General features: G+C 42.0%; 6 protein-coding genes and 1 long non-coding RNA gene across 9 annotated transcripts in view; 4 read left to right on the top strand and 3 right to left on the bottom strand.

Annotated features, from left to right (window-relative positions):
* Window positions 1-2978, bottom strand: part of LOC109957472 (endothelin B receptor-like) — an 11055-nt gene extending 8077 nt beyond the window's left edge. Inside the window, exon 1 of the mRNA XM_020595362.1 lies at window positions 2808-2978. The gene's annotated coding sequence lies outside the window, so the exon portion shown is untranslated. The remainder of the gene's footprint in view (window positions 1-2807) is intronic.
* A 17408-nt stretch (window positions 2979-20386) lies between these two features.
* On the top strand, window positions 20387-26748 carry LOC109957556 (uncharacterized). The gene is made up of 3 exons (XR_002274566.1): window positions 20387-20563; window positions 24464-24542; window positions 26598-26748. It is a non-coding gene; the product is annotated as an uncharacterized LOC109957556 (long non-coding RNA).
* cysltr1 (cysteinyl leukotriene receptor 1) lies at window positions 21997-24468 on the bottom strand. 2 transcript variants are annotated; one of them, XM_020595517.1, is made up of 2 exons: window positions 24359-24468; window positions 21997-23510 (listed from the first exon to the last, which is right to left on the bottom strand). In XM_020595517.1, exon 2 carries the CDS (start codon window positions 23478-23480, stop codon window positions 22452-22454), a length of 1029 nt encoding a protein of 342 aa, XP_020451173.1. In that variant the 5' UTR covers window positions 23481-23510; window positions 24359-24468; the 3' UTR covers window positions 21997-22451. The 2 variants fall into 2 exon arrangements, with proteins under 2 accessions (XP_020451173.1, XP_020451174.1); XM_020595518.1 differs by having other exon boundaries at window positions 21997-23507.
* A 14564-nt stretch (window positions 26749-41312) lies between the features above and the next one.
* Window positions 41313-46958, top strand: lpar4 (lysophosphatidic acid receptor 4). Its single transcript, XM_020595370.1, has 3 exons — window positions 41313-41603; window positions 44182-44954; window positions 45071-46958. The coding sequence occupies exons 2-3, from the start codon at window positions 44379-44381 to the stop codon at window positions 45566-45568; spliced, it is 1074 nt and encodes a 357-aa protein (XP_020451026.1). The 5' UTR covers window positions 41313-41603; window positions 44182-44378; the 3' UTR covers window positions 45569-46958.
* Window positions 46959-48374: 1416 nt separating this feature from the next.
* Window positions 48375-53164, top strand: p2ry10 (P2Y receptor family member 10). 2 transcript variants are annotated; one of them, XM_020595508.1, is made up of 4 exons: window positions 48375-49068; window positions 51107-51373; window positions 51462-51642; window positions 51870-53164. In XM_020595508.1, the coding sequence occupies exons 2-4, from the start codon at window positions 51192-51194 to the stop codon at window positions 52767-52769; spliced, it is 1263 nt and encodes a 420-aa protein (XP_020451164.1). In that variant the 5' UTR covers window positions 48375-49068; window positions 51107-51191; the 3' UTR covers window positions 52770-53164. The 2 variants fall into 2 exon arrangements, with proteins under 2 accessions (XP_020451164.1, XP_020451165.1); XM_020595509.1 differs by lacking the exon at window positions 48375-49068 and adding an exon at window positions 49257-49684.
* Window positions 53165-54087: 923 nt separating this feature from the next.
* Window positions 54088-61558, top strand: gpr174 (G protein-coupled receptor 174). Its single transcript, XM_020595551.1, has 3 exons — window positions 54088-54167; window positions 59105-59597; window positions 60477-61558. Exons 2-3 carry the CDS (start codon window positions 59403-59405, stop codon window positions 61278-61280), a joined length of 999 nt encoding a protein of 332 aa, XP_020451207.1. The 5' UTR covers window positions 54088-54167; window positions 59105-59402; the 3' UTR covers window positions 61281-61558.
* A 117-nt stretch (window positions 61559-61675) lies between these two features.
* Window positions 61676-70345, bottom strand: LOC109957571 (integral membrane protein 2A-like). The gene is made up of 6 exons (XM_020595552.1): window positions 69991-70345; window positions 69418-69555; window positions 65720-65905; window positions 65468-65578; window positions 64286-64430; window positions 61676-63023 (listed from the first exon to the last, which is right to left on the bottom strand). Exons 1-6 carry the CDS (start codon window positions 70060-70062, stop codon window positions 62929-62931), a joined length of 747 nt encoding a protein of 248 aa, XP_020451208.1. The 5' UTR covers window positions 70063-70345; the 3' UTR covers window positions 61676-62928.
* Between the last annotated feature and the right edge of the window lie 428 nt (window positions 70346-70773).

Genomic DNA, 70773 nt, shown 5'->3' with positions numbered 1-70773 from the left:
TTCTGTTAACAGCTGTATGTGTTTGGGGAATGGGAAGATAAATTGATTTAGTTTTGAAAACAAAATGTTTTCCCATGCTTGCTTGATAAGAGTTTCAGCTGCTCAGGCCAGTTTAGCACCTGGACTCTTTTTAAGGAGCAATGCTGTTGAAATGTACAGACTGTGATTTGGTATTGTCTTGCTATAAAGGCTAAAGTCTTTATAGCAAGACAATACTATGTGCTTGTTGATATTTGTGACTTTGGTGAAGATCAGATCACATTTCATGACCAACTTATGGAGAAAACCAGAAAATTGCAAACAGTGCCATTACTTTTTTCTTGCGACTGTAAATAGTTGTGTGTGTGTGTTAATAATAAAAGGCGGCACCATGGGATTGTACGGTTGTGCACAAAAAGGCCAATTCTGTCTCCGGCTTCATTCAGCCTATGTTACAATGTATTTGAAAATTTGGAAAATGTAATATCTTATATTTGTATTGTTACCAAATGAGTATAGGATAAAAGGGGTTAAAAAAAAGTCGTTTCATTTTTATTTAAACAACGCCCCAAATTTTTGGAAACACAGCTGTAGGTCAGCTGAGGAACAGTTTTTCTGTGTGCTTTTGTGTGCACAGCAGAGAAATGTCTTTGTCTCACAGAGGACCCTAGTTGGGCTCTGACCCTCTCAAGAATCATGTGTAGCCTCCAGAAAGCCCTGGGGCTTCTCTCATGATAAATGGCCTGATTGACAAAGGCAGCAATATCTGTAGAGACATGCTACCAGGGTGCAAAGTCTCTCTCTCTTGGTCTCTCTCTCACATACACACAAACTCTGTGTTTCTGAGTGGACATGTAAACAACATGGTATGAACAGGCAAAGGGCTGTGGACTTTAGCTTGTTTATGATCACAGCTAAGATTATGCTTACATTTACACCAAACATACACGCACACATTTTTTTAGGAGTACACTGTTTCAAACACCTCCACAGCTGCAGCTGGCTGAAAAACACAGAAGTTCATTCTGTTCATACAAAGATACAAAATCACATGGATGAACTCACATATCACAAGAAATCAGTCTGGAAAAATTTGGCCATTGTCTACACAGAGCCCCTCTAACAACTTAATAACCCCACTGTGTTGTCCTCATTAGGCCATGTTAGAGCAGGAGTCTCTGATCTAACTGGAAAGCTGGGTTTTAATTGGGTTGAGCCTCTTAATCTAATACATTTTGCCTCTGACCTTTAGCTCAGGTTGCCAATCTTAATAAGAAAGAGGTGGAAAACTGGCAAGTGGTGCAGTAAAACTGCCAAAAAGTGCAAAAAAAACCCCACCGAAATGCAGGAACAAACTGGTACTGAAAGAGCCAAGACTGACAGTTTGATCTACTGTACCATTTAGAAGAACAATAGGAGGAACAAGGAAACACAAAGACAGGGGAGGGGCAAGGGGGAGGGAAAAGAGTGAAAGCTGCTGCTGAGACGACAGGGGTCAACCTGAAGAGACAGTAACAGACAAGGGCACATGGTCTTATACTTGTATTGTGCTTTTCTATGCATTCCACCATACTCAAAGTGCTTTCACACTATTTGCCCATTCACACTCCCTAGTACACACACATCACACACCAGTGGGTCAGTCAGTGGGAGCAACTTGAGTTTCAGTATCTTGCTCAAGGACACTTCAACATGTGAAGTGGAGAAGCCAGGAATCAAACCAGTAGCTCAATGCAGGAGACAATGTGTAGCTTTAACTGTCTTTAATTTGGACAAACTGAGAAATAGACTTCAGGTATTTCACTTTATTTCCAAATAGATGCAATTTTGTGTACATCCCTTAATATTTAAAATAAACTGACAACAAATAACAAATCTGTTAACTCAACCCAACTCACCGAAACTCAACTTTACTGTCTCCAAAAGGGAAAATTCATTGTATAGCCAGATTAAAAACAAACAACCCCACCCCATAAGACATTAACATAATCAAAAGAAAAAGCTATATATATATAAAACAGAGCTGGATGGATAATTTTATACTCACACTAAAACTACATTATTATCTTAATTGAAAACCACATTGATTTCCTGACACTTGTCATATTTTTTCATTTGTTCTAGTATGTGTCACATGCATAAATCTGTAAGAAATCCTGTCTCTGTGAAGGGTTCAATGTTTGTGATAAACCAATGTCACAGAGCCATTGGTTCAGTTCTGTGGTTACCTCTGAGCTTGTAGCTTTATGATGTTGTGTTGCAAGGTGTTCCTTTTATTTTGTCTAGTTTGGAATAACAGGAACACCTTATACTCCGAACAGGAATGCTCCATGCAAGTAAAATCAGAACGTCACAATAAGATGGGAGAGGATAAAGGTGGACAACTCAAACTGAAAAATATCAGCGGGGTTTCAGCTCCACTGCACAAAAATACATGGCTGTGCCAGTTAAAATGTATAGGCCCATTTTATATTCTTTGTCTAAGTGTCAAATATAGTTTTCTGCCAGTTCCTTGCAGTGTATTGTCTCCGTCACGAAAAGATCCATAGGATAAAGCTGAACATATTGAGGGCAGCAATGTAGCGCCCTGAGAGCGCAGCACCAGCATATTTGAGGCCATTCAGTCCAAAACACTCAACAACACATTTGACACGCAAACTCGCAATTACTGAAAACTCTAAGACGCACGAAAAGACAGTTATTAAAGTAGAGAGATAGCTGCGGTCGAGGATACTGATGCACAGAGTCAAACCACTGCTTTACTACAGGAATTCCACTAAACCGAGATCATGACATTGTCATTTTAAGCTTAAATATCCTGGACTTACAGTGCAGTGCAGTCAAGGCCATGGTCTCCCAGCAGTGTTGCGCTCACCGGTTTGACGTTTCTTGGATAATTACGATTTGTTAGTGAGTTCCAGCAGTGAAAGTTATCGGTGTGTCCGGCCGTGCGTCAGGAGCCACCACTCCCTGCTCCGTCTGCGCTCTGAGCTACCGAAGGGCAAAGCGAGGATTTATAGCCACAAGCCGGGAGGCTGCAGAAACAGCCAATCACGTCCCAGACACGAGCATCCTTTCCTCTGCACAGAGAAGACACAACAGAAACGCACGCATAAACTTTTTAAAAATATATATCCATATTTTTTCTTCCTGAAGATGTGCAACTCTTCTCCAGTTTCAGGGCTTAATATGAATTAAATCTCTTATTGGCTATTTGGCGGATGGCGTGCACATAGAGTGGGAAGATGTAAGAGGAGGCGTCCTCTCTCCTCCCTGAGGTGCTGCGAATCTTTTATTGAAAAAATAGCATTTTTAACAATTTATTGCCTATATTGTTGATTAATTTGCTGAAAAGGGGTGACTAAGCGGCCTAATGAAAAACGTTAACACTGAAAGCATATACTTCTGTACTTTGTTAAGTAAGAGTGCCAGTGCAGGACTTTTAGGAGTTTTCCCCTGTGAGTGTTTTGCAGCTTTTGACTGAGTAAAGAGTTTGAAGGCATGCAAGTGATAACGGCACAGTGGTGCTCACAGTGACATCTGCTGCAGTATATGGCACAATTTTTAGTTTTTCTTATATTTTCCTTCAGTGTTGTTGCAAGTGTTGTAATGGTCAGTGTATTCAAAAGTTACACACACTCACTGTCCAGAACCTTTCATATCTCAGTGCTTGTAACTTGGTCATAAGCAAACCCGCACATGTGCAAAGAGTACAAATGCTAAAAACAGAAACTATCTCTTAGACCAATCTGCCCTTCATTCATTACAACATCACCTGGAGAGCAGTGCTGTATTGAGCTGAGAAGAGATAAAGTGTGCAACTATGTGCATAATGGTGATAATGCCTGCTAATATGAGACTGCTAATGACAATAATGATGCACCAGGAATAGTTGCCTCCCAAAAATAGAGCAGGAGATGGGTGTCATTACACAGACTCCACAGAAAGATCCTTTGTTTTGTGTGTGTGTGTGTGTGTGTGTGTGTGCCTGAGAAACAGAGGACATGCCGTTGTCCTGGTGAATTCTAGTCTATGTGCCACAGTTGGATAGTTACTGTAAACCTTTTCCTGGTGTGTAAACCATTCTTCATCCTTACTTTTAATTTCACAATATGCTTTGATAGAACTCAAGGAAGCGATTTTTTTTTTAACTCAAAAAGTGTCAGTGATTGAAAAGGCTGACAGGGAAACACAGAATCATGTCTCCATTGAACTACTGTAACAGCTAAAGACCAAGGCAGGGCTCCATCTTCAAGCTGATGACCAGTGGGAGCAAACATTTCTGGGATAGGATGCTTCTTTCTGTGCCACATGGCTCCTGGGGCACACACATGTGCTCCTCAGACTTGTAAAGACTCTCTGTTTCTGGCACCCCCCTAACCCTCAATATTTTTAAAATCTTTCTGGGAAGAATAAAAAAAAACTCTCATTACTGGAACATTTCTATCACTTCATTTATTCCTCAGTGACATACCCATTATTGGTCATTTTTTCTGGAAACCTTACAACCCCACAACTCATTCTTTTCAGTTATAATGTGAGCAATCAAACTTCAGCATAGAGTTCTCCATCCTTTTTTCAAACAAGACACAATTTAAGTCACAAAAAGAATGTTTCTTGTTTCTTTAGCATCTATTTACATCAGCTTGACATCTTCAACTCTTGAGTTTCTTTCAAAAAAAAAAATCCGCACTGTTGTTCGGTATTATAATAGCTGCACTAGTACGACAAATGGAAATGCTAAATGTTTTGTCTCAGCCCTCGCCTTCCCTCTTTTTACTCCTGTTCTGTCCTGTTCTGATCTCACTCACCTGCATTCCATCAGAGTAATTAACCACTTTGTGTTTAAGCCAGCCCTGTACAGCCACTCACTGCCAGATTGTAAGACAACTGCTCCTAGAGACTCTTCAGTCAACTCATCTGCTCCGTCATTGCCCAGATTCTCAGCCCCTTACTGACCTATTTCCATCCTGAATGTTTATTCTGCTTGCTTCCCGCTTGGATCTTCAGTCTTACTCATTGATTATAAATACTTATCTGGCTCTTATCACCGGACACCGTCTTTGCCAGCTCCCAAACAGGTCATCATTATGCATCTCACTGATAAGACTGGGATCTCTTACCTGATTCTAACTGGTAAGGTTTTTGTTCCCTTTCCTGCAATCCTGTCAGTTCCAGCCAAAAGAATGCTTACCAGACTGGATCCTGCACGTGTCCTCCTGCTAAGAGGTTTACCAGTTTCAAACTTGCAATCCTGAATGTTCCTGAAAGAAAATACCTACCTGAAGACTACTTGCTGTGTTATCCACTGTATCCCCAGTAATGACCTCAGATGTTCTGTGCTCTTGTTAAGTTACTCCCCTGGTGTTTTCCCTGGAAGGTTTTCACAAGATTCAGTAATTAATTGACTGTTGGTTCCATTAATTTTGTCTCTGGCATCATAACTACCTCCTAGATTCAGTTACTATTTACCGACTGGTTTCAGTCATTTAGTGCCTCCAGCCTGTTTGTTGTTTCCTGTAAAACTCTGGACCTACTGTATGCAAATGGCAGAAATGCATACACCTCTGCCCCCCTCCTCCCTCTAGGTCGCTCTGACCACAACCTTGTCCACCTGCTTCCTGTGTATACTCCAGTGGTGAAAAAGGTATCACCGCAGGTAAGAGTAGTGAAGGTATGGACAGAGGAGGCAATTGAACAGCTGAGAGACTGTTTTAACACCACAAACTGGGACACCCTCTGTAGTCCTCATGGTGAGGACATAGACGGCCTCACACACTATATTTCAGATTACATAAATTTCTGTGTGGAAAATACGGTGCCATCCAGAAGAGTACGGTGTTTTCCCAATAACAAGCCGTGGGTGAGCCCCGAGTTAAAGGCATTGCTGAATGAGAAGAAGAGGGCTTTCCTCTCAGGGGACAAGGAGGAGCTGAGCAGAGTGCAGCGGGAACTAAAGTACTTGATCCAGAGGTGCAGGGCTAGCTACAGGAAGAAGCTGGAGCAGAGCATGGAAAAGAACAACGTATGCGAGGTGTGGAAAAGACTGAAACACATCTCGGGTCACGTCAGACTTCAAGTACAACTCTCACCAGTGTCATCTACAAAAGTTCTCAGACGACACTGCTATTGTTGGATGTGTATCTGGGGGGGACGAGGGGGAATACAGGGGGGTTGTTACTGACTTTGTGGAGTGGTGTGAGAAAAATCACCTGGTCCTGAACACCAGCAAGACAAAGGAGATGGTGACTGACCCCCGGCGGAAATCACCAGTACTCACGCCGGTGAGCTTGCAGGGCTCAGATATTGAGATTGTGGACACCTTTAAATACCTGGGTGTCCACCTCAACAATAAACTGGATTGGACCAACAACACAGACGCCCTGTACAGGAAGGGCCAGAGCTGCCTCCACTTGTTGAGGAGACTGAGGTCCTTCAGGGTGCGCGGGGCACTCCTTTGGACATTTTATGATACTGTAGTGGCATCTGCAGTTTTTTACACTGTTGTGGGTTGGGCAGGAGGAAGCACAGTCAGGGACAGAAAGAGCCTAAACAAGCTGGTTAAGAGAGCTGGGTCTGTCCTGGACTGCTCTCTGGATTCCATCGAGAAGGTGGCGGACAGAAGGATGCTGGTAAAACTAACATCCATCATGCATAACCCCTCCCATCCCCTGCACCACACAGTGGTGGCTCTGAACAGTTCTTTTAGCATGAGACTGTTACACCCCCAGTATAAGAAGGATTGTTACCGCAGGCCATTCCTCCCCACAGCCATCAAACTGTACAACACATCACTGCAGTGATAAGATAGGTGAAATTATGAGAGACTATGTAATAATCTACTGAGGTGCAATATTCAGCTCTAGGGGTGAAATGCATTGTAAATAGGCTAAAGTGTTATATCTTGTTCCTGATCTCTCGCAAATACTGTACATTGCCTTGCTTTAGGGTAATTCCTCAGAGATCCTTATGGCTGAAACACAAGTTTCTTTCCTCCATTGTGGGATTAATTGTGAGTAACATTCGATTGTTCTTGATTTCCTGGTTGTTTTCTTGATTCCTCTCAATACTATTTTTTTTGTCTTGCTCCTAGGTATCTTTTTTGACTTGTGTCTTAGGGACAAACTGTGGGAGGTCTATTCTTGTTCTTGATTGTCTCTGAAATACTATATTTTTGTTAGGTTTTTCGGGTACCTGGATCTTGTTTTCTCAAGATATGTGTGGGGTGTTTATTCTTATGGTGTCATGTTGTTTTGTCCTTTACTGCTGCTGGAACCCTGGAATTTCCTCACTGTGCGATCAATACAGTTCTACCTACCTACCTACCTACCTAAAAGTTGTTACACAAATCTCACTTGTTGTCTGCTATTTTGTGCCTAGCGCCATTAAATCATTCTGTCTGTTTGGTCTGCATCTGGGTTCTCCACTGACTGTTCAAAACAGTTCATCGTTTTTCACCCACCTCATCTCGAGATATGTGTCATATTTGTATGATTGTGGTCTTGAGTAAAAATATTTGTGGTACTAAACAATGCTTCATTCTAGCATTAGTTTTGAACAACTGGACTCGCTACTGGGTGCATCAGAAAGTGGCAGACAAGGGTATATTTAAAATAGGTCAAACAAAAATTGCACAAATATGACAAAAAAAAAAAAAAAAAAGAATTGTGAACATCAGACATATTATAGGGCAACCTGGGACCATCTCACGTCATATTAAGGCTTTGTCTTTGTGTCCACTGACATAACTGATGACTGCTATCAAAAGTAAGACTATCATATTAAAACCCCTGTAATTCCAATAAAATTACATGTTCATTCATATGTTGTAAACAATTAATCTGAACTCACAAGAGGACAAACATAAAATTAAAAGCAAGAATATATCTAAATAGATATTTATAAGATAATCTTGGATAAAGATTCTCAAGTCTTTTAAAAGTCATACCCAGCCTGATGAAATGTATTCAGGGAATCATTGGACAACAGACACTTCACATTGTAAATGTCTGCTGATAGAGGCCAGTAATTCATACTATGTCAGTCTCCGAGAGGGTTATAACCCCTGGTGTAAATCAGCTGAGGCTGAGCAGCACCAGCTGTGTATGTTTCCCACTGAATGAGGACGAGTGTAACGAGACGTTTCTGTTGGCTGCGTCTCTAAAACGTATGTCTTTCTGCAGCCCTTCAAAAACTGGATCTGCAATATGAACTTTGAAAATTATTTTGAATCTGCTTCTTCACTGTAACTGATTATGAAAAACTGTGAAGATATGGAAGACGTTAGAGGCAAGATTATAATGAAAGATGCTTGAGTCAAACTCAAAAAATTATTTTACCAACATTAGTTTAGACATGACTTTAATAGCAATAAACATGGGCTACTCTGACTGGTTCACAGTTTTCTTGCATAGCACAAAGAGCACAAAGAGAAACATTTTGCAAACCCCCTTCATCTATCTCGTGACTCCCCAAACCGGCACCGCCCTTCCTGCTCTGGCCTCCACCCTGCAACAGACACACAGACACATATGCACATTGTTCCAAACATGCAGCTGTCTGGTTGTGTTCTTGTGCTTCTGGTGTCACAAAACCATGACCAAAACCTTGAAGTGGTGATGTGTGTACTGGGTTTCTGTTTGTGCATGACTGTGTGCATTTTAAGCTCTAAATATCTGTGCCTATTAGTCCAGGAGGCTCTGTAGGCTTAAATTCACCCTCATAGCTCAGCACCAAAATTCTGGGAAAATGTGTTCATCAAATCAGGATAAACTCATTGGAAAATCGTCAGACCCTGCTCCTTATCCACATTTTCTTCAACATGACACATTTTCTTTTCCATGACAACAGCCTGGCTAAAGATGGCTTCATCTCAAAGCTGCACTTAGTTCCCGTCTTTGTCTTTCAGCTCAGCTGCTACAATCAATTCCTCCTGATAATGAGGACATCAGGCCCTGGCAGCTTCATGAACTGGCTGCTATACGCTCTGTTCTCAACAACAGGTGTACTTCTTCAGCCAGTACACTCCTGTGAGGTGGTGTGTAGCATCATTACCATCCCTCTGGACACCGATTTCATACTGCTTGGCTGCAAACATTTCTCGTATTGTTAGGATTGCTCACACATGGGAGGGTGAGTGAGCGAGAAAAACGGACCCAGAGGGCTGACTGCGGTGCAAACAATTTTAAAGAGTGCTGTACAATAAGTAACAGGTGAAGTGACAAATAATGCAATGAATACTGAAGATAGAGTCTATAGAACCGGGTGCTAACCAGTGCGGGGATAAGTCACTGTGGGAATGCTGGAGGAGGTGGACCGAGCTGCGGAAAAGAAGGGGTCACTCACTGGCTGGTCAGTGGCGGTGGAAGTCAGCTGAGGAGGCAAGGTAGAGGATGGTGGTGAACGGAGGCAGATGTGGAGGACTGCATTGACCTGGCTGGTGGAGACTGGGAGAGTGAAGAGATCTCTGGTCCGGGGATGACAGTCCGTAGTAGTGGTGGCAAGGAAAACAGGAGAGGTGAAACGATGGCGCAGGAGAAGAATATATATATATATATATACACACAAAGGAAAACAACTAACTATACTAATGGCACGGGAAATAAAAGAAACAGAATACAATGCAGGACTAAGACAAACGAGGTGGCGCTGGTAGGTTGGCACACGGCTCCAACGAACTGGCAAGGGAGTGATAAGTGAGCCGGGTATAAGTAGAGTGAAGAGCAGATGGAATGCAGCTGGTGATGATTAAGGAATATGAGGCAGGTGTGTGAAGTGGCGTAATCAGGAACCAAAAAACAAAGAGAGGAAGGTGAGAGTGGCAAGGGCAGCCGAACAAACCTGACACATACTTTCCCACCAAGGTGGAATTCTGTCCCGGATTCATCCGTGTCTGGATATTGGCATAGCTTATAACAGCCTCTTGTCCTGCAGCACCATCAGCAGTGAAGGTGAACTGCCTCTGGCCTCTGTCAATAAGCACATTTTAAAACTTATTTTGTCAACAATCATCTTGGAGGAGAGGGAGTGACTGAAAATGTCCGGTGTCATGCATTTATTTAAGCCTTGTCGTGTTTATGTGGGCCTAACTTTGATGATGCTGGTCTACTGTTTACAAAAAAAAAAATGTTTAAGAACGTGCTGGCTACGGCACTGATCACATTTTGCTTAGCTACAGTAGAAACATAGAAAAAGTGTGGTGGTTATGAGTTACCTACTATATGATGGTTTAGAGTTACCCTACCTGCTTTCATTGATAAATGGAGAGATGTGTGGACTAGTTATGCTGTTGTCGGATTTGCAGCTGAACTTTGAAGCTAAGGTAAAGCGGAATATGAAAGTACAGGAGCAAGAGTATTAGATGATGAACTGAGCAAGATGCTGATCATAATCTTGCCAAAGAATACACCGTTAACACCCACTTCTTCCTGTCCGCTATTTGACAGTATAATACTATTGTACTTGGCAGCCTGTAGAAAAACACTGCAGTGTATTACAGAAGAAACTTTTACGTAGAACTGAGGATGTGTGAGTATTTTTTGGGTAGATGCCAGTGAAGAACTGTTGGAATTAGTCTTTCCATATATACATGAAAGCATCCAATTCTGTGGCTGATGTGAGTTCTACCCCCCACCCCCACCAAATAAGGGAAATCCCTTATTTCCAGGATGCAGCACAAACTCAAACTATTATTAATTTCAATTACACAGTCCTGTGTTATCTTCATGAGAATATGAAAACAGTTTGTGCTGAATATGTTGCCCATACTGAGATTGTGTGACAAATGTTTACCAGAAAACTAGAGTTTAGACCAATTAAAAAATGCCAGAGATGATCCATCAGTTTGCAGGGAACAAGGCAACATCTGGTAACGATCTGTCCACTGGCTCAGCCTGTAATATATTAGTGCACAGGCCTATCTATGTATGTGTATATATCTGCTGGCATGCTTCACTTTTGCTGATGACATGAGCGTATCCACTGGAGAATAGGAGTGATCTTGGGTTTATTATAAAAGATCGGGCTGAAACAAAAATTGTCATTTCCCTTCTTTGCTCTTTCTGCATTTGTCTGGAGTTAATTTTAAAAGACTCCTCTCAGGTTTGTTGGATGCTGGTGGGAGTGACACAGGAAGAAAGTGACCTCATTGTGTGGAGGTTGTTTTTGTGGGTCACTGTTTAACAGTGTTTCCCACTTAACACCTCAATGATAACTCCAAAGAAACCTATCCTTCCAACATATGACAATCAAACACTGCTCACACAAACAGACGCTTGATATCTCCCTCCACACTGTATCAGTTCCCACTCGCCCTGCCTGCTTCTACCCTGGGAACAGGAACAGTGACTTCCAGCTGACATCAACTACTGGGAAACCTGCTGCACACGTCCGGTTTATTATTGACCTAGTAACGTTTGCAAGAAGCACAATGTTAAGGCAAAAGGTCTTTCCCCCACTGTTTATGAAAGTTTAAGAACTGATGTCAGAATCAGGATAGGTGGGTACTTCCTCTCCTCTAAGAACTGGTGCAGGAAACTGCTTATACAAAATGACTGCTGCAGGGATGGATAGAGGGAGGTAAATTCAAGGGCTTGAAGGTGTTATATTGTTCACTACTTCAGTTTGAATATACTGCAAAACCTTACAAAAACTAAAAATAAAGTACATTAATGATCATGTGTTATGTCATTGTTAGACATTTGATTATACTGAATATAATCTCCACATTTCTACTAAAAGTCACAAATCATGGGGAAGCAGTGACTGGAAAGGGTGAGAAGGATGGAGAAACAGGGAGCGACTGACAGGCTGGAAACAGACCAGGCTGTGAAGTAAAACATGAAAAGAGAGACATCCAGCTCATAGGCCTGTGCAGACGAGAAAAGTAACTAAGTACATTTACTCATGTACTGTACCGAAGTACAATTTTAAACTATGTCTGCTTTCATTTTCTGCTGCTTCATATTTTCACTTCACTACATTTCCCTGAAAAATGTACTTTTTACTCATTACATTGAAAGTGAACTGTACCATTCTGCATAATGAGTACCTTTACTTTTGGTACTTTAAGTATATTTTATGCTAATACTTTTAAACTTTTACTTAAGTAGCCATTTGAATACAGGACATTTCCTCGTAACAGAGTATTTTTACACTGCAGTGTTGCCACTTTCATTTAAGTCAACAATCTGAGGATTTGTTACAGCACTGAGCCTGTGTGCAGACACAGAGCAGGTCATTCTGCGGGTGCTGGAAGCATGTATGTTTGTGTTAGTTGAGATTTCATGGGGAAAACAGAACAAAACAAAACATGACCTTGACAAAGCATCCTCGTGTCCTTTAAATATTACTATTTTGCTTGCAACCTGCAGCTTGTCCTCCTTTTGCTCCTGTCTATCCTCACACTGAAATAATAACATGAGCGCCATGTTTGCCAGTTGGGCCTGTTTTGTTCATCTTCTTCCGTCTGATGTGGTTGTCGTGGGTTTTTGTGTGTTCTGGAAAATCTGTCAGTCTGAACATTTAAGATCTATTTTCATAATGGCCTGAAGTGCTGACAACTTTACCAAATTAATCTACAATAGAGGTCCCAAACATTATCAGTGATATCAGGAATGATAACTGTACAGTATATAATATATTAGATTAGAGTAGATTATTAGATGATTGAGACCCTGTGTGCCTGAATGTGAATTACTGAGAAGAGCAGTCATTCATGTCTTCAACGAAAAGGAAAATCTTATTCATTCCCGTCATTTTCCAATCACTGTGGCCATTCTAACAAATGGATCATCATGCTCGCTTTGCACTGACCAACACCAACAATTAACCTTGTGTACCCGCTGTAATGCCAATTAATCCAGAAACTGGGTTAGCTCATTCATCTGTGCTGCTTGACCTCCACTGCTGTCCATAAACTAAAATAAATCCTTTATAAATCATTAGTCTGTCCCCTTCAGCAGAGGAACGTAAAAATACCCAGTTTGTGATAAACCTGCACACACAAACCAGTCAGTGGGATAAAATGAAAATGTGGAGCAAATCTTTAAGGATACCTATGTAGTTAAAGCACAATACAGCCTGATCCTGTATGAGATCTGTTTGCTGCTGTGCAAACAGCTGAAAGCCAACACTGAACTAAATCAAAACCTATGTCAGAGTTGCATAAAACTGGCCTGTTGTTTACCCCAATGCAGCAAGACAAATAGTTTGTCTGTGTCTGTGTGTGAAATACGTTTTGTTTTTGACCTTTTTGACCTAAGTATGCCCTCTGGGGTCTAGGGGAGGACAGAAGTCTTGCTCAAGGACATTTTCTTGCAGACAAAAATGCATTAAAGCCATTTGTCTGCCAGACGAACGATGGCTCTTCTAACTGTGTGCAAATGTGTGTTGAGGAATGCTGAATATGTTGAGAGGTGTTTGTCCGCTGTGGACTCTTGTGTGTTTGCAGTGTGTTTGTGTATCATTTAGGGAACAGAGGGGCTCACTGCCCATCTCCTAATGAAGCTCTCGCATCCCATTACTACCAAGCAGACAGTGTAATTGGGGACACAAAGCTGCCTGTTGTTTTTCAGTCAGACAGGTATACTGAATGTTAAACATCTGTGACAAAGTAATTTCACAGTGACTGATTCTTTTATACAATACTACAAACAAGGAATAGGGTCTGCCTGGTTTAAAGTCTGGTACATGATTCCACAAAAATTTGTTTTGCAATTCTGATGTGACAGCAAAAATACCCATAGTGCACAAACATCAGGCTCTAAGCTTGTGAAATATCTGCTAGGATTGTATGTGTGTTGGTGCTATACTGGTCTCAAAGCAAGCTGATGGGAGTTCAGGTCGGTAGAAAAGCTGTTTGGTGCTTCACATGCAGCAGCAAGGTCTAGACTTTACACTATTATAGAAGAGAAACAACAAATCCCCCTTGAGCAAGCACTTGGCAACAGAGAGGAAGTAAAACTCCCTTTAATGGAAGAAACCTCCAACAGACCCCAGCTCTTCGTGGGCAGCCTTCTGCCGGTTGGGTGAGTGGATAGAGGAGAGAGAAAAGAAAAGCAATAAGAAACAACAAACAATCAAACACTGGGTAGGTTGATATGGCCAGTGACTGCTCTTCAGCAACTCAGAGCTCCAGAGTCAGGGCTACTTGCAGAAAGGTACAGGGAGAGAGAGAGGACACAGTACGGGACAGAGGAGACACACAGTTAGTGATGTGTAACAGTGGCATATAGATGCATGGAGAGGAGAGGAGCTCAGAGCATCATGGGGGACCATACCAGCATAACTAAGGGAAGGCCCAGGGTCACCTGATCCAGCCCTAAATATAAGCTTTATCAAAAAGGAAAGTCTTAAGTCTAATCTTAAAGGTAGAGAGGGTGTCTGCCTCCCAAACTGAGACTGGGAGTTGGTTCCACAGGAGAGGAGCTTGATAGCTAAAGGCTCTGCCTCCCATTCTACTTCTGTGGACTCTAGGAACCACAAGTAAACCTGCACTCTGAGAGCGAAGTGCTCTGTTGGGGACAAAAGAGGAGGAGGTGTATTGGATTTAGGGGGTTCTCTTCTCAAATGCTTTTCACATAGAGTCTTTTTATGTATGTGTTAAATGTTCCTCTGTGGTCCTCATCAGCCAAAAATTCTTGTTTTCTGACATCAGTTACACCTCCTAATGTCTCAAGTGTAAGAGATAATCTTACTTATAAAAATGTAAGCAATTCAGAACTTCACGTTCCCTGTCATAGACTAAATTTCCATGAGTTTTGAAATGGGAACCCAGAGCAGGCCCAACTTCAGCAACCCATCACTGCAGGACAACATTTCTGTAACAAGCTGTCATCAAGCTTTCAGACTCAGTGTCTCCAGGCTTTGATAAATACTCCACATCAGCAAATCTAAGTACTTCTCAAGTTGCATAAACCTGCAACTGAACTCTATAAAACCTGGCAACCAAACTGAATTACTTGGGGAAAACTGAATTTAATTATGGGGGAAAAAAAATACTGAAAATGACAAAAATCAGCGTGAGATTAAGAGCTCCAGATTCAATATGACCTGTTTCCACATCAGCTTTCAGTGTTGACTGGATTAATGATGGCAGCAGAGTACGAGGTAGTGCTGTCAGTTAATAAGAGGAAAGGTTTGAATGGCCTTCACCGATGAAGTTTTGGGGTCAGTCAGAGGCACATGTGAGACCATGCCACCATCATTATTTGGGCCCTCTTCAGTCAACTGGAGAGGAGGCTTCCTGTGCTGGGGATAACAAGTGGCCCATTGTGTGCATCTGCATGCATGACGTGTGTGTCTTTGTGATGATGGAAGTGGAGGGTCACAGGCGGCCCTGTTGAACATGTGACCAGGTGTCATGTGAAGGGTGGAAGCGAACACAATGGCCACTTGAAGAAGAAAGTAAACAACCTGATATTTGTTTGCATCTTCTTCTGCATCCAGACCTCTGCAGGGATCCCTCGCCCACAGTTCTGTAGTTCCTCTTTTTACTGACTTACAGTAAGGCAAAGAAATATGTAGCTTTTGTTTTTCTACAGACATATAATGACCCACCACATCAGATCTCCAGTGCTTACTTTTTGTTTAAATTCTGCTGAGCTCAGAGGACTCCACCCCATCACCCCAACATGCTGGATTACCCAGATGCCTTTCCAGAGTTCAGTAACCTTACCATATAAGCTGTTTTCTCTAAAATCATCACTGTATTAACTTTTCCCATTTACTTAAATCATGTAACCTCCACTTTCCTTGAACCTGAGGATGTTTATACACAGTGAAATATTCAAACTCAGTATTCTGGATGTCTTGTGGGCAGTAAGTGGAAATGTAATGTAAATGTAAGATATAGTTCTGCAGGCTTGAAGGATGTCTGGATGAACAACACAGTCCTTGTTTGTAGCTCTCATGTATTGCCATTGACTAAAAAGAGTGACCTGCTTTTCAAAAAAAAAAAAAAAAAATCAATACACAGAAATCACATACTATTATTCTGAATTTGTCTCCAGAATCTTTTAATCTTTCCATCTGGTTGGAAAAATATTTTGTTTCTTGCATGTGACTTTATTTCCTGTATGTTCCTATTCTTTCTGCAAATCACAAGCAAACTATTTTCTAATGATTTTGTATGAAAATAATAATATATAGGAGGAAAATGAATGTATAAGTGATACACTTATTTTATTCCCTTTATAGAAACTTCATCATCTTGTGAAGCAGACACAACATATAATATCCACATGGTTAGAAGAAACTTTTAATTTTACTAAAATTATTCAAAATAAATGTGGAAATAATAATTTGCCCAATTGAATTATGCTTTTCGTCATTTAGCTCCTAAACTGTTCTTTTGTATTCATGTCCTGTTCATTTTTATTATTTTTAGTCTAGTTATTTTTCTTTTTTGCATTGTTATTTTGTCTTTTTGCATTTCTGGCTTTCATTCTCTCCTGAGATGTGGAAATACATGAACGATAATTATGGTTCTCATGTCATATTTGTTCACCACACTGCTGTGTTGGGGTTTTCCACGATGCCTTTAGGAAATTGCTTCATAAGCCGCACATGTAAAACAAATATAAACTACTTTCATTCCATAATTCCTGACAGTGAGAGCGAATTCCTGACAGGGGAGAGTTGGTTTAGACTGTTTAGTGCTTGTACTCATGTTTGTGAGTGATACTGTGATCTATTATACACATTTTCAATTTGAACAGGTCGACGTGTATCACATTAGGAGTCTGAACATAAAGCTGATTGTGATTCTGATTCTGAATTAGAAGCTCGTTTAAAATGACTGCAGTCTACAGTCTTACCATTTTATCCTGTAGTTTCTGGTTTTATTGCTGCTTCAGCAGTACACAGTACTGTACCTGGATGATTACGACTACCTGTGCTTGCTGTTACTACACGTCAGTCAGTCAAAGTTATTCATGAGAAGAAAAGACAATAAGTGAAATTTCTTGTTGGAATACAAACATAATGTACTCTAAATGAAGACAAATTGTGTTTTCCTGTGTTTAGTTTGTTTGGTTTCATTTCTAGCATGCGGCAGGAGGTTTCAGAGCCAGAGTTCATCTTCATTCCCTCAAGACCCAATGTCTGTAAGGCTGGAAACTAGACTTGTGTGTGGTTTGTGAAGACGTTTCAGCTCTCATTGAGAAGCCTCTTCAGGCCTGACTGACAGGTGTGGAGACTACTGCTTCTTGGACTAGAGGTGAAACATCTCAAGCAAATCCAGCTGCCAACTTCAGCACCTAAACACTCAGGGCCCAGTGTTTGTTTACAGTGGTCTGTTTGGTCTAGATAAACTGTGACAACCTTCCCAAACACTGTGCATATGTACAGCTGCTAACCAAAAGGAGGGGAGACAGAACATCTTGGCCTTCATAAAGGCCAGTATTTTTCACTGTGGGCAGTGAGGAATGTGTAAAAGATGGTAAAATGATCCTGTTTCGCCTCATGTGATCAGACACATAACAGAGTGTTGGTGAATGTTGTATCACTGCTTCATGCTCACTGCTTCAGTAAACCTCTAAGTCATTCACAGACTGTGGACATTCACAAAAAAGTTTTCTGCCTTTTTAGTCAGAGAAAGACTCAAACCAAAAGCCGCAATGCAACCCCGAACAAAAAAGCTTTCTGTTTGAATGGCTATTTCCAAATTCAGTGCTATAAAATTACACATTTCTGTTACATTTACAGTATATTAAACTTTCCAGAGGAGTCTTGTTCATTTTTTAATTGAAGAAGAAAAGCTTTGTGCTTCTGGCAAGATGTTCAAAGACAGGAGTGGCACCACTGTGGCTGCTGTTAAAACTGTTATGAACAGTTGCATTGTAACCACAGGATACAGCGTAATAACAGCTTATTTAATATGAAACATCAAGTTATGAAAACGTAAGTGAGTATGCAGCCAAGGATGAATATTAGCAGGTCAGGGACTAATAAAAGATGTATTTATTTAATTATTTAGTTACTCCGCTGAGTTGTGTTGGGTTTATTATTGCCTTCCAGATGAATTTCTATAAAAAAATTACTCATTTTAAACTACAGTTAATATTTACATTGCATGTGGCTTTTTGTAAACAAATTTAACACTATACATGTGTAGCTCACTCTTTGTCCTCAGGTTTGTGCTATCTTAACATTTAGAATCATAATATTTACTGATAAATAGTACCGGATTAGATAGATGCATCCAGAAATAAACAGAAAATTTACAGACTTGTAAAATAAAATGCTACAAAATGATCTGTTATACACTATATTATTTACATACATCTTGAATGGACTGTGAAGTTTTCTAAGTTACACGCAAAATTGTGATGCTTTTGTATTTATAGCATGAAACAGATGTAGATAAATCCACATATAAAACTTGCAGAGGTTGTTGTATGTAAAAAAAAAGGGGAAACCAAGATCCTGTTTGAAAATCGTAAATAATTCTGAATCCATTTAAATGGTCTTATACTTGTATAATGCTTTTCTATGTGTTGCAGCACACTCATAGCTCTTTCACACTATTTGGCCATTCATCCGTTTACACTGCCAAGCACTTACACACCAGTGACATCACTGGATTTAAAACACACACACATTTATTTGTCTCTCAAAAAACAGCAGTTTTTACAAATGCCAGATGTCTTTGTATAATTTAGAGAAATGATGGAGTGATAACATTTAGAGTAAAGCAAACTAAGGAGGGTTTTGCTCTGCGTGCGTCACAGCACACGCATAAATACATTGTGGCCCCAAAATACTTTCAAGTAGGATAAACAGTCTCTGTGGTGGGCACTGTTGTACTGTTCACAAGCTTCCTGTTAGGGTAACAACAAGCTCTATACATGAGTGGAGGCAGGGTGAGTAAGTTCAGGATAAAGCAACAGGGAGCTGGTGAGTCTGGTAGTCCATAAAGTGATAGAGTTATCAATTTAGACTGTGGGCCCTCTGAGAGGTATTACACTCTGTTTTCATTGACTGAGGGATGGATTGACTGATAGATGCCTCATTAATAGCCTGACATAGCTTGACACCAGTGGTTCTTGAGGCTCCAGAGTCTTATGAGCCTGTCTATGCAATGTTTATCTGCCTCACTCTCCAACCTGAACCCAACCGCAAGCAAACCCTTCAGCCTGACCTTGAACCATGCACTTTGGAAGTAAAGACAATGCATTCTGCATGTGGCCTTTGATGTGGGTTAAGTGGCCATATTCACAGTATCACATGTACACACGCCTGCTACAAATCAAGTTAGGCTGTGCCAAACATCAAGTATGTAGCAGATCTTAACTGTACACCAGCCATGAACTGTGGCAAGCATGAAGAAATGAGCAATTTTCTGCAACTTCTTTGCCCTTGTTTCCAATTGGGATAGAATGGTTTCTGTGTGTAAATATCAGCTGAAGTATAAGGTCAGGGAAATAACTGGAGACTATTGTGTCACGTTTGGACCGTCGCTTCCTGCTTTTCTGTTGTTTTTCCCCCTGCCTCTTCTGTCACATTCTCAGCCAGCATAATCAGCCATCATTTCATCCACCTGCAGCTCATTATCTCCCTGTTCAGTCTCCCTAAATATACACCCCTTTTCCATTTGTTCCCTACTGGTTCATTGTTTGATTTCCGTCACATGCCTTGTTTTGTTTCCAACATTTTCTTGATTGAGTACGGCCAGTTTGTTCAGTCAGCTACCTGACATTATTCTGGCTCTTCCGTTTCCTGATTGCCTGTCCAGCTTGTCCTGCATTTACCTGCTCCTCTGACTCTCTGTGTGGATGTCATCACCACTTCAGCTTGCCCCCTTAGTAAGCTACTCACTTGTTACTTGACCACTTCAGCTTGCCCCCTTAGTAAGCCACTCACCTGTTACTTGCCTGCTCCTCTGGATCTTCGTGTGTGTGGAAGACAGAACCATCACACTGTCCCTCTGAGTAAGCTACTCTCATGCTACTTACCTGCACCTCCTGCTCTCCTGTGTCAGCTTATCTTCCTCTCCAGGTCCCCGTTGCCCGCCTGCTGTCTGCCAGTCACATGAACCAGTTTTGTCTCAGTCCCATCCAGTTCCAGTCCTGCCTCTGTTCCCCTCTCTCCATCATTCGGTAACCCTGTGTTTACTGAATGAACTCTCCTTTGTTCCACTCCTGGGTCTTGGGGTCCCCTGTACCTGCTCAGACTGTAACGTATTGTATTCCTGTGTGACACTGCTTTATTTGTTTTATGATTGTGAACATGTTTGATTTTCTCAAGATGCTTGTTACTATAACGGCCAATTAAAATGAAGTGCTACTTTCAGACCTGCTGGGTGACGATAAATATCATGGTCATCAATAAGGATTAGGATAATCACCTTTATTTGGCCAAGTATGTTACACACAAGGAATTTGTTTCTGTTACAGAACCGACCGATGCAGCCATCTGCGGCTCCAACTCGTACCAATGGCTCTGACCATTGGGGGCAACTTGGGGGTTCAGTGTCTTGTACAGGGACACTTCAACACGTGGACTGCAGGCACTGTGATTCGAAACTGCAACCCTCCAATTGGGAGATGACTGTTCTACCCACTGAACCACAGAGCCACTGAAGGTGCACTATGTCATACTGAAACTAATTTGTTTGCACACATTGCAGAGTTTTCAGTTAGTGGTTAAAATCATTTTCTGCTTGTATGAGGATGAGACTGTTAGCTGAGTGACGGTATGGGTTTTATTTTTAGTTTAAGTTTGGTTTGGTTTGTTTCCCTTGGCTCTTAATAGATCTGTACATCTCAACTGTCGGTTTTTACACTGAGGGTTTATCTCAAATATGCCTGCCAAGTGTTTATAGTGCATATTGTCAAGCCTGTTATGGCATTGTAGTACTATTGATTAAAAAAAAATCCTTTTAGTTTCTTTTATCTTTATCCTCTTAATAGATTTGGGATAAGGGAATGATCATCAAATAGTTAAACAGAACAAAATACTTAAAGCTGTTTTAACAGGCCCAAACTCCACTGCCTGTTACATGACTTCAGATGAATGTGATTAATGTCTACAAGATGTGTGTGTGTGTGTGTGTATAAACAGTTTGCTAACATTTCTATTATATCAACATAAGTATATGATAAAATGTCAGTTTGTTATGCCACTGCCAAATGGCAAATGGTGGGCATTAACACATGTTGCGTAGCTCTTCCCCCTGAAGGTAAACAAGGCTTATTAACTTGATTAGTGCTTGATTAAGGCTAAATCAATTGATGGGCAATCAGCTGGCAGCACAGATGAAAACAATATGCTTTCCAGCAGTGCACTGGGGTACGCTGCTTTCTATGACCTCATCAGAAACAAATGAGTAGGGCCACAACAGGGACTTTCCTTACATCCTCTGGCAAGTGTCCCCACTGTGAGGTACTGTATACTAACATGACAACCACAGAGCCCCATCTCTAATAGCCCTGCTGTGCAGACTGAAACAAACAGCTTTCTGTGCAAATGGAGGAGGGAGTTGATCATGTGCTTGATATAATCTGTTTGTGAAGTGGTAAAACAGTGGCCTTCTATGTTCTAATCAGCAGGAGCTGCCCCAGCTGTCTGCTCTGGCAACGTTGCTTTGTGCCTCTAATTTACCTGGAAGGCAAACTTAAGCCTGAATGGTGTGACCTTAACGCAGGGTGGGGATGTGCTCTTCTCCTCAGATGCAACAAGTTTAAAAGCTTCACATAATTAGTTACTATGAGACAAACATTTAGCACAATTAGTAAAATTCTCCAAGAAATGAAAACAGAAATTTGCTCTTTTGAGTCTTGGAGAAATCAGTTTGACTAATAGTGTAGCAAAAGAGAATATTCAGTCACTGAGGATGAACAATATCTGTGCTGCTGCGACACCCAGTGGACAAAGTGTGTAACTCTTCATGCAGTCAGAGGGAAGTGTCATAGATTTCCATGCCAGTGACACATATTTGATTTATTAATGAAGTTATCATACATAACATGAAATATAGTTTGCATACATTAGGAATGCAACAGAAGCATTTTCAGGTGTTTAAAGTGATAGGTGGGTTTTAGGAGGTTATTTGTTTTTCTGCTGAGCGTTATGAGGAAAAGTTTGACTACAGAAGGCAAATTGAGGCAGAGTTATTTCTCCTCAGTAAGCATTCACAACACTCAAGCTTCTTGAAGACAATCCACATAAAAAGACATTTAGATTCATACACTGATATACTGTATACTTGTATTTTTGATTCCACAATTTGAGTAACATGCTACTGGTTACTGTCCTAATAATAATGGAGAACAGCATCACATAAACACTGAACAGTGTGAACAATAAATATCCCATTTACTTGAGAACATCTTCCTGAGGGTTGTGACTGAAATATTTGAATACTCTGTTAATGAGTAAACTGGCCCTTGTTTGTTTGTTTTGACTTTAATCTTCTTTTTCCTTCCCTGAGTCCAAATGAGGGCAGAGGTCATCCTGCAGTTCTGTGTGAATTAACTGGCCTTCATCTGGTGGTTCTCCCCAGGCTCTGTGCCCATGGCACGTTTCAGCCTGGCTGAATGGTGCATGGCACTGCCCTTCATTGACCGGCGCAGGGAAGACAAGCGGTTGCGGAAAGCCTCTCCAGAGAAAAAATAAAGCAGTGGGTCAAAGCATGAATTGGCAGCAGCGAGGCACAGTGTCACCACCACAGACTTCTGCATGGCGATCGTCTCTGCGCAGTTAGTGCCCTCCCGAGACAGGAAGCTCAGGTGGATAGTACGCTGCACATGGTAAGGCAAGAAGCTGATGAGGAAGGTCAGGAGGACAATGACAATCATGCGGATGGCTCTGCTGCCCATGCCCTGCTGGCGTCTGGCCACGTGGGAACGAGTCAGCAGGGTGTGGACGATGCCAGCATAGCAGAGCAGGATTATCAGGAAGGGCAGAACAAAGAATATTGTTAGAGACACATAGTTCAGAATGATTAACCTGTCCAAACCGTCAGGTGGTGGAGGTTCAAAGCACTTCGTTTTATTTGTAAGGGGGTCAAAATCCTGGCCAGACATCAAGAAAGGAGAGGATGAAACACAAATAAACAGCCAGATGCCCCCACACACCAGGCGTGCACGGTTCTCGGTCACCAGCCGCAGGTTCTGCACAGGGTACACAATGGCCAAGAAACGTGTGACAGACATAGCAGCCATGAAATAAATGCTGCAGTAGAGGTTTACATAGAGGGTGTAGGAGCTGATGCGGCAAAGGAAGTCTCCATAGTTCCACTGGCCCTTGTTGACATAGTAGAGAACTCGCAGTGGCAGTGTCATAACACACAACAAATCAGACACAGCCAGGTTCAGCATGTAGACGTGAAAGGGCATGCTGCTCTGGTATGTTCGGATCAGCACCGCCAGCGCCAGGCCATTCCCAACCAGGCCTAGCACAGTGATGAGGGAGTAGGCTGTGGAGTAGACCTGGTTACGGAAGTCATCGATGGATGAACAGTTATCAAAGTTGCTCTGTGTGCTGTTTGTCAGGTTCATTTCCTCCGTTTGTGGTTACACCTGCAGCTGCTGAGACAGAGAAACTACATGATGATGCTCACAAAACAGAGAGTGTTCTGCTTGGAAGTCCACCTCAAAAAACACACATGCATGAGAAGACAGAGCCCTGCAGAGTGTGATAACTGTGATGTGGCAGATATGGTCAGAGATAGGCTCTATTTTCTGCTGCTCTGCATACTCTAGGGGAAACTCCGTTAGAAGATAAGCATTTCATATCCTGTCACACAGAGTGTGTTCTGTTGTTCTTGCACGGATAAAAAAAAAAAAGATGTTTATAAAACATATTGTTCACACTAAAGACACCGCAGTGCAGATACCCTAAGATGATCCTGGAGTTACAACAGATTTGTATGAATTCCCTGAAACAGGATAAAGCATATTGATTCAATATCATTTATTCCATCCTTAAATCTGTTTACCAGGTGATAAACCACTCAGCATCCCAGTTGAAAATACAAAGGCAGTTTATGGAAGCCTTTTTCTTGCTGCTGTGCCTTCAGTAATTTTGCATACTTCCTGTGAATCAGCATCTGTCCTTTAAACTTGTTTATCTGTGTGGCTCTAATTCACTTTACACTGAATCGCTTCTGTACTGAGTTACACAAGTGAGCGTTATCCAATAACATTCATTCATTATGACTATTTGCGTTGCCAGTCTTGCTTGTTTTATGATTGAGAGATCTGTGCAGTGTGCTTCAAAAAGACAATACCTACATTGCTCATACACAGTATGTCATTATATTTACATGCTGTTAATTCAATTCTGTCACTTCCCTTTAACAAAAGTAAACATGTCTCCCTTGGCAAAAGTAAATCTTGCACTATGATAAAATCTGGATCCAGCAAGTTTTCCTTACCGTTTAATGTGCGTCTGCTGTCTATATGGCACAGTGTGTGGTCATCTCTTGTTGAGCAGGTCGTCTCAGTGTGTCTCTCCTCTGCCTTCTTACCTCGTCTGCCAGCTGTTACAGCAGTAGTGGGAGGGCGCTGCAGAAGGTGGCTGCTTCTTCAGAATCTCAAGTTCCTCGGAAGCCTGTCAAAGTAAGAATGGTGTTCCTCTTTTACCATGTAGCCCAACACCAGTGACATTATCGGCTGTGCAGCCATGCATTTATGTTAAATGAAAGAAAGGATCAAATGAGTTGTCACACATTCTTCTCATATTTCTTTCTCACTTGCTTTATTTGTTTATCTAGCCTGTTTTACTGTACAAGTATGTGCTTATTGGAATCTAAGTAGTACCTGTATCAATGATTTTGTAATTTTTAAATTGTGTTTACAGAGAGTTTAGAAGATCTACAGGACTGCATTGTTGGTGTAGTTTATCGAATACGTAACTTAAGACACAGCCTTGTTAAGCAATCTTAGAATCTGTTGCTTCACAGCAAGAATGTCTCAGGTTCAATCCGCTCCTGACCCACTGCAGAATCTGCACTCTGTTTACCACCTGCAAACCACATTCATTAGCAATGTAGGAAATACCATGGAATAGACAAACAGAGCAGCAGTTATAAATATTTGTATACTTAAATATACAAATGATTCAATAAAGTAAAAAATATTTTTTAAAATCTGAAAGCAGATTAGTGTGCAAGGGCCGTCCTGCAGTGCTGAGTCTGCATGTTCTCCCTGTGCCTGCATGGGTTCTCTCTGGGTACATGCAGTTTATTTTGACTGGTGACTCTAAATTGCCTGCAGGCACACGTATGGGTGTGTGTGGTTGTTTGTCTCCATGTCAGCTCTGTAATAGACTCGCAACCTGTCCAGGGTGTACCCCGCCTCTGGCCCAGCTGGGAAAGGCTCCAGCCCCCTGGGGCCCTATTCAGGAATAAGCAGTATAGATAATGGATGGATGGATGGATGGATACCGCAGTGGAAATGGGTAACCTCATCCTGTCACTTGAAAGGCCTGCATGGCAGAAGTTCAGGGAAGTGAATCTGTAAATGAACATGATCACAAAGTTATTACTCTATGCTCTTGATAATACATTAATGGCACCATAAAGAACAACTGCCGGGGCAGCCAGCTGCTGTAAGTGGTTTGATCCTTTTGAGATTAATACATTTGTAGTTTCAAGTAGCCCTGGGTTTCCTGACGTAGTGTGTTAAACACTGTTTTTGGTTCTCTACACACGTACTGTAGTATAACTATATAATTTTATTGAGTCTTGATAGTTTTTTGATTACATAGTGATTTAGTACATCAAACATACCGAGGAAACTGCATTTGCCATCAGTTTAATCAATACGTCAAACTTAACACACATAAGCATCAATGAATTTAAAAACAGGCGCACCTCACTGCTATAAACACAGTCTGTCTGCATCTATAAATGAGAGATGTCACGTTGTGTTTGAGTGCAGCTTCACAAGCTAATGTGGTTGTTTTGTTCATCATACTGTAATTGCAGATCTGCAAAATCCAATAATGTGGGTGGGAAGTCAAGATGCTTAATACAATAAATGCATCATCTCGGCCTGTTTTAATGCATAACTGGCATTATTCCATTCGCCCTGGGCTTAACTGTAACTGACTACTTTGTTGGCTCACCTCAGCATTTCAACTCTGATGAGTCACTCTAAAATCAGCCAAGTTGTTTAACTGCTTCAGGTTAACTGGATTTCTCTGATATCCAGTTCTTTTAGTTCTGTTAGCTGCTAAATGCTAGCTAGCTAGTCACTAACTGTGCCTGTCTGTTTGGCGCTGGGCAGGAGAATTGTTAGGCGGAGGCTGTTTTTCATTGAAAACAGCTTTTTAATGAAGGAAATGACGCTGATGAGAGCAGAGAGAGTGAGAACCAATACATTAAAGTCACAGGTTTTAAGAAAGTGGGAAAACTACAACACTGTAGAGCTGAGGGCAACTGGAGGTGAGTCAGGTGATAAATCTGTGTGTTTTAGTGACATTTTTCACATTACTACAGTCATATGAGCTGCTGTTAGTGTAAACAATTTATCAAAGCAGCTTTAACTGCCAAATGCTTGAAATCTGAAACTGTTTTCTGGCTCTGGAAATACTGTAGATGGTGCAGATCGGGAAGCATTCACATGAATAATTTTTGAAAGCACTGATAAACCACTTATGTTATTGTTTAGGCATGTGCTCTCCTGCCTTTGCGGCAGCTCCAGCCCTTCCATGGAAATGGGAAAGGAAAGGGCTCATCAAGAACTCATCTCCCAGGGAAATGTTTCCCTTTATCCTGAGCCAACATTAAATATCACCATGTGATTGATATTATAAATCATATGTTTTTACACTGTTTGGAAGTATTGCTTCAAGTCATTTTATTTAAAAATATAATTTAGCTTAGTAAATTTATTTGACAATTAAAAGGATTTGTGGAAATTAAAAAGAAGGCTTATAAAAACAGCATTATCACTGGGGTCTGTTGTTTTTCAGAAGGTGTTTGTTGCACTGACAGAACTGACAATACCCTGCAGACTAGGATGTTTATGTAGGTCACTATCTCTGAAATATACTGTTCATCTCAGCAGTCTGGTGTTTCAGAAGTAGAGCTCAAAGATGGGTCCAAGGAGAAACATAGCTTAAATATAACTTATAAAACATTTGTGGTTTCCTAGCTGCTGACACTGTGCATGCATGAGAACATAATAGATGTACAGATATCGTTTTATAAATCCTGGGTATCGCAGTTTATTTGACTGCTACTGTACTTTATATGCATAAAGGTAATATTCTATAGAAAATAGCACCTTATCGGTGGATTTTACAAAGCATAATAAATGAGTGAAGCCACAATTCAGTCATAGCAGTGTCTTTGTATGCGGAATATACAATATATTCCAATAATCCTTTATGGCTACAGGTGGATGTATGAAGCCCAGGTTTGCTGTTTTGTTTCATATATCCACTCACCCATTAAATTACTTCAGGTCTTGTTTGGTTGACCTCCTATGCCACTGTAACATGGATGAAAAGAAAAGTGGACGCATGAATGTTTATCTGATGATGTGCACTCTGTGTAGGGCATGGCAATTCATCAGGGTTCATAAGTTACAAAAGCAAGATTAATGCAAGGTATTATTAGTGGATGTTTGTTATCAGCACTGATCGTGGTCAAGTTTGTGGGGGCAGATCTGTGGATGCGATGGCCAGGCAGGGGCACAGACTCAAAGTGGGATGACACATTTGACATACGTGTAGAAAATGAACTACAGGAGTGAGGTGTGCCAACTGGTGTAAGAACAACAACCTCTCCCTCAATGTGGGGAAGACTACAGAGATTGTTGTCGACTTCAGGAGGAAACCTCTAAAGCATCCCCCACTGACCATTGATGGTGCTGTAGTGGAGAGAGTGAGTAGTACCAAGTTCCTGGGGGTGCACATCTCTGGTAGGTAGGTAGGTACTTTATTGATCCCACAGTGGGGAAATTTCTGTGTTATAGCAGCAATAGAGAACAACCAACATAACACCATAAGAACAGACACATAAGAACATGACTTCATAAAAACATGGAAAAGAACACAAAGAGGACACAGCTGCTGTAACTCGCTGCACAACAAAGAACACTTAGTCTTAAAATAAAGAGTTACATAAGACCTTTCCTGGACCAACAAGACCACATCACTGACCAAGAAAGCTCAAACACGCCTCTACTTCCTCCGCAAACTGAGGAGAGCCAGTGCCCCACCCCTGCAATGCATAGTGAAAACAGCCAGCAAGATCATCGGCGCCCCTCTGCCTTCCCTTATGGACATCTTCAACACCCACAGAGCCATCAGCACTGCTGATGATCCACATCAACACATTCAGAGAAATGAGTATCATACTGCATGCATGATCAAAAATAAAACTAATTTGACCAATATAAATTATATGGCACCAGAAAAATGTTAGTTGTATTTAAGGCAACAAATTGTCATTTGTTAATACTGACAAGAATCATTTTTTAACTCTGGCAATGGTGGCACCAGGAGGTGGCCAATCAGATCCTGGCCACCCTCTGGATCCGCCCATGCAGTCTTTAAGCCATAAAGTGATCATTTAACTGTTGTATGAAGTCGGCTGTGTTGGCTGTAAGTCTATGCAGTAGCAATTTGCAGCATCATGGGAGTATTTCATGAAATAGATTATAAAGGTAATTGTATCTCATCATATTTGCTTTTGTAAAGATTAAAACAAGTTGAAGACGGTGTAGCATTCGCTTGCTGAAGGTGATTCGAACCTAATTTGTGATTAAGTCGAACTGAAAATCACACAGAGTCATCCTTTTTGTATTCTAAAATAATACCTGTGTGTTTGGTAACGTAGCCTATTGATGATAACCTTGTATTATTAAAAGGAAGAAAAAGACCTCTTTAGTACTTTTATAACATTAGAAATATTCCTTTGTTTGTCTGTGTTTGATTAAGAGCAGCAGGCAAACATTACACCACCGGCAACAAGGCACAAAGCAAACAAGCCGACACTGTAGGTGTGTGTCCAGGGCTGACAGTGTTTTGTTAGCAGCAGTACTGAAGCTTAATGGCCATAGCAACATCTAACTGAACACAGGTGACATGTGTGGATAGGTTTACAAGCCAGACAGTGGGGCTTTAGATACAGTTTATAATGCTGTTACTGAGTATAGCTTGATACAAATGGAATATTTGACCATATATTATGATAGTACACAATCTGGTTTTTTGAATGAATCACTGCCATGTAGCCCTCTCGTGCCCAAGTCCATGTCATGAACACAGAAAAGTGTAGTTTCCACTCTGGACAGTGTCAGAGCATGGAGGGCAGGTGTTAGCTGATCTGTGTCCATGTGGACCGTGTGTGCTCATAGGTGACAGTGTGGAGGCTGCTTCACCGTAGTGTTGGCCAACAAGTCCAGGAAGCAACACTTTGATAAGAAACTGCTGTTTCCTCTCCAGGTGTTCTTCCTCTTTGTACATGGCTCCAGGATGTAGCTCTATTTGAATTATCAAGGACACATCCTGTTTTAAATAATGAAAATAAAACAACAAAGAGGTTTTAGATATACACAAGCTTGTTTGTTATCTTGACTGTTCCACATTCAGACTGGGGTAACTTGCTCCTGTGAGCAGTTAAAGCCATGTACTGAGAAGGTAGCAGAGGTCTCCAGGGTTAAATCCCAATTCCCTTTTTTTGATCATTCCTTGCTCCTTGATCTTCAATCCCAATCCACCATCTTGAAGGACATCTCAAAGCTTTTATATCTGAGCAAGAATTGAGGAGGCTGCTGGAAGAGACATGAGTAGGGATATATGATAGCATCCTACGCAGAAGTCTTTTGGACTGATAAGCCACTCTATCATTCACCAATTGGTGACTGGATGCTTCAGATGAAGGGTCGGAGGAAAGGACGTTTCATGTCTACATAAACTTTGTTTCCTCTTTCCTTGTGTCTTTTCCTTGCAAGACACAAGTGGGGGAAACGTGGATGCAATTAAAGAAATTTGGATTGATCCTATGCTTAATACCTTATAGCTCCTGCCCTTCCCTAACTCTGCCTTCATTCTGAGTCTAAACATATTCTAAGATTTTCCCTGTTAGATTTGACAAAGAAGTTCATATCAGGACTTGCACACAAATAGCTACACATACATGGCCCATTACACTGCATCAAGTGTGTACAGTATGTGTGCACCATATTGTGAAGACCGCTAGCTCAGTTGAGAGGAGCTGGCCCGACCCTGTCCTATACTGGGACAACTAACTATCCAGCTATGCGCTAGCACCTGTGCTGACAGTGAGGAGAACACCTTCTTTGTCTTTTTGGATTTTATTAGACAGAACAGAGAATGCAACAACAGAACTGTGGTTTACCTGGCACCGTGTGCTCATCAGGAAAACAATGAAAAAAAAGTAAAGCAGGACAAACAGTAACGACACTCTCTCAGGGCAACCCGAGTTCCGCGCCAACAGAATCTAAACAACACGCCCACCTGTCATCCCTCTTATCTCCTCCCGCACCTGTTCCTCCCCCCCATCCCACATTGGCCAGAACAGCGCGGCATTTTGTAGAAAACAGCGGTAACCAATACATGAACAGCCTTCAATAACATTGTCAAACCCATTCGCACACAACAGAACACATGAACATCAGCGGCCGGTCAGGGTCGCCACAATATGGAGATAAAATACTATCAAAAATGTTACAAATGCGTGTTTAACGTTTTGTCTGTAACAAGCGATTTGTGTGTGTGTGTCATGAAGATCACAAATGCGTGCTGCGCAATCTGCACGTATAAAGGCATTTGTGTGTGTGTCATGCTGTACAAACTGTTTGGGAAACGGGTTTGGAATTTTCCACGTGTCCTTAAACGCACCGTACATTCGTGAATCGTGGACTTTTGAGAGTGCGGAAAAACTCTCAAAAATCTGTGTGTGCGCGGAAGGTGATTCGTGTGTGTTAGACGATCCACGCATGCGTAGGTAACAATGTGTACGTACTTTCTAAAGAACTGCACACAACAACTCGATTTTAAGCATTTGTAAAATGTGTTTTATGTGCAGTTTGTACAGCATGCATTTGCGAACAGCATGACACACACACACAAATGGCTTTATACGTGCAGATTGCGCAGCACGCATTTGTGCCACACATTGTGACACACACACACACAAATCGCTTGTTACAGACAAAACGTTAAACACGCATTTGTAACATTTTTGATAGTATTTTATCTCCATAGCACCAAACTAAAAGTAAAACCACCCTTTCCCAGTCAACCATCAGAAAAGTGGGTAACACACAACACTGTACAGACCCTGATTCACAGTGTAATTTCTGTGTTTTTGGTTCCTGTGTCGTTCACACTATAAATTGCAGGCTGTATTAAGTGTTACAAAGAAGTGGAGCAACTAATGAATGAATGAATGAATGAATGAATGAATGTAATGCCAGAATGAGTCAAGCAATTAGTCACTAAAGACAGTGATGACAAAGGCCAGTTTACCGTAACGATCACATCCTAGTTGTTAAGAATTCTGTGTACGTGCCCGAAAACAGCACCCAACATTCTGACAGCATGTGTGGATTTTAACATCTTGGCTGAGTCAGGAATGCAAAATCACTAAGCAACAACAAGCTGTGACAATGTTTCCTACCATCTTTCTGGGTTTATATGCAACTATACAGTTAATGGAATCAGCAGAGATTTGAAAGAGAGGTTCCTTCATCCTTGTGGCAGTTTTCTCCTTGGCTCAGCTCAAGACAAGGCATGATGACATTTTTGTAGACTGAGCCGCTTGAGTTGAAGCAACTAGTCTTGATAAAGAGAACACAGAAAGGACTTCTTGCGTACATTTGCTTCAGCCCTGTAGCAGACAGGTGGGTACTAGGGGCTAGAAGCTGTTAACCCACAGCCAGGTGAAACAGGACAATGACTTTCAATCTCAACTTCCTGCCAATACACAGGTGAGTCCCACACAAACAACATGAAATTTTTTAGTTTAAAGGCAGATACACTTGTTTCTTGAATGATCAACGGAATCAGCTGTTCTAGGTTAGGATATGAACATTCCCTTTAGATATTTGAAGCAATAACACAGAGGTCAACATTAGAGTAAAGTAGAGAAAGTTGTAGAGCTATCTATGTGAATATCTCCAGTATACAGATCAATAAGAGCCGAATGTATCAAACTCAATAAAATATCCAGAACTTTTCAGACACGGTCTTTCTGCTGCCTGCTAAGTGCAAAACATTGAATTTGTTACATGTTATACATCATTTGGCGCCTGATACATCGTTTCCTGACAGTTTTTAATAGCTACCATGAATAAACTGAATTGTACTTACTTCCCTCAATGACCTACAGTAAATGTTATAGTGTGGCTCTGTTAGCCTTGAGTTTAAAATTCAGTGTATGCCACACTAATGTGTTTCAGTGTAGCCAAGCAGGTTGAGATTCACCCTCAGTCACATCAAATGATACATGTAAAGCTGAAGATGGGTTTTTATTAAAGCCTAGTGGAGCCTCTGCCTGCTTGGCTATTGTATATGTACAGTGTGTGCCTTTGAATGGGAGATGCAGTGACACATGCTGAATATTTAGACTGAAGACACTATCCAAAACAAGATAGGCATTTCACAGTGAGCTAACTTCCATGTGCTGAATTCTCTGCAAATCACACCAGGTTTTAAAGTCACTCTGGGGGATGAGCTCTTGGTGCTGGTCTGGTTCCGTCACAAGAGGAGTGCCCTCGGCCTCGGCCAGAGGATGGTTGCGCCAGTTCTTGCTGCTCAAGCTGGTGACGGTACTGCTGTTTCCCCTCGGAGCAGGCATCTCCCTACTGGTGGGCTGTATGTTCAGCCTGCGGACTCGGGTGCTGCTCTGCTCCCCTCATGTCTCAACCAAGCCCTCCTCTGTGTTTCTGGGCCAGCTGGCTCTCTCAGACAGTCTTGTGCTGTTACAGTGGACTCTGCAACTGGGAGCGTCAGTGGGCTGGAGGATGGCAGAGGTGAGCTGTGAGGTGGAGATGGGCCTCGTGAAAGAAGGGGAATCACTTTGGTGGAGGGAGGCTATGAGTGTGCTCTGTCAGCAGCTGCTTGATGCTCACCATCTGGCCTCTCTGCTCCTGCTGGGGCTGGAGGCCACACTGGTGTCACACTGGCCTCAGGAGACCCGTAGATTCAGGACGTCTCACTGGGCTCAGCTCAGCTGCAGTCTGGTCTGGATACTTGTGCTGCTAGAACTTGCACTATCACTGCACACAAAAGTTTTACATCACTTCAAACCCCAGCCTTACTCACTACAAGACTCTCAGATTATAAATGTGGGTTTGGGGCCTCCTCCCAGTCTGCCTGGCTTCTCTGCCTGCCTGAGAAAGGCTTTATGGTTGGTGAATCTATGGCTGCATTTTGTTGTCCTTCACAGCAAACCACAGAGGAGAGAGAGCTGCTTTCATTAAAAGCTGTGACTGTAGAATATCATTAATTCAATCAAAACTATTGTCTCTTCCTTGCCATCTTTATCATGTTTATTTATAAAACATATTGAGTATCTGATATTCTGAGTAAAGCTGTTTTCAGGTAGGACGTAGTGGGCGCTGCGCTCCGCTATTGAACCCATTCACTCCAATGTGTTTGAACTGAGCATGCGTTGTTTCTGAAGTTAAAAGAAAGTTTAACTTGGGCACAGCACGCAGGGACGGCACCTCCAAGTGTGCAATTGCAGAGAACCTGACAGACCACAAAGAAAATGGAAGAGAAGCTGAAGCTTTGGCAGACCCACACCCTCTTCTTCTTTGCAGCAGCTCCTCTTCTTGTCCTCATCATTACAACTAAAGCCAGCCATAGAGAAGGGAAGTGGTGGCGCCATGTCCATTGTGTATAATGTTAATCAGTGGTATTACCAGACCAACTAAGGCTGTAGCAGCCTTAGATTGTAATCAACAGAAAGAGAGTGGCCTTTATTTCTTATAAACGTGACTTTTATTTGTAAAAGGACACTTTAAAAGGCAGAACAGTCTCAACTTTATTGAATAGACCATTCTACAAAATGTTTGAGTATATCTAACACAGTAAAAGCAGTAACAGTAGTACAAACTGATGGTATAATCAATATGCTGCAGTAGGCCCATAGATTCAGTGTGAAATGTTACTTTATGTGGGATTTTCAAGCAAAGGTTTTGTTCAGCTTTCACTTGAGATACGTTTGCAGTAATCTGATCTCACAGTGAGAGATTATGATCAGCATGTAATGTACTGTAAACACACTGTCAACGCTGTTTGATCTGGCTGACGGGCCAGAAAAAGATAATAAAGTAAAATGCACTCCCTAATGAGCAAATGTTTGCAGTAGAGTTTTATTCAGTGTTGATCTTCAGGTGGTTAAAGATTTTTTGTGTTTGTGGATCACATCTTTATTGTTAACCAGTAGTTCACAAATGTCACCCTTGGCATTCTTCTGCAGCAAATTGTTTCTACCGCAAAACAGATGCTGAACATTAAAACAAACCGGGGAACTGGAAAGTTTTTTTTCTATCAAATAATGGCAACAGCTTCAGTTCAATTTGTTTTATGTCTGCCATCCACCCAGTTACTCAACCTGCAATTAGACAAGACACACCGCTGTGTTTTCATTCCTTGTGTGGACTTTACATTGACTTACATTCATTTCCTGTAGACTTATCCTTAACCATAACCACTACTTGCCTAACCCTAACCCTGACCCTAACACTTAACCTAACCTTAAATCATGTTGCCACCCTAAAACTCAGTGATTTCTGATGGCCTAGTTCCCCACAATGTGAGTGTGTTAACAGGTTTCGGTCCTCATAATGTAAGTAAGCTACCCTTAAAGTGTAAAATACAAAAACACACACACACACACACACACACACACACACACACACACACACAGTCTTTATCTCAGAGATAGTGGAAACTCACTTTCTGCATATTTGAGTCAAATGTGGGTCATGTTGATAAGGCAAAATGACACAAACGGGGTTTTCAGGCTTGAAACCAGTACGCAGCCACACTGTGGCTTTAGGTCAGATGTCAGCCACTACAATTTTCCTTGCAGTGCAAAAATGTGACTCTGAGCATATGACAGATAAAAGATGAACATCCTCAGAGTAAACAGTCTGCATCTGTGACATTTGGATGGATGTAACGTGGCTGCGCCACACACTCCCTGCTGACAGTGCTTTGGCATCTATGCAAAGACAAGATTAAGGATCAGAAAAACTGTTAATTCAGAGTTATTAAGTTTAATTTTAAGGTATAGGTGAATAACCGCTTCATTTGACTTGTAATTCAGTATTGTGTTGTTGTAGTGTGAGATGTGTCCAGCAGAGGGAAACACTGAGCCACATTGTCTGCTTTCTATAGATTCTCTTGGCTGAAAGTAGCTCCTGACTAAGTGCATAAGGCTGAAGAGAACAGAGGAACTCGACCTCCACATCAGCCTAATTAGTATGGCTGCTGTGTGTGTCTGTGCTTAGCTGCAACCTCAAGTGTTTCGGGAACTAATCAATTAAAACTGAAAACCCTAGAACAACAGTGTGGAGAGGGTGTGAGGAACATTAGTGGCCGCTTCCTTCCCATGATGCTCTCTGTTTGGCAAAGTTAGTGCTGCACATTGTACTGTGGCACTGGCATTGTCACTCACAAGTAAACAATGTGCAAGGTCAGACTTTTAAAAATAACGGTAGTTCCTGTTTGTCTCCAAGCCAAGGTTCACCTTTACACTGAGAGGACCATGCGTTGTGATGATAAGTTACAAAAGTCAACAGATGTATGAGGGGACTGTCTGAGCCAAGAAAGAAAAATCACAAACTTGAAATAAAGCATATGTTTAATGCAAACGTGGCCCAGAATTTATGCAATTATGTTGCTTACCATGGATTAAACACCACAAATTAATCATTTGGTTAATCATTAACATACATGTATTGTACTGTCCTACAGTATGTCCTCTTGCTTTGACACGGGGGTAAATAACGCTCCATTTTGGACTGTAAAATGTTGTCACCGTTAGTGTGCATTGGTTAGGTTCACCTTTTACCTGAAACCACATTAAAATTCTTGTTTCCACATGATGGGTGAAAGATAATTACTTCTTGTAAGGAACAGCACATGTGTTACTGATCATGTTAATGGTGGTTCTGTTGTATTCACTTGCCATGACAGTGTGACAGAGACAGCATGAACAACCAGGATGCTGAAACCAAAGCAGCTAAATGGAATCCAGCCACCATCCATTTTTATCATTTACATCTCTTTTGCTACTGTCACATGTCAAAATGTCTTCTGTGAAAAAACTGATAAAGACAATGAATGACTACAAGGAAACTACAGATATTGTGTCAGTTCTCAGTCTTAGGCCACTCCAACACACCATAAAACAAATTGTTAATGTTTGCAGATTTTGACTAATTATCAAGAACACACACAGCCAGAAATTGCTTTTAAATGTTATGGTTTTACATTCTGTTGTTGGTGTTGTGCAATATGCAACAAGACTAAGAGTATACAGCCAGACTAGCAGCTTTGTGAGGTTGTACCGAGGCAGACTAGTGCCTTGAGCTAAATGCTAATGTCAGCGTGCTAACATTTTCACAGTGAATGTTAACTAGCTGATTTTATTTAAGTATAGCCTATTGCTTATGTGATGACCCCTGCTCAGTGCCCTGTGTAGTGTGTCTGTCTCTAGTGTGTATGGCTGTGTGTTTTCTTGGTGTATCTGTTGGTGTGTCAGATTGCAAATACCTGGGTCTTCTGTTTTAGGGCTTAAAAGCTCCAGCGTCTGGCATCTCGGTGGGCTCTGCCTTTCAGCTCTGCCGTTGCTCTATTTGTTTTGTTATGTTTTATTTTAGTTACGTTTTGTTTGCACCTTTCAACATCACAATACAATATTACACAACCACACTTACACTACTGGTACAACAGACTAACACACCTCATGTCTTGTTTTATTATCTTTTGATTAATAAATTGTTTATTTTTGCTGGTAATTTGTGTGTCTGCCTCTCGTTTTTTATCATGGCCTAAAAGCTGGGTCATGGCACTGTTTATTTTATTGTTTTATTTTAACATGTGAACATGCACAATTAGCTATTTATCACAAAACACAAAGAACAGCTGAGGCTGATGGGAATATTCAAATATATGGGCATGTAGCAAAATACAGGACAAACTGAAATTTTGACCTGTAGGTCAGAGGATCAACTGGGAGCTATGAATACGTGTACTAAATACCTTGGCAATCCATCAAATTGTAGAGATATTTCAGACCACCAAAGTGGTGGACCACATTTCCACTCCTTGGGGCATGATGGCTAGAAATGGCACTGACTTCATTTATTGCAGACACTTTGGAAACAGGAGAGCCTCATGACAGTGAAGTCATGGTAATGGTCGCTTTCACATTACTTGGCCATTCACTCATTCGCACTCACAAACACTCATACATCCACACACCGGTGCTATCATCAGGAGAAACTGGGAGCTCAGTGTCTTGCTCAAGGACACTTCAATATGTTGACTGGACAAGCCGGGAATCAAACCACTAATCCTTCGGTTAGGAAATGACCCGCTCTACCTCCTGAGCCACAGCCGCTACCTCTATATGATGTTTTATCAGTAAAAATGTATAAATAATAACTAATAAATGTCTCTCCAACATAATTTAATCTCTTGCAGTGCGAAGAAAGCTTTAGACCCTTGTGTTGGAAAATAACACTTCATTTCATCGGGCCACTGTTTCCTAATAATTCCCAAGAACTTTCCAGAAAGCTACCTGGAAATAATTATTTAATCTGGTAGTAATTACAGGGAAACCTGAGAGTTCTGAGGGGGTTTATTGTAAATATAAAATAAAAATAAAACACAGAGACTTCCTTCATGATGTCTCAGGAAAATTTGCGGGGGCTTTGACTTCAGACCCCAGTGAATTTGAACTCCTTGCTACGGCCCTGGCAACATACATTCGCTGTCTGTTGTATCACTCCAGTAAAGCAGATTGAGCTAAATTCTGTTTCTCTTTGAATCATGTCAGTTTCTCACATGAAGACAATGTTTGGAACTGATCGGATGTTTGACAGCTGTGTGAATGTGCTCTGAGGCAAGGTACATTAGTTCACTGTGTCAGGGAGAGGAACAGTCAGCCTAGTCAGCATGTCTGCCTCGCTTCTTGGTCTGCTGAACAAATGTTCAGCCATGACTGCTCATGCTGCACCTGTCAGTGCTGGTAGGTAAACAACTGCTGCTCCATCTCAGCAGCATGTCAGAGGTCTCCCTCAGACCTGGCTCACTGGGGCTAAGTTCCAGACATGCACACTTACACACTTAGGACACCGCATTGAAGTCATGTTAAAATCAGTCCATAAAGCCTGTAAAGCCTGAAACTCCTGTGTTGTACTGCCTTGCTGCTTTTGTCTGGCTCTGTTGTCAGGGCAGAGGCATGTATGGCACGGCGGGGCAGCCCCGAACCCTCCTGGAGCCAGTGAATGAGAGGATGGACAGAGGCAAAGAGAGGAAAGCAAAGGAAATACACTTATCATCGCATTAAAGGACAGCGGGACAGAGGGGTCGAAGAAGAGAAGAGATGAAGGGAGGGAGAGAGGAGTGAGGAGTCGGGGGTGCAGCAATGGGGTCTTTGTTCTGGGTGGTATGACTCAGAAAGCCTTGGCCAAAGCAGCACAGCTTAGTTACTGTTACCAAACACACAGAATAAGGAGGGAGGACCGTGTGGACCGGGGGATGTATCTGCATCAAACCTTGTTTGTCTGATCATGAAATTTTAACAGCCTTTGAAAACTTGTTTTGGGCTGTATTAGTTTTGTTTCCACCAGTACATCACAGGCAGCCATCATTACAGTTAGACTTGGCTCTGAGGAGGTTCAACCTGCTCAGTTGTAGTCAGATAATATGAAATCTAGATTTGTTTACAACAAAAATACAAGGATACTTACAATGTTGTCCTTGTGCAAAGCCCAGATGGGATTGTTTAATTTAGGATAGGGTTAGGCCCCAGGCAGTAAACTCAACTGAGTGGCAGTTTTTACTGGCATGTGAAATTTCTTGTATTATATTTTGTTATAATGTTGTATCACAAGTACATTGTCAGTTTGATCAATCTAGTTTGAACTACTTTTTTTTAAGTAACTTTAGTTAACCAAGCTAGATTTCTCCCTCTTTGCTGTAGTTCAGCTTCTTCCAGTGTGAAGTAATTGCAAAGGTATGCTTTCAAAGTAGCCCCAGCACTGCCTACCACACTGTTTGGAATTTGTTGTCAGCAAGAGACATCCAAAGAGCAGAAACTCACAAGAAATATGCACTGATGTTTACAGGATATCTGTGATTCACAAGAAATGTGAGAACTTGTGAATGATTTTTATTAGAAAAACCAGGTCCAAATGTATAACTCAAAGAACTGGCACAACATTAAATCATATCTAGTATCACAATTTTAGTTTTGTGGGGAAACAACTAATACAAAAATACAAAACTTGAGCCTTTTCTTGGGATACGAGAGATGAAAATAGTTTATCTTAGTGTATAACATGCACCCTCATGACATCGACATCGCCAATGCAGCCATTATTATCTTTCTATGACGTTAATGGGAATAGAATAATTCCTTGCCAATTTAGAACAACTACTTGCCAACTAGTGAAGCAGTTCTATGTATAAGCAGACTAAATGAGTGGAAATCAGGTCATTAAAAGTCATAAAAGAAAGATGTTTTCATCACAGTGTGACTCATACTTACTTAAGACTCATTTAAACACATGCACTTCAACACCAACAATCAAGAGGTTAAAGACATCAGCTGGTGTGTCATGAATTGTGTGCATGATAAATGTGTGTGTGTGTGTGTTTGTATGGCCTGGTTTTACCCATGCTGTGGGGACATCAATCTATTTACAAAGTCATGCTGTGGGGACTCAACGTCGTCCTTATGGGGAGAAAAAACAAGTCTCATTTTCATTACATTTTGATAATTTAGTTTGTGGTTAGGGTTAGGCATGTAGTGGTTATTGTTAAAGTTAGGGTAAGTCTGTAGGAAAGGAATAATTAGTGTAATGTCCCCTGAAGTGTGTGTGTCTGAGTTCAGCTTATGCAGTAAGCAGGATGTCCTGTCCTCCCTGCTGCTATTGTGGTGTGGTCAGCCTACAAGACGCTACCTCAAAGACCACTTCCCCTCTGTCAAGTGCCTCTTGCACAAACACACACACACACAACAAACCCCATGCCAGCCTGAACACAATGGAAAACTATCAAACACTGCCCTGTCACTTGGCTATAAATAACTCTTTTGGCTGCCTCACATATTAAAATTGTATTGTAACAATAGTGTGGCAGGACTTTGATCAGCCAAAATAGCACTGTGCTGCTATTCTGGGGTATCACACATCACATTTAAAAGTGTGTTTGAGTGGATTTCATGACAGTTTCAAAGCCTAAAATATCACAAGCTTTAGTGGTTTTTTAGTTTGTGACATTCTGTCAGAATGTTTTGTGATTGTGTGGCTGTGTGTTGAATACTTGAGCAACAAACAACAAGGTCAGGTTTTTATGGTAGGGTCACTTTATTCTTATACTTTTGGTGTTTCTTTTAATTGTAGCACATCTTGTTACAGTGGTGGAAGAAATACACAGGAATGTAAGTCTATCACAATGGGCACTGCACCCCAAGTACAAGTCCAGCATTTAAAACCTCACTTCAGTAAAAAGCAGCAATTATACTGGAAGTATCAAATGTTAAAGTGCTCATTAATGCAAACTCAGGCTTTCAGAATGTTTAGATTACATTATTATTAATATTATTGATAAATGTAGGCCAAGTAGAAGGAGCATGTGAATGTGTTTCTTTTTATGACACTTGTTTTTCTTTTCGGCAGTTTATATACAACTACTGACTGGGGAATTCTTGTACTTTTCCCACGGCGACTGATGGAATGTTACCAGTTGTGCTGTGAAGACGAAATAAACTTGAACCGTGAGAACTATACAGTGTAATCCCTGTGTATTATGGCGAATGAAGCAGAAAACCCAACAGCCTATAGGCTATAAAATGTGAATCTGCAAAGTAAAACTGTCAAACAAACACAGCAGAGGAAGGCAAAACAAAAAAGTAAGACTTTCACCTCCACTTCCCACCAGGCAGCACCAGTGGTTCTGCTCCTGTTACGATGATGCAGTGAGGCTGACAGAAGCAGCTGTGTGTCCGACAGTCTCGTTCGCTCTCCGGCTGATCCCACCGGTCTGTGGCCCCTCTCTCTCCCGGGCCCTTCCTCCGTCTCAGTCCTCCATTCACACCCCTCCGCGCTCCCCCGCCCCCGCTGCCCAGCCGAAGCGCTATTGTTTCGTTTCCTGTGACTGTGTAAGCAGCCATCCAGCACGCGCGCACGTGCACGCGCGGGCCCCCAGGGTGAGCGGGCGCGGTGGATGCGACCGCGCTCCCATTTCTAGCGGACGGACGGAGAGAGCCGTCAGGATGAGCTGAGGAAGTCACAAGATCAGGACTTGTTGTCGGTCACCAGCTCCAGAAACGGGCCCAACTACTTCTCCTCGCCGATTCGGTTGTTTTTGACTCGGGACATTTGAAAACTGTGCAGCAGCAACAAAGTTGTGAGGTGTTTTGACAGCTGCTGGACGGACACAGCGACCAGGAGGTGAGTGGCCCATTCAGCTGCCACTGAGTTCCCCAAGCTTTGTCTGCGGACACTAACCCAAAATGTGTGTAGCTGACAACAGGCTAATACAATTTACTACACAAACAGGTGTTGCTATAGTTAGTGTAAACAGCTCATCTTGTGTTTTTAAGGAATGGACGTTGTATTGTTGGTCTCTCCAGCTGGTTGTTCAGCTGTTTACGCACTGAATCTACAACGGATTAATTACAACAGCAATAAACACCTTTCAATACAGTGTAATGCAACTGTTACACAACTTCACTACAAATTACAACATGCCCTCAATTAATTTTGAATTAAAAAGTAATCAGTGCCCATTTCTCTCAACAAAAACTCTGGACTGTTTGATTAGCAAAATGATTGCAGATTAAGACTCTGTCATCTGACCTTCCAGGTAATGGACCAACTGTTTCGAGCCTAATAAACCTCATGAAACTATTATAAACCTCATGAAGTTTTGGAGGACTTCATACTGTTTTTGTTTGTTCATGACATTGATAGTGCTATATTCCCAGAAGAAATCTGTAAGGCAACCTCACTGATTTAAACTTTGTATACTAACTCCTACTACTCGCTGAAAGCATTGATCATGTCCTCTTGAATATGGCGCTGTACGCCTGGATGTCTGCCACCTTCCCTGTCTTTTCACCCCTAGCACGTGAGAGAAAGGAACAGCTGGATGTGAGCTGTGTCTGAACTCGAACCTAGCTATGTTCAGATCAGCGGGTCCCAGAGGCCTGTGTCTGTCACTGCCATGGCCAGCAGCTGGGGGGGGGGGACGGACCCTGGAACTGTGCAGCTGTCCATGACCTGCGCACACACTCTCAGGAGTGAAATAGTTTCTTTCAAAGACAAGCTGTATTGCAGCCAAAGTGAATGTTTATAGCAGCAACAACATCCGCTGAATGTGACGCCGGCACTGTCAGGGATCCTGGTCCTGAGCCACGATACACAGAACCCTACGTGTGTGAGTGTGCTTGTACTTGCTACATACTGAGGACCAGAAAAGTATTTTATTTTGCTACAGAGTGAGGGCAGTTTTGGAAAGTGAGGGCATTTTGGCCAGCCTTAACTTTCTGAAACAGCTTTTTGAGGGTTAAGGTTAGATTTAGGTTTAGGTTAGGGTTAAGCATTTAGTTCTGATAGTTAAGGTTAGGATAAGGGGCTAGGAAATGTGAGTGTCCTCACAGAGATAGAGGTACAAGTATGACTCTGTGTGTGTGAGGACTGGCACATGTAGTTGTTCGTCTGCTCATGTGTGTGTGGAGGCTTGTGCATATCTGACTGTGAGTTACGACCACATGGCTACAGTGAGGGCATTGTGAGGACCAGTGGAAGCTTTCAGGGAGGCGTGTGAAAACCCAGTAAAGATGTCACAGAGCAGCTGGCATAGCACAGGCCTGATGGACTGCCTACACTCACAGCGTTGCCTTTGTGTGTGTGTGTGTGTGTTTGTGTGTGTTGACAGTGTGAATTCTCTGATACTCGGGCTTGGGTCTCACTACTGGTTTAGCTCTGTTACATAACAACAGATAAGTCCAGTTGTTAAAGTGGGTGCTGTGGTGTCTTGAACTGAATTCCCAGTAGGTTGGAGAAAGACTTTAGTTAAGAAAGATAAAAGAAGGGTCAAAAGGTCAAGGTTTCCTGAGTTGTCAGTCCATAATGCAGGTTTTGCCTGAATGCAAATCTGCAGCTTTTTAATCTGTATTGTCTTACATGGAAATGTGTAATATATTTATCTTTATCGATGTTAGATCTTTGACTATTTTCACATAAACAGGTGGTTTTGTAAGGAGTCAACAAGTTAGAAAAGTAAACATAGCTATTTGAATCATGAAGAATCAATCTTTATACAAGATGAAATGTGTGTTTGTATAATGGGAGCACTGACTATCACTTCTGAATCACAAAAAATTCTATTGTAAAAGTGTCTTCTGAATTGGAAGTAGCCAGCGTGTTAGTAGCAGATATAAACAACACAGCCAACAATAGTTTCTGTTTCAACATCACAGCCAAATATTGCTCCAAATAAATAACTAGAAAACGCTTTGTTAATAATGTCGAGTCGTTTTAATTGTCCATGTCTGACAACAACGCTTTTGTGACTTTTGGACATCCATGTTCTGTGATGGTGGGAGCAGCTCTGCGCTGCTCTTCCACCAAAGTCAACATGCTGAGTTGTTGACTTCTTCCAGTGTGTAACATGAGGCCATTAGTCAAAGTGTGTTTTACCTCCCCTCCTGTTTCTGCCAGCTGTATACTGGCAGAAACAGGAGGGGACACTGCTGTACTGTGTTGTATTGTGCACTGAAGATTCAGTTGTTTAAAGGTCATATTCATATAACAGAATACATTTCTGCCATCCATGTTCCTAAAATTGAAATGATAAAATCTAAAATATTTGGACACAATCGAGTGGTTCCTCTTCAGTGGTGTTAATGGCTAAAGGCTCAAACCGGCATGCTTCATTTTATGAAGAACTGGAGTTGTTTGCTTGGTGGTCTGTAACTTTTATAGAGAGGAAGTGACTGTGTGCTTTTTCCTTGTCTCTCCACAGGAGGACTGACCAGCCCTGCAGCCTGTCATCCTGACTGTCTCTGCCTCCATCTGCGTGTCTGAGTGTCCATGATGACTTGGAGAGGGCTGGACTGGTGGATCCCCTACTGACAGCTGCTCTGCTCTGACTCGCTCCTTTCCTGGTGGCTTTGTGTACCCTTGTGCTGTGGGGCCCCCGTCACCATCTAAGCACTCACCATGGCTAGTCTGGTGCTCAACGAGACTGGAATGGAGGACTGCGGCATTGACGACTCCTTTAAGTATAACTTGTACTCGGTGGTCTACAGCGTGGTCTTTGTCTTAGGCCTGATCACCAACTGTGCGGCCCTCTTCGTATTCTGTTTCAGGATGAAGATGCGCAATGAGACCACAATGTTTATGACTAATTTAGCACTATCTGATTTAGTATTTGTTTTTACGCTGCCATTTAAGGTTTTTTACAATGTTAACCGCCACTGGCCATTTGGAGATGGACTGTGCAAGGTATCGGGAACAGCCTTCATCACCAACATCTACGGCAGCATGCTCTTCCTCACCTGCATCAGCGTAGACCGCTTCCTGGCAATTGTCTACCCTTTCCGCTCACGCTCCATCCGCACGCGCAGGAACGCGGCACTAGTGTGTGCCGCCGTGTGGCTGACCATTGTAGGAGGAGGGATATCAGTAACCTTTTTCTCTACCATTAACAGCACAAACAGAGCTACCACATGCTTTGAGGGTTTCTCCAAGAGCACCTGGAGGACCTACCTGTCCAAAATCACCATCTTCATCGAGGTAAGCAACAGGCTCTAAAAGTCACACAGTCTTACATGCACACCATTTAAACACTTTATTTATCTAACCAGAAACATAGCAGCAAAGTTTTGTTATGCTTTTGATTATCATCCTAGATTGTGGGCTTCCTCATCCCCCTGCTGGTCAACTTGGTGTGTTCCTCGCTGGTTTTGCGGACCTTGCGTCGCCCAGCGACCGTTGGTCAAGGCTGTGACAGCAAGAGACGTGTTTTACGGATGATTCTCGTCCATCTGGGCATCTTCATCACCTGCTTCGTCCCCTATAACTCGATCCTCTTCCTGTATGCCCTGGTGCGGACCCAGGCACTAGCTAACTGTACTGTGGAGCGCTTTGCCCGGACTCTTTACCCAATCACGCTGTGCCTGGCCACCCTGAACTGCTGCCTGGACCCTGTAGTCTACTACTTCACCTCTGAGAGCTTCCAGAAAAGCTTGACCTTTGGCGTAACACACACCAAAGGGACAGGCTCCCGACCTGAGAGCATCCCTCGCAGTGACACTGACACCCAGGACATTACAAACACTGTCCCCAAAGACACACACACTGTGGCCAGCAATGGAAATGAGACAAAAATGTCAGAAAGCCACTTCTGACTCAGTGGGAGGATGGAAGGTCAAGAAGGACAGGGTGGATTTGAAAGACAAAAGAGAGCAATCAGCTGTTTGTCCTGGAAGTCCTGGAGCTGGCTAACACATAACTCAGCAGATTAGTTAAGTCCTGAGGTATGGCCTGGACTTTACGGATTAATCCACCACTGGAGACCACAGGAATGTATTTGTGTTTGTTTATTACTGTATGAGCAAACAATAGAGGGACCAGAGACATAGCTACATGAGGACAATTTGTGACAGTCCTGTAAAAGGGACTCCAACACATCGTCACTCAGGCGTAACACACACCAACACTCACAAATGCACTGGATTTCATCCACATAGTTTAAATATGCTGTCAAGTACTTTTATAACACACCGAGCCCTTTAGTTTTATCAGCATAAAGTTCACATTTTCACAGTGCATTATATCACTTTAGATATTAATGTTATGACACTCTTTATTGTGTTGAGACCCAGTGTTGTTATAACACAGCAGCGCACAGACCTGCCAAGTTAAATGTGTCTCATGTTGAAGTTTGAGACCATTAAATGTCTGTTTTGAATTGTATTCATGGATGCATTTATTATTTCTGTCCCTGGCTTCATGCCCATTGGTTTGGTCAAACTGACTTTTGTCAGCGTGACTGTAGATCTGAACTCTTGCACTCCGGCTTTTGGTTCTTGCCAAGCAGTCAGAGTGAGCTTGTTCTTGGAGCAGAGGGAGGCTGTGATCCAGTCGAGGACCTTGGCCTGTGTGCTGTGTCACAGGCCAAATGTTCATTATAACTGGACCAATTGTCCATTGTTTGCTTTTGAAAGAGGTCTCTGTTTTAATCTGGCCTTAGACAGCAGATCTGCTCAAAGTCTCAAATATGTGCACACTCCAAAGTACGGTTAAACTAAACACCCCAAATCATAGTCTTACACTTCACAAAGGGCAAAACAATAAAAAGTTAGCAGATGCAGGAGTTTGAGTGTCGCTGGCTTTGCCCGTATGGATTTGTGGCCCATTTGGTAAATATTTGTATCCAAAATGTCCTGAGCCTTCACCACTGCATGGACTTCTAGCACCCAGTGAAACTTAAGGACCAGGCACACCAGCAACATTAATCTTGTGATTTCAGGGCGAATCATCAAACTTCAAGAACTGCCTATTTAACAAGGATACATGAACAAGCTACGCTCCACTACTACACGTTCTACATGTGATAGTGTTTCCACCGTGACTTCAGAAAGTTTTCTGAACCCTTCCCTATATTGTCCGTCCGTCCGTCTGTACGTCCATATGATTCTTGTGAGGTCACTGTCACTGCATATTCATCCCATTTATGAGCTGGTTATTTCAGGAACAGCTTAAGAGAATTTCTTCAAATTTACCACAAATGTCCAATCGGACTCAAGGATGAACTGATTAGAGTTTGGTGGTCAAAGGTCAAGGTCAGTGACCTCACCTCTGTCCCATGTATCGACTGGTTGGTGGAGGCATACAACTGCAAAGCGGTAATTCTATTTGTGCTGTAGATTTCATTTTAAATGGTATAAAATTACCAGAAGGGCCTCGGTGAGGGAGGAGACCAAGGACCCAACAGTCATTCTAACAGAGCTTCACACGTCCTCTGTAGAGATGGGAGTGTGACAGGATGGAAGCTGCTTTGAGTAAAATGCAAATGACAACTTTTTGGAGTTTGTCAAATAGCATTTAAAAGAAAATGATTCTCTGGTCTGATGAGACAAAAATCTGTCCCTTTGGGCAAAACTCCAAGCACTGTGTTTGCTGAACACCTGCCTCTGCTCATCACCTGCTAATGTTGCATTCCATTATATATGATGATAGTACGTTTTTTTAAGGCGTTTATCCATTCTTTCATAGAGACATGTGGAATTAGAGATCCATGGCCTTAGCTGGGAGAGTAATAGTTCTCTGTACCTGCTGTAGTGGTATGAACAGAGAGTGAAGGAGGGACAATTTTTAGTAATCCAAGTAGGCCTCTCTGGTAGAGTGAGTGATGTGAGCATGTGGCTGACAGAGTGGAGGAAGTTACAAAAATAAATATTCCACTTCACCCTTTTAGTGGTTCATGTCCTGAATGTGGCTGAAATTTGGCAACACTCAATGGTTCATTCTTCAAATATCTCCCTTTACATGAGCAAGCTGTCCTGATTGTAGAAGACAAAACTGCACATTGTATTTCAGTACACTGAGTATTGTCCTGTTCTGACCTCTAGTGGCAAAAGGTTGGAACAAAGCCCCATTATAATGAAGCAGCCTAAATATCATGGCCTTTTACTGTCACATGCTTCTTTCTGTTCAACCTGTTTGCCGATTATCAGCCTGTCCATAAATTATGAGGTAAGACACACACATTGTAGCTGCAGGGGAAGCATGCAAGCCTATTAAAAGTCACACAGGTGCCAGGAACTGCCTGGAACCTGCCAGACACATTTTCTATGGGTGTGACTTCATGTACATTAGGTGTTATGAAAATAACACAATGGTTGAAACCACAGCTGTTTTTCTGCAGAGTATTTTTTGCATTTTAGTAGCATGTGAGAGGTTTTTTTCTAAAGGATGCACAATGGAAATCATGTCCATATTGCTAAAGGGCAAATAGGTATGCCGTGATATCAGTGGCCACAGAAAACATAAAATCCTACTGTTTTAAAGCCTCAAATGACTAAAGCACAAATAAACAGTATAACAAACACACAGGTCTACCTTACACAATTAATGCCTTGATAAACAGTTATGAAAAAGGAAGTGTCACATCTGATTGGGGAAGCAGATGGACACTTGCTTTTTTGTCACAGCCCCAACTGTTGCAGGATGCAAACTGAGACTACTTTTATAGAGTATAGTAGTGTAAATGTAGCATACCTACAAACTGTATGACTGTTGTGTCCACTGAACAGACACCTGCTTCAGAATTCTGTAGAATTTCAGAGGTAAGAGAAGGGAGTTTCTGTCTGACCATCTGTCAGTCTTATGACAGGTAAATTATTTTCTCTGTAAGTGTTGTTCTGTTTTCTTAACCATGCTTTTCCCTTTCCACGTGCCCAGTACTGTATGCTGTAAGATGTGACTGAGTTGCTAGGGCCTCAGCAAGAAACAAACAGTATAAAACCACTCAGATGTGAAAGGGCATAGCTTCCCCTTCCTCTTACCACCATACCCAAGAAACCAAGAGCCTGTGAAGCCTGAGAACAGCCCACACGAGACACAGCCATCTTATGCAACCACACATTCAAACAGAAACGTTATCGCTGACGCGTTATTGCTGACTTCTTCACATGCACACACTGACAGTTTTTTTTTCAGCCGCAGAAGTGCGTCAGGAAGTTTTGTTGTTGTTCTTGTTTGCCACTGTACAGCTCAAGAGGAGACAGTCAGTCTACTGTTCACAGAGAGGTGTGAAGCATGCAGTCACCGGTGGTCACCTCTGGGTCCAACCGTTCCGCTCCGTCTATGCTGACCATTTAAAGAGAAGACAAAGAAGCACAAGGTAATAACTTTGATAAGAGAGAATTTCTGAGAGACAGCCATGCTTCTGTGTTTTGGATAGGCATCTGTGGTCAAAGTGATGCTTCACATTTTGCTGATGATGCATGACTTGTCATTAAAGCTGCTCTGTCATAGGATTTACATCTTACATTAAATGCTATATGTCTGTCAGTAGTGGAGTTTCATGTTACATGCTTTATTAATATCTAGGCAAGTCATGGCACTGGTAATATCTGATGTCAATTATTTGATGTCAGCTATAAGATAGAGGTTTAAGAAATTATTCAAATGCATTTCAGACTACTGAGAAAATGCAAGTTGCTACATTATCTTTACATTTCCAGTGGACCTGCTTAGTACTTCCTCAAATGTTATATACTGGACACATTGTTGCAAAACTCTTAACTACACGGATAGTATGAGATAAGCCATTGGCTGATTGTAGCAGACTGATAGCCTCAGCAGCCAACAGGAGAAAAACTAGTCAAAATTACCTAAAGCAGCAAAAAAAAAAAAAAAAAAGTCACAGTTTGTCTCTTCCTCTCTGGCAAGGCAGAGGAAGGGTGTGGTGCTGTCATGATGGCAGAAGGAAGGGTGATACTCCAGTGATAAGCAAAGTAAATGCGTCTTTTTTTTTTGCTAATTTCCTTCTACAGTCTTTGATTTATTATATTTGCAAAACCATGTTTCCTGAAAAAACTAATTTCTAGTCAGATACATACAAGGGGCAAGGAATTTAATATTTTATATTTTCCTGGAATCCATTTCACATAACATTCAGGTAGAAAGTCTCTAATAAGATACATCTTATAAATGTACATAAATATATAAAATATATAATCTAACGCTTGAGTTTATTTCCTGTGGAATACTAGATTCTTATCCTAGGCACGAACCAGAAACGAAACATCTCTGTTTGATAGAACTGCTCATAACTTGTGTCCACATTAGCAGTGGAAGTAGTATTCAAGTACTTAATGCTAAAGTATGCAACGTGTTTCAAATATTTTTGTTGTAGAACTATGCTCCACATCTTGTCTTAATGTGGAGAGGAGCTGTCAAAGCCTCTTGTGACCCAGACTCATACTGGCAGCAGTGCAGACTTATTAGCTTCTAAAAGATTTTGAGAGGGATCGATCTCTGTAACCAATCAGAGATTTTCAGTTAATTTGCTTGCAGTTTTGTTGCATTCTCATTTATTGCAAAGTCATACTGACAGTTATCTGCAGAGGTGGGCAGAGTGTGGCGGAGCATAACATATCATAGTAGAGCATAGTGGAGCAGGGAGGGGGAGCGCTGGGCAGAGCACAGTGGGGTGATTTGGAATATCATGTTAATGATACCTTAAGTTACATACTGTAGCTTTAATTAAAATGATCTATATAGAACTGTAGGAAAAAAAATCTCTGTTACAAGTAAAAGTCATTAATTGGAAACAGCCAAACTAAATAGTAAATTTGTTAAAATGTAGTTAAAGTATTATTAATATTTGCATCACATCTTGCTTGTAAATGAAACTACATTTGTACTTATGCACAGTGCTTGAGAACATATACACCGCTAGATTCCACCACTGGTCTGACTCTACACCAGGGTCGTACTGAAAATCGGAAAGGCTGGGAGTCACTGTCCCTAAACTCGTTTAGTCTATTTAGCCTGCCCTTCAGTTCACAATGGAAACTACTTTAATATTTAATATTTACAAGGCTTGATCAAGTGATGTTGGCATCCTCACTTACTGAAGAGGTTTCACAGCTACCCACAGAGTTTGCACTTACAAATAGTAATATGTTAAACAGGTTTTGGCCTAGAGCATCTTTCACCCTTTAACCCTTTAAAAATCACAGCACGTACTGAGGGAGTGTAAACACCAGTCAGCGTGATTTGTCACAACCTGACATCCCCAAAATAAAAAGGTTAATACAATTTATAAATTCATTAGTACAACCTTATAAACATTATTATAAAGTGGGACCAGTAAGGGATGATGTACTACATTGTTTTTCCATAACATGTCAGTTTTCATTTGCCTATTGTAGGCGTCATGGGAGTGAAGAGGTGAATGATTGACCACAGGAAAGAAGCCATTTGAATTATGCCAGCAGTGTCTGTGTAGGCAAGGAAATGGCTCAGAATATGTCTGGCTTGCGGGAGGAGACCCCGAACTCCTCATCACAATGTGACGACAACATGACCAGCTGGAACCAAAGCATGCAGACAATGTACACCTACTTCTACCTGCTGCTCTTCATCCCCGGGCTGCTGCTCAACACCACTGCTCTCTGGGTCCTCTGCAGATATATTAGGTACACACATATAAACCCGCACTCACACACATACCAGACCTCAAACACATTAAGGACATGGCTAAATCTTATGTGTGTTGCTCCATAGGAAGAAGACCAAGGCTGTGATCTTCATGATAAACCTGGCATTTGCGGACCTGGCCCATATCCTCTCTCTGCCCCTCAGGATCTATTATTACTTCACACACACCTGGCCCTTTGGACATGGCATGTGCTTGTTCTGCTTCTATCTCAAATACCTCAACATGTACGCCGCCATAATGTTCCTGGTGAGTGCACAGTTCAGTGGCAATAATCCTGGAATATCCTTTGTAGAAGGAGCAAGGAAATTCAAATGACATCTAGGCAGCTTTTGTTAACAGGCATCAAATATCAACATGTGGCATTTTAGTGAAAGGCAATTTGGGAAAACAGCCATCTGTGTTTAAGCCAGTGACTCTGAGGCTGGCAGATCATTTTGCTGTTGTACTATTTTGCCTGTTTCCTGTTTTTCCAGGTGTGCATCAGCGTGCAGAGGTGTGTCTTCCTGCTTGACCCATTTTTTGCTCGGCGATGGAGGCGGCGCTATGACCTGTTGATAAGCAGTATAGTGTGGTTGGTGGTTGGCCTGGGCTGCTCGCCGTTCATTCTCATGCGGAGCAGTAGCACCAATGCTAGTACCAGCGTAAACACACAGACATTTAATAACTTGTCCTTTTCTGTGACTGAAACCTTTACCCAACATTCCTTAGATTACACCAGCAGCAGGTCAGTGTCCATCCCCAATTCTTCCAGAGGAGAGTGTTTTAAAGACCTGCCCATGCGTAGACTCTCCCAACCTCTGGCAATCTCCATGATGACCCTGGCTGAGCTGTTTGGTTTCATCATTCCTTTGGCCTGCATAAGCTACACCTGTGTACACATTGCTCACTCCCTCAACCAAAGAAAAATCCAGGATCAGCATAGCCCATACACACTCAACTCCTCAGCACGCAGCAGACTCCAGTCAGTCACCTCCAACTGCCAGATGGATAAATATGAAAAGCATACAAATGGTGACAAGCGGCGTGCCCTGCGGATGGTGCTGAGCTGTTCTGCCCTCTTCTTGTTCTGCTTTGCTCCCTACCACCTCAACTTCTTGTTATACCTGATGGTCTCACAGGAAATGGTGTCCCATTGTCCTACCAGGCAGGCTGTACTTAAGTTCCACCCAGTCTCTCTGTGCCTGGCGAGCCTGAGCTGCTGCCTCAACCCTCTGCTTTATTACTTTCTAACAGCTGAGTTCAGGATGCACCTCACCAGCCGCTCCTCCTCCTTCTCCTCCTCTCTCCTCTCCTCCCCAATCAGTTCCCCAACCCAGAGGAATGGTCCACAGAGACTGATGAGCATGGAAAGCAGCTATTCGGATAAAGAGTAGCATTATTTAGAGCAACGTTTGTTTTTCCCTCAGGGAATGACAGAGATAAACATGTCAAACAGATACGTCTTCATAATGCATTCAGTCGAATTTGATAAGTTGGACCAGATCACTTCACATGTCACGGCTGATCCACGGAGCTTTGACCTCAGTGGGAAGAGCACCCAGGGGACGCTGCTTTAGAACAAACAAGGTTTTTAATCAGCAGCTAAAATAACGTATGCCTGTGTGTCATATTGAATGTGCGCTTGTTACATGCAGTTGTTAAACTTGCTATATGAACATGTCTCCTGAGCTCAAGCCAAAGGAAACAAGCAAAAACTTCAAATAAGCTACTGTACATAGTAAATGTCAAGGTATACAAATGCATGTTAAAGTACTGTAAATAAAAAGAAAAATGCATTGTGTGTTGTATGTGGTGCTTTGATGTTTGTTTCCACCATATATCCGAGGCTGTTTCATAATGAGGTTCTATCTGGGTGACAGTAAATGAAAACAGGTGCTAGCTCATTTTTGTTGTACTTCCTCTTACCATGTAAAGCGGCAAAGACAGTTGGCAACGGTTGCCAGCAGATATGAAAAACTGTTAAGGCGCTGAGGCGGGCTTTTAAACTGAAATGCAACACCGTGTGCCCTCCATCCCCCCACGCACACAAGTGCTCTCACATCTGCATCATCCGAGTAGGCTCTGAGGCTACCCCCGCCTCCAGGCTGATCTATACAGCCCACCTTTGGAAAATACTGCCAGGTGTCTGAGTCACACATCAAAATGCCCCTACATCTTATCTTTTTGCTGACATGCTCAGGCATTGCATCAGATTTTCATCTTCCATTTAGTTACTGATAATACAATGTGAAAATGAGAAAAAGAAACCAAAAGATGAGGATGTTTAAAAAAAAAAGACCAAGAAGAAGTTTCTGTTCCTGGTTTTGGTGTTAATCTCATCGTGAGATCATATAATGTTTTGGTATGTCATCTAGAGGACTTGCACGGCTGATAGACACTGTCCTCATGGAAAGAACTGGCTATATGCATAATAGCAGAAGTTCTGGTGTCAAAAATTCTTGTAAACCACACCCCCCACTCACAGGAAGTCCTATGTGTGCTAAAACCCCCAGTAGAGACAGCCAGCCAGACAGACAGACAGACATACAGAGAATGGCAGATATATACAGGGAACACCGTCAGAAGAAAAAACAGGAAATAACATCAGGTTAGAAAAGAAACATACTGCAGAAAGTGTGTATGAGGTAGAACAACATAGAGAGAAGTAAAGGGTGGGAATGAGAGAGGGTGGGACAAAACAAGAAAATAGTGTGAGAAGGGAGGAGGGAAGGGATGTGATGCTTCACCCCTCTGACTTCTGACAGAACGTGGCTTCAAGTTTGACAACAGAGGTGAGAAATTACTGCCAATTTTAGAATCTTATATTGTCAAGAACCTGTGAGTGTGAATTTTTGTGTGAGAGGCTGGATGCTTTCAGCATAGAGTCATGACTCATAGGGAATCTTGCATGTTTTTCCGATGAGAGGATTATCTGTTATGCTGAGGGTGTGTGTGTCTGTAGCGTCACGGTGTCTCTGCGTTCCCTTGTGTGTATGGAGGGTCAGGGCGTCTATTGTGTGTTGAAACAGAGCACGTGGAGGAGTGCTGGCATTTCGGTGCTGATACACGAGGCCAGATTTTGTGTCTGAGTGGAAAAGCTGTAACATGCCAACATCCCACAGAGAAATGAATCACAGAGGATCAAATAATATGTTTCCATTGGCAGGGTCTGAAGACTAAAGCTGCTGAATCCTAGTAAGGTAGGGGTACAGGTTTTTTATGAAATAGAACATTGTTATGAGTCTCATTCTACATATACACCTCACCTAAACCAGTATAGTGTAGTTTTTACTCATTAAAATTATTGATATTTTGGGGGATTTTGTTGATAGCAATAATTAGATGATATTTTGCATCCATCAAAAAATGGGTTTAAGTATCAACAAAACTGAGGCAACATTAGAAGCGTAAGAACACACACAGTTAGGAAAGCCCAACGGCCCGACCAGTGTGATTAGTGAGCTAATTAATTTGTTGCCAATATTTCCAAACTTCATCCAGTGCTGCTGAAGGAAGAGAGGGTCAGGAAAAGAGAGAGAGGTAGGAGGAGGAGGAGAACAGCAGCCAAGTGTGGTGCAAAAGCTACAGGTCAGATGGAGCAAACAAATATGTAGAAGCAAAATGGCCTTGTTTCTATTCTTCTGAGCAGTGATTCAAGTACCATATTTAACAAATATTTTATAAAAACATGTGCGCCCCTGCACCCCGCCACCACTACCACCACAAATAGAATATAATTTTGTGTGTGTGTATTTCGTATACACATACACTGATATCACTTTTGCAGAGTGATTCTGCTAAAGTTTGCTGTGTGCGTTTTTGTGCCAGTACCTTGGCTGTTTTAGTCCTGTCCTGGACAGCTGACTCCCAAAGCTTTTCATTCTTCATACTCTGTGCGATGCTTAGCTCGCAGACGGTGAAACAAGCTGTTGAGTTGTCTCTAGTGGCGACCAAATTCCAACAGTTTGCAGATTGCTGTTTTTGAGCAACATCCATCCTTCAAAGCTCCAGGTTCCGGGTTCGGGCCCCACCTGGAACCTTTCTGTGTGGAGTTTGCATGTTCTCCCCGTGCTTGTGTGGGTTCTCTCCGGGTACTCCGGCTTCCTCCCACAGTCCAAAGACATGCAGCTTAGGTTGACTGGTGTCTCTAAATTGCCCATAGGAGTGCGTGTGTGTGGTTGTTCGTCTATGTGTTAGCCCTGCGATGGATTGGTGACCTGTCCAGGGTGTACCCCGCCTTCGCCCGATTGCCGGCCGGGATTGGCTCCGGCCCCCCCCCCCGTGACCCCGTTCAGGGACTAAGCGGTAGAAAAAAAATGAATCCCCGTCACAAAGTCTGAGGGCGCTCTAACCACATTTTGAGTGCTGTTCACTTTGCAACTCAACATTTGAGAGTGCACAGGCACAGTTTTACAAATGCACAATCTGATTTGAGAGCTTAGTCTCAGTCATGCATGTGCTTGTTTCTGAGTGCTCTCTCAGATTTCTCCACTGGGATTTGTGTGAAAGTGTGTCCTTGCCCCTTGCCTGCTAGCTCTCATAGCCCTGATTTGCAAATTGAATAATGCTTGCAATTTGTTTTGTAAGCTTTCAAAACCTTTGACGTGGACAATCTTCCACACAAACCCTAGAGGAGACATCTGAGAGTGCAGACTCAGATTCCAGCTCTCAAATCTGATTCTGTGCTAACACAACTGTGCCTGTGCACTTACAAATGCTGAGTTGCAAAGTGAGCGGTGCTCAAAATGTGGCTAGAACACCCTCAAAAATTGTGGCAGATATTTACTCCCATAAAAATACCTCTGTGCCAGTGAGGATGCATGTTTAGCAATCAAATTAATGACATAGATTACGAGGCCTTTGGTATCTATATTTTATCTCTTGGCGCTGTCTGTTCACTCATTTATAACCTCACCAATGCAGTTTTATGCTGCCACACTGACTTGTAGTTCAGTGATCTTGTACTGTACATGCTGCACATGCTCTCAATGTGCAGCACGTGACGTCTAGGCCACATCCCGCAGGAGGTATGTGGGCTCTCAAGGCCTGTTTTTGATTGTTTTTGTAAAGTGACTGACATACTCAATAATGCCAGCTGGCGCATTGTTAAAACAACAATTAAGACATTGTCACAGACAATATATAACGCACACCCCTAACTCTCAAGATGATGATGTTTCTGTCACAATAAGATGATGTGCAGCTAATGTACATCAACAAGAAGATGAATATTATATAAGCCCGCTGCCGCAAGAGACAAGAAGGAACTGAGACTCCAGTACTGTCTGGTCTTCAGCTGACGGCCTGCAACAAAAGCACATTGCACATGAAAAATGTGAGAAAAGAAATGCACTAATAACACATGTAGGTCAAAGGTCAGTGAAGCTAAAAGAAGGGCTGGGAACTGAGAGCCCACTGGGAGCTATGTCTGCCTGTGAAGCAAGACACCAGGCAGCCAGGGGGGCCAGAGTGCTGTGGAGGGGTCTATAGCTCATGAAGCAGCACTATACATCATCCAAACTGGATGACACCCCCTCTTCACTCAACTCAACAACCTCTGCTTGTTAATGTCCTTACCGAGAGCCACTGTACTGTACTCTGGTACAATTTTGAGGTACTTCTGCGTTTGCTACTGTACTCTTATTTCCTTTTTAAGCTACTTTTATACTTTTATCCCACTACATTTCATAGGGAATTGTTGTTGTTAATACTCAGCTACATTTATCATACAGCTGTAGCTACTTTTCATATTAAGAATTTATGGTTTTAAAATACAAAGCATTGTTAAAGATGATACCAGTAGCATTTAAACTACTGGTTTAACTCATTCCTCACCCAAATACAGTGGTAACACAGTCTCTAAGAGTTCACAGTCCCACATATGAGTGATTTCCCCTCTAAACCCCTGAGCTGGTGCCATTAGAGAAAAGTCTGAACAATGAATACAACTTTCCATGGACGGAATTTTGTTTTATGTTCTTTCTCTAACCAGTGACTCAACTCATGCCCCTCAAATTCATCTTGTGACCCGTTAGAGCTTCCCCACCCCAGAGGTGAAAACCACTAGAACAGTGAAATTATGCTTACTCATACAAGAACAGCAACAATCTAACAAGGTAATATATAGCAATACAGCTCTCACGAGGGCTATTTTCTGCTAAATGAGTACTTTTACTCTAGGTTCACCTCTGTACTTTTACTTAACAAAGATTTTGAATTCAAAACTTTTACTTATAATAGTCTTACATTGTTGTACCAGTACTACAGTAAGTAAAGAGTCTATGTTTTAATTCCATCAGCACTGAGGTGCTTGTGATGAGCATTAAACAATAAGGCATAAATTATGTGTTACATAAAATACCTCATCTTTAGTGTAGTATGTATAACTTGCCTTATACTTAAAATACCAAAAACATAGATTATGTTTAGACAACAGTCCCAAATGTTTAATTTGTACAGTTATGCATCATTATTTATTTTTTGCATTGTGAGCATTATTCATATCACGTGATTTTTTTTTTTACCGCTTGTCAAACTTCCTCAAGTATGCTATGAATAGTTAAAAATTGTTACAGTAATTTAAATTAACTGGAAGACTTGAAACTCATCGTGTCTTCAAAAAGCAGAAAGGCCGATTGCCCAGTTTATACAGAAATGATCAATTTACAAGTCTCATCTATACAAACACAGTATGTGTGAAAGGCCAAAACAATGAAAACTATTTTTTGTTCTATAATTAAACAGGGCCACTTTCTGTTAAGCGGTTTACTTATGTAGCAGCACAGCATAGGTAAACCCATGCATACAGCTGTGGGTGTATCACGCCTACGAGCAGTAAGTTCGGTTCCAGATATCACTGTGCATTTCCATTTCATCAGGATTTAAACTTAGCTACAATGAAAGTCCTTACAACCCTCTCATTTTCAATTTGAGCTGTTGGATGTGTGAAGAAGCATAATATGGCTGTGACTTACAGTATACCGAAACAAAAAGAGTGCTTTCTCACACATAAATGGACTTAGGGAAGGCAGCATGCCTTGGTTCGACAAACCACAAGTCTAGTCTGATTTGGTAACCACTCCGGTTTCAGTGATGCTTCACCCCAAAGTGTTTGGCACACTGGCTCTTTGCAGGGTGCCCTGCAGCTGGAGATGATAAACAGTCGACACTATGTGGTAAACTGTACCATCAACTTCTCTGTGGGTTTGCACATTTACTGTAAAAACCTCTGAGCTCACACAGAGGATTTATTATTTTATACAATGTTTAAATGCAACATATAACAAGCTGAGGCCGCTGCTGACCAGTGTGTGTGTGTGTGTGTGAGACTAAGTGCTGTACAATGTGATACTGTATGTGTCCCATTGAGGAAGCAATCAATTCAAAACATGTTGCATGCCAGGCTGGTTTCCAGAGACACAAATACTGTATCATCCTTTTTTCTCTGAATACCAGGTTTCTACCCCAGCATGCACTAGGTGAGAATCAGGTGGCCATGTTTATTGCAGTCATGTCTGTAAGACTCAGACAGACAATCACATGTAGCCCACAAAAGCTATTCAGACTTTTCAAATCAAATCAAAGAACCTTGATTATTGAAGGCAGACGTGGGTTCTCTTGCTGTGAATTGACAGTCAACATTCAGACAGACAGAGGTTTTATTTCCTGGAAACAATGTTATCTAACTATATACGTCTTTGAGTTGACTCTTTCTTTTCTTCTCTACCAGGTTACCACGTTCCTGGGGTTAAAAGTGTTCTGAAACACCAACAGTTCATCAGCACTGGAGACAAACCTAAGTCTCTACAAACTTCACCAAAAGTCTGTTTCTATCTCTGGGATGCTGCAGGGAACAGGACTATAGTAGCACAGGTCACTGTAACAAAGTCCTCCCTGCCACAATGAACAGCATGAATGCTCAAACGCACCCATCACCAGACTACAAGCAACTTTCCTGATACAAGCTTCCTGCTAGTTTACAAGGCAGCTTGTCTTGTGTGTTGAGAGAAAACAGCCCTTGGATTAAGATGAACCATACCTGTAATATGAGTGAAGAACTCCGGACATACAAACACCATGTGTATGCAGTGGTGTACAGTGTGATTTTAGCACCAGGCCTGCTGAGCAATGTGTTGGCCCTGTGGGTGTTCAGGGTCTATATCAAAGAAACTAAGAAGGCTGTGGTGTTCATGATGAACCTGGCTGTGGCTGACCTACTGCAGGTAAATGTCCATCTGTGTCTTATGTCCTTCTTATATGACTGTTATCTCTTTGTCTGTTTAGCTGTTTCATTACTGTATGTATTGTGTGATTGTACATTTTTATTTCTTGCACATAACGCATACCCATGAGGCACCTGTAACCACGGTATAACTACTGTATGATAATTTAGTGACAAATAAACAAATGTTTACATAATGTACATGCACAAAGCACGGCATATTAAACTTGAAAGCTCATTCGGAACCTCAGGTTTACAAAACAAACAAACAAAAACATACTTACTAGATTTCTTGCAGTGCTTTCAGCCCCCGCCTCACATGAAGGAATCTTTTATGAATAAAAAAGATAAGCCTAAAATGTTAACGTAAAATAGTAATAATTAGTAATAAATGTAGCCAATAAATGCAATAAACAAAGGAGTAATATTTCATATAATGCTCACATCTTAACCAGTGTCTATACACTGGTTAAGATACTTTAAAGGTGTTAAACATACTTATATAAGCTAACAACTATAACAATGTGTGCTGTAGTATGATATAAACATTTATTACCGTTTAGAATGAGCTTATAAATGCTAAATAGAGGGGTTAAAATAAAGTGTTACCATTTCTCCCAACAAATGTCTAAAAATGATTGAAAATGTCAAAGTCTAAAGGTAAAAGTTCAAATGACAGGTTATTTATGTGTAAAACAAACCAAAATCCTCACAGTTTAAAAGCTTTTCAGTCAAAGCTCATGTGAGACTTGTGTGAACCAGAAACTACTGTACTAATCGATTATCCACATTCTAGTTGACTTGTTTTTTGTTGTCCAAATTAGAAAGACATCAGGGTTTCCTTGTTCCAAAACCATCTGACACTCTTTGCTCTCCTCAGGTGCTCTCTCTGCCTTTGCGGATCTACTACTACATGAACAACACCTGGCCTTTTGGTCATCCTCTCTGCATAATCTGTTTCTATCTCAAGTATGTCAACATGTATGCTTCCATCTACTTCCTGGTGTGTGTGAGCGTGCGTCGCTGTGAGCTCATCATGCGTCCACTGAGGTACACGTCATCCAGGCGAAAAGGAGACTTCATTATATGCGCCTGTGGCTGGCTGTTGGTCTGTTTGGCCTGCCTGCCATTCCCTCTGCTGAGGAACTTTACCAGTGAAAATACCAGTGAAAATAGCACTAAACTGGTGTGCTTCTCAGAGCTGCCCATGAGGCCTGTCACAACTCTAACAGCCTGTGCCCTTCTGATCATAGCTGAGCTGTTTGGGTTCATCATCCCCCTTATCTGTGTGTTAGCCTGTACCTGTCTGACTGCTGGGAGCCTCCGGAGGCAGAACACAGGTGCAATTACTGACCGAGGAGAGAAGCAGAGGGCTTTAAGGATGGTGCTAAGCTGTGCCGCAGTTTTCTTAATATGCTTTGCTCCATACCATATTACTATGCCCCTGGACTTCCTGGCAAAAGCCAACGCTCTTCGCAATTGTGCCCTCAGGGATCTGATTCTGCGATGTCACCCTGTCACACTCTGCCTGGCCAGCCTGAACTGCAGCCTGGACCCACTCATGTACTATTTCACAACTCATGAATTCTGGAGGCGGCTAAGCAAGACAGAGATACCAGAGAGCATAGCTTTCAGCAGGCGCCTGTCCCGCGTGACTGCAAGAGGGGAGGTTGAGGATGACTAGACCACAGTCTAAATGAGCTTGCTGAAGGACCAAAATGATAATCTCAACCACTAAACTCTGACAACAAGACGTTCCTAAAATCTAAAAAGTTATAATTTACATGAAAACATGCATGTGGAAATACAGAGTGAGTTTCAAACTGTGAATTTTTTTCTATTTATTTTTCAATAAAGGTGTGACTTCTTTGTAAATTTGTACGGCTCAAGTGAAGAGTGAGCTAGTTCTGTTGTGAGGGATGAACTTGCATTCAAAACCTCTTACGGATGAACACAATACCGTTAAACCAGCTACACCCTTCCCTCTAGATCCAGTTTTATGATAAACTAACAGCTGGCAGAGGATGATGAAAAAAGATTGTGCCAGCTAAAATGTCACTTTCATTGGTGTGAGCATGATAAGTAGGTAAAGGACTTTATTCAACAATGAAGTTCAGTTCAGTACATCTAATCGTCTAGTATTCAGATAAAAAGCTGAGACAAAAACACACTTTTACAAGCACACTTCCTGTCTGATTGTCTTTCTGTGCAGGTGGGAAAACACTGAAAACGACTTACACAATATTGGGCAAAAAGCCATTTTTCATACTTCCAAGCTTGTGTAAGGACTTTCAAATTCCAGTACAAATATTTAAAGCAAATATACTAATGTATGCTGAGAATTTGTTCCTGTGACAATTTGAAACATGTAGCATTCTTCAAAAAACCGCGCTGACAGGAGCTTATTGCTCTCAGACGTCTCAGTAAAGACAAGTCTCTTATGGGAGTACAAAGTCATAAATAAAAATGGAAAAACTAGCATTTTCTGAGACAAAACTGGTGACATTTCCCTTTAGCTTCAAGCTCAACAGCCATCTTTCAAGTCTAGTGCCACAAATGAGGTTTCTACACAAACACGGACACTGGTTGCAAGGTGCTGAACTGTTCACCATCAGGTTTACATTACATCATCACAGAGCAGGGCTGCAGAAGCCTCGGGGAGCAGCAGGGCACTCGGGGAAGTGGCGACTGAGAGCTCTGGGCTCGTGCATCTTCATAAAAAAAAACAACAACTTTGTTACATGTGTACTGTAGCTGTACTGTACCATACATTTCCATGGTGAATTGTGCTATAGCCTACCACAATATAACATACAGTACATTTTGTCAAGGCTGCTCTACAAACCTTTGAGAGTGAAAACAGCAGGCTGACACACGAACAGGATACAGTATGAATGAGTTCTCATTATCAGCAGCATATACTACCGGTTGAATGACTAATAATACTCATCTAGAGGTGACTGGACGTTGTAATAGCGTTAACAACTACGAGATCAGTCAGCAAGAAATTACAGCAACAAAACAAAACCCAACATAACAAATAGTTAAATGCTTAGTTAGCAGGCTGACGCTGGTTAATAGTACAAGACTAGCTAGTGAATAACAAGAGCAAGAAAGCTATGACCTGTACAGGTTCAGGGGAAGGTTCAGCAAAGGAGAGGGTTAGGCTATAATATGTTGCAACGTAATGTCACTTATCACTGGGGTTAATGCAGGGGAGGCAAAAACTGGAACTAGAGATTTATACAGTAGTAACTTTGTGCTGAAAATTGTTCCCTCTGTCTCTCCTACTCCCACCAATTCTCCCTCTGACCTATGCTCATGTTTTCCCATCAAGCCTTGCAGATATGTGTCTCCATCACAAACTTGTTCTCAAAGTGATGGATGATGAAGCATTCGTCTGCCGAGCGCTTCTGGATGCCTCCACCTGACAGACACAAAAATACACAAACAGAAGTTTATTAGTGTTCTCCAGGGTCCGTGAAGTTCTGGTTTCGTTCTGTGTCGTTACTAGCAGTTTAAGTGGTGCAAGATGTGTGAGCAGACGCTAAAAATCACAGATGCACTGATACCACCAGACCAAGTACAAACACTTACACCAAGTACCTGCCAGTACCGATACAGTGTTTCTACTGTAAAAGCTAAAATTTAAGTTCAGTGACTTTAAAGATATTCCTGATAGTGAATAAACAAATTATACAAAAGGAAGTTGTGCAAATTAATTTCAAAATGTTCTGTGTAAACAAATATGGCGCCGTCACCATTCCACTTAAATATAACATGTAACTGACAGACCTTCTGTAGCCTTCTACACAACTTACAGTAATAAGGAAGTTCTTAACATTTTTGGGAGTAAAAAAAACCCAGAATGCCAATAGCGCATAATGCCAGAATTAGAAATTTAAAACTGTAATTAAAAGGAACAAGAATCTTCCTTTTGTTGCAACTGGCAATAATTCAAGCATTACTTATAGATGGTTGTAGTCACATTATTTAAAAAGACAAAATTAGCTACTTTTGCAGTATTGTACAGTAGGAGCAGTTTCTTAAAGGATAAGGCCACTCATTTTCTATATTAACAGTATATTCAACACTTCCCATACAGAGACTAAAACCAACAATGAATCGCCTCTGCTCGCGGTTAATGTCTGTCAGTCCTGGATTAGCTTGTTCGTTTGTGCCACAGACCCCCACTGCTGTTCAAAAATGGTTTACATGTTTCCTCACTGCAAAACACAAGACCCTAATAACTTCTAAAAACACTGCAGTCCCTGAAAGCATAAGATCTTACAGCGTGTGAAGTGGGCATAAGTCAGGGGCTCATGGACAAGATCTTTGAATATTCTTAACAAATATCTTGTGTTTTGTAATGAGCAGACATCATCCGGTGTGGCAGTGAACGTGTGTGGCACAGAAGAATGAGCTAAACCAGAACTGACAAACTCACAGACATTAACAGTGAGTAGAGGCAATTCCTTATTGGTTTTAGTCTCTGTATGGGCAGTGTTTAAAATATGGCTAATATAGGAAATGACCTGATTTGATTTAAAAACAGAGGAGCATTTTGTTAAAAAAATAAATGATCAACCATTTTAAAAGCGTTAACTCATAGAAGATGTGTGAAGTATGAAACTAAACACACACTCTTCATGACAAACGGTCAGTTTCAGCTGTGCGCCACATGCATACCTGGCAGGCTGGCACGACGTTGCATTCTATATGTTTCCTTTCCATCACACAGCCGGCGGATGTAGTAGCCCAGAGACTTGATATCATCAATCCGCTCCGTCACCACCAGGTCCTCGTGCACCAGGTAGCTGCGGTAAGAGCCAGACTGGGACAAAAGATTACAGATCACGAAGAAATCATGAGAAAAGCAGATCAGTGAACAAGACTGCACCCAGGTGTGAGAACTAAGAGTGGGAAGGACTTTGTGTAGATGATGACTCATCGCCAAACTTCAGCATTTTGTGAAATGCTTTCACACCAGATAATGACATTTGCTGATTGCAAGACCACCCACCAAATGCCAAATGTTTTGCAACATGTTATGATGGATTGTTTTTGAAACCAAGCTCTCACCACATAAAGTTTTAGGACTGACTGCTGTAAAACAAGCTGACCATGTTCCACTCTCACTAAAACTCAATGAAAAGCAAACGCCCTAATGTACCCGAACAAACAGAGCTGAACTGGGGATCTACTGGATGGACTGCCATGACATGTGGTACACACATTTATGCCCCTCTCAGGATAAATTGTTTGGTAATCCCTTAGCATAATCTAGCATCAACATATCACTGTTTGTTTATGAGCAAATACCTGCAAAACTGAGAACATTTCCATCAACTGCAGTCACACTTTGCGATTGGTGCTAATTAACAAAAATCCGCTTGTTAACCTGCTCAGCATTATACCTACCAAACACTGACATGTTAGCACGGTGACTGTAGCATTTAGTTCTAAGCATCACTGTGCTTAAGTGAAGCTTCACAGAGCTGTTAGCATGTCTGCAGACTTTTTATTCTGCATCCCAAATCCATACTACATAGTGATTCTAAGCAGGATCTGAGCATGTAGCATGTTCACACCCAGCTTCTGGCAGAGAATACTCAGTCTGATTCATACAGTGTCACTGCTGTGTGTCCCAGAGTGTCTGGGACAGAGAAAGGTGATGTTTGCAAATTGAGGACACACTGGATTAAAACAGATAGACAATCTGTGGAATGATTACAAATCCCTGGATTTCCTGAGGCAATATTTAGTCCTTAATATTATGGCATGAGCTTAAGTGAGAGTACTGTGTGACATAGTTTTTCTTCTTTTATCCGAGCTAGGTCGCAAAACGCATCCTTAGATCCTGTTACTCACCATCAGCTGTGAGAACAGGTCGATGAGGTCCTGAGGGGGGAGCACCACTGAGGTGTTCAGAGGAATCACAAAGCAGGTCCTCAGAGTCAAGTCCAGATATGCTGTCAGCTTCGACTGACACACACACACACACACACACACACACACACACACACAGAATAATTAGGGAGACATTTTAACTGCATTAGGAGGAACATCTACTACTGCGGATGCTTGTGTGCTCCTGGGCTATTTAAGTGTACAGAGTGTTACCCTGTTGAAATCATGAAGGATGTAAGCAGGATCTCCAGGTCTGAAGCGGGGAGGGGGGACACTGATGACGGCCATGCTGTCAGAGATTTCCACCTCCTCCTCCACCTGTGGCAGGTAGTAGGGCTGGCTCTCTCCTCCTGCTCCGGTTGACACGTCACTGAACTGCATGGCACCATGATACAGCCTCTGGAGGAAACATGGCCAAGTAAGAGCAAATCCACAGAAAGACCAATCACATTTAAAGTGTTATTTTGTTATTAAATGTGTTACTTCTTCATGAGGTGTCACACCCCAGTTTTTGTTCATATTTACATGGGACTAAAAACAACATCTGCCACCATGGTTCCAAGTTATTTTTACCATGATAAAGTGGGTTTTTGTCTAGACCTGTGTGGCCAGTTCCCCTCTGCAGTGTCTACCTGTCTGCTCTGCCAGCATCTTCAGTTTAACGGACAGCACCAGCCTTACCTAAGACACACCAAACTGCAGCAGCTCAGATATCGGAGGTTGCCAGTGGGAGCCAAAGCACGTGTTGTTTGGGTACAGGCCAGCACGGTTTGCACATGAGTAGAAAAGTTTGAAAAGTATGCCACAGATAGGACCTGATCTCAAAAGAGGCCTGAAGCGGCATTAAATTATTCTCAGACACTAGAGGGCAGAAGACAGACTCAGTACTGAATTTTGGTGTAACGTGCTCTAATGTAATTTTTTATGTTTAATGTGTATGTTGTATTCTATTCTTCTTTTAATAAAGAAAATTATCCGTCTCATATATGCTATTTATATTTTACAGCTTACATGTGAGGAAACAACTGATATTTAAGGAAAATAACATTTGTTGCTTAGGGGACAAGAAACAGGACATAGGAAGACAAACGCGACCTGTCAAATCTTTATAAAAAAGGACTTGAGATCTTTAAACTAAGCGGCCTTTTTGCATTGTATAAACAGTTTAACACATTTTAGGCTTTGCTTTACTTAAATGAGCACAGAACTCCTGTGGGCAGAGAGACAGTGTGAGTTCCTCCCACTGACAACACAGCAAAATTCAAATGAAGCCTGCACTTTCCCCTGAAGACGGAAGCGAAGGCGAGTCAGCACCGTTTCCCACCCAGACAAGGGTGTCTCACCAGTAATCACGAGCAGCCTTAATGATTCTGCTCAAACTCAAGTAACTCTCTCTTTGTTCCCCACGGCATGTGACCAAAGCAAAATTAAAAGACGATTTAGTTTCACTTTGGCCATGGGAAAAAATATGTACACTGTACATTAGTGCAGATGGATAATCAGGAGAAAGACTGTACACAAGGTGCATTTTCTTTGGATATTAAATGAATATCAGCATATGTATCTAAGATTAATATAACACAGTTACAGACAATATGGAGACACACTCACACTTACACACCAACCACGCACATGATACACTCCCTGACCTGTGTGTGTGTCAGTAATTGTGAGCATCTGTTGTCCTTTTATTGAAGCCCTGGATCAACCTGCAGGCTGGAAACCTTATCACCCACATGGCTCTGTTTACCCTGCTGCTCTCCCCGAGTGTACAGTGTTTGTCCACTCATACATCGAGCCGCACGCTGCACACATCACGTCAAACCATTTTCAGAGCCTACTGGGTCATGATTTGTCTGCTTTGTACAGCTGAAGTCAGAAGTTTACGTGCACTCGGTCAGGATTTGGTAGCATTGCCTTTAAACCGGTGAACCTGGGCCTTCTCACAGTAAGATGCTGGAGTTTCAGCCCGTTCAGACAGAACCGGTGGAACTGGGTCTGGTTTGGGGGCCTCCTTGCTCACACACACTTTTTCAGCTCTGCCTACAAATTTCCTGCTGGACTGAGGTCAGGGCCTTGTGGTGGCCATGATATGTCCACATCATCTTCCATCTTCATGATGTTTAGTGAGGTGGCCCAGTCCATCCTGCAGCAAAGTCCCTTCACAACATGATGCTGCCTCCCCCGTGGCTCATGGTTGGGATGGTGGTCTTTGGCTTGTGAGCCTCCACCTTTTTCCTCCAGACATAACGATGGTCTTTATGCCAAACAACCAGAGGACATTTGTCTGGACAGTCAGATCTTTGTCCCCATGTGCAGCTGAAAACCGTTGTCGGCCTTTTCATGGCATCTTGGAGCAGCGGCTTCGTCCTTGCTGAGCAGCCTTCCGGGTTACGTCAACACAGGACTGGTTTTACTGTGGATTCAGACACTTTAGGTATCCTCCAGTGTCTTCACAAGGTTCTTTCCTGTTGTTCTGGACTGATTTGTACTGTTTGGACCAAAGTCCATTCATCTCTAAGAGACAGGACACGTCTCCTTCCTGAGCGGTACGATGTTGCATTGTCCCATGGTGTTTATACTTGTGTAGTGTTTGTACAGATGAACGTGGAACCTTCAGGAGTCTGGAAATTGCTCCCAGGGATGAACCACACTTGTGGAGGTCCACAGTTTTTTCTGAGGAAGTTTCCCATGATGCCAAACAAAGAGGTAGTTTGAAGCTAGGCCTTAAAATCCATCCACAGCTGCACCTCCAGTTGACTCTGATGATGTCAGTCAGCCAATCAGAAGCTTCTAAAGCCATGACATCATTTTCTAGAATTTTCCAAGCTGTTTAAAGCCGCAGTCGACTGAGTGAATGTAAACTTCTGACCCACTGGAATTGTGATATAGTGAATTATAAGTGAAATAATCTATCTGTAAACAACTGTTGGAAAAATTACCACTCTGTTTTACAGCTAAATTTAGCGAGCTATGGCAGAGAAGGTACCCACTGCAGCTTTCCTTTGCAAACAGAGACCGCTGTTACAGGCCAGGCCTTCCCCTTTAGGACATAGAGCGTTATAGGTAATGTTGTTGTTGTTGTCAGAAGTTGTGACCTGCATGCAGTATGGAGCGAGAAGATGCCATATGGAACAGACTCCTTTCACATGCAGCCAGACTACTAATAGTCAGCTCTCAGTGTATAGATAGGATTGTAATGCAGTTAACTTGGCATCAAAGGCCACATGCAGTGTTCGTGTCACCAAGATGGGATAATGCCTGTGTTTTGAGTTAGCTGGCCTCCCTTGTCCCTTTTCCGTGATGGAAAAGCCCCGACTTCTAAGACTAGTTATCGGCCAAGCATTTTAACCATGAACCAGAGGTCCCCAGCTACGGTTTGGGGCTGAAGATGTGGGTGGGTAACACTGTATTTGAGGAAGTTACAACTAAAAAGAAGTAAAACCTGAATGGCGACAACTGAGAGAACAAAAGGGGCTGAAAAGTGACGACATGGTGGCCGTATTTCTGCTGGACAGGTAATTATTGGTTTGGTTTGGTTTGGTTTGTTGCCATTTGTTATTTTCCTGAAATCTGTAAGTAGTAGTCAGTCAGTGTGCATTGTGTTTTGGAAGTGTCTTTGGAGAGAAGTCAGAACAAAAGAGTGGGATTTCTTCAGTTATCTACTTTCAAAAACAAGCTTACTCTTGCTGTTTTTTCCAGAATGTCCAACCCTACCTTTGACCATCAGAATGAAATGTCCAACCCAATACTAAACCTAATTCTAACCTGAACCCTGAAACCAAGTCTTAACCCTCAAAAAGGTGTCTCAGAAAGTGAGGACTGGCCAAAATGTCCTCACTCTGTTGTAAGAAATACTTTTTGGTAGGTAGTAAGTATAAGAACACACACACACACACTCACTCACTCACTTTTGGCGTGAAATAGCGATAGAGACATGCTCCCCCGACGATGAGCCCACTAAGGATGAAGGCGATGCCCAACAGAGTGAGCAGACAGCGACCTGTGGACCCCTCGTTGCCCGCTGGAACAGTGGCCAGCTCAGGATCCTAAAGACACACATACACATATATGCACACAATAGTATGGGGGATAATACTGACATCACATTTATAAAGGGCCTCCACCTTCTGGAAGATGCTTGAACATTGTTTTCCCCCTTCAATAATAATGCTGCATGCACTAAACAGCTAGAATCAACATAAACATCTTTACTCGGCAGCGCCGTAATCCCAATGGAGGTTAGGCCTCTGCAGAGCAGTTGTTTAGGAGATGGGCGGTCCCATCAGGTGCACTACGCAGCTCCATGCATTTTGCAAAAAAAATATGGCAACCCGCTAAATTATTGTTTGCAATATACATAAGCATCCTTAAAGACCCTGTGAAAACGTTCGTGGTTAAAGTCAGTGGTCAGAACCGACTGCTTGCCGCCGGTGCAGGCCTGCCACCAGGCTCAGTCGCCGCTATAAAGCCCGTTAACTCACCTTCACAGCGGCTGGTGCCTCTTTGCCCAGCGCCTTCTGCGCCAGCGCCGAGTTAAAAGCGATCTTCACCATGCTGCAATGGAAACGTGTGCTCGAGTTTCTTGGGCAAACAGAGAGCAACAAACTATCGGAGGAGACTGTAAGCTTTGTGTATTCTCAGCAGCTCCGCACTGTGACGCACTTTGCAACCTTGGCTTTATTTAGCGCATCCGGTGGCTGGAGGAGATTAAGACGACATCCAACACAGAAGGAAGCGCATCTCCTTCAACCACAAATTACATGACATATATAAACAGCTGAAACAGCTGACGTCTGGCTTAATTTAAATTACTGTTATTATTGGTTTGCCAGCGACCACCATTTATTGCCTCATTGGAGAGTTCATTTGTGAAACTTTGGTGTCATCTAGTGGTGGTAACCATTTATATTTTGTGATGCTCCGGAACAGCATAGCTTCCATTCGTTAGACTGAACCTAATAACACAAGACTTGGAACTATTTAGACTTAGACTTGTCTTTCTTTAGCCACTATATTTTGATTCAATTAGCACTGACTGCACTGCAATGCAATACAATAAGACTCTGGGCATATAATGCAGTCTATTCATCTCTGAATATCCACTCTGTAAATGGATTCTGTAAATATATTCCCTCCTTCATGCTGAATACTACCTGCCAGTATGTCTGCCCACTCACATTGATACACACAGTACACAGCCTTCTCTGTACTGTGTGGAAACACAGACCAGTGCCAAGTCTATACAGTAGGTCTGACACATTTCC

The sequence above is a fragment of the Monopterus albus genome, unplaced genomic scaffold, assembly GCF_001952655.1.
Source record: "Monopterus albus unplaced genomic scaffold, M_albus_1.0 scaffold27.1, whole genome shotgun sequence".
NCBI classification, from domain to species: Eukaryota; Metazoa; Chordata; class Actinopteri; order Synbranchiformes; family Synbranchidae; genus Monopterus; species Monopterus albus.
This window is presented reverse-complemented; position numbering and strand designations above follow the sequence as displayed.

Coding starts and splice junctions, on each gene's coding strand:
- gpr174 (XM_020595551.1), top strand. CDS start 59,403: ATGAACCATACCTGTAATATGAGTGAAGAACTCCGGACATACAAACAC. Junction 59,598..60,476: donor CTGTGGCTGACCTACTGCAG/GTAAATGTCCAT, acceptor TGCTCTCCTCAG/GTGCTCTCTCTGCCTTTGCG.
- cysltr1 (XM_020595517.1), bottom strand. CDS start 23,480: ATGAACCTGACAAACAGCACACAGAGCAACTTTGATAACTGTTCATCC.
- p2ry10 (XM_020595508.1), top strand. CDS start 51,192: ATGGCTCAGAATATGTCTGGCTTGCGGGAGGAGACCCCGAACTCCTCA. Junction 51,374..51,461: donor GTCCTCTGCAGATATATTAG/GTACACACATAT, acceptor GTTGCTCCATAG/GAAGAAGACCAAGGCTGTGA. Junction 51,643..51,869: donor ACGCCGCCATAATGTTCCTG/GTGAGTGCACAG, acceptor CTGTTTTTCCAG/GTGTGCATCAGCGTGCAGAG.
- lpar4 (XM_020595370.1), top strand. CDS start 44,379: ATGGCTAGTCTGGTGCTCAACGAGACTGGAATGGAGGACTGCGGCATT. Junction 44,955..45,070: donor AAATCACCATCTTCATCGAG/GTAAGCAACAGG, acceptor TTATCATCCTAG/ATTGTGGGCTTCCTCATCCC.
- LOC109957571 (XM_020595552.1), bottom strand. CDS start 70,062: ATGGTGAAGATCGCTTTTAACTCGGCGCTGGCGCAGAAGGCGCTGGGC. Junction 65,906..69,417: donor ATCGCTATTTCACGCCAAAA/GTGAGTGAGTGA, acceptor TGTTTCCTCCAG/AGGCTGTATCATGGTGCCAT. Junction 64,431..65,467: donor ACCTGTTCTCACAGCTGATG/GTGAGTAACAGG, acceptor CTTTTGTCCCAG/TCTGGCTCTTACCGCAGCTA.